The sequence below is a fragment of the Garra rufa genome, chromosome 16 (genome assembly GCF_049309525.1).
Source record: "Garra rufa chromosome 16, GarRuf1.0, whole genome shotgun sequence".
NCBI classification, from domain to species: Eukaryota; Metazoa; Chordata; class Actinopteri; order Cypriniformes; family Cyprinidae; genus Garra; species Garra rufa.
The window spans coordinates 22339004-22411092 of NC_133376.1; positions in this window are offsets into that span (position 1 = coordinate 22339004).

A 72089-nucleotide genomic window follows, 5' to 3' on the forward strand; every position below is an offset into this window, starting at 1 on the left:
TTCCTTCACAGCGGTATAGGTAAAGTATTGAGAAAACAATGTTTTTTTTTTTTTTTATAAAAAAGCGTTTTAGAAATAGTACAAACTGCATTTATCGGGGCTCATTGAAATATGTACATGCAGAAATACATGTGTATGTGTTTCAACTTATTCTCATCATTTTGCGTACGAATAACACGACTTTGCAATAGCGTGTAATGCATAAGCCAAAGTCCAATTTTGCGTGCATATGATACGCCAATCCTTCCAATTAACTTCAATGGAGAGAGGATGCGTATAAATACCACACATCATCTTTTATATAGATGATATAAAAGATGATGCGTGGTATTTGTATGCATCCTCTCTCCATTGAAGTTAATGGGAAGGATTGGCGTATCATATGCACGCAAAATTGGACTTTGGCGTATGCATTACACACTATTACTCTCCGCGCACGGCGCCATCTTTGATTTAAAACAAGTACTCACTGTCTCGCTGCCATAGCTATAAAGTTTGTGTAAACTCATCTTTCTTTATATAGACTCATAGCCTTTTCTGTCAAATGGTTCGCCCGCTGATGTGCCTCGAAATAGTAATTAAAAAAAGCTAACAACCATGGAAACTTTATTAATGAAAACACTTCCATACACTGACCAGAGGAGAACTGGTCCCCCGACTGAGCCTGGTTTCTCTCAAGGTTTTTTCTCCATTTCTGTCACCTGTGGAGTTTTGGTTCCTTGCCGCTGTCGCCTCTGGCTTGCTTAGTTGGGGACACTTTCCAGCGATATCGTATACTATTTGAACTGAACTGGATGATGATATCACTGAATTCATTGATGAACTGCCTTTTACTGAAAATTGATTGTTTACAATAATGCGTTACTTACACACTATTGTTCTGTTTAAATACTGTGCAGTTGCTTTGACACAATCTGTATTGTTAAAAGCGCTATATAAATAAAGGTGACTTGACTTGACACTGGGTGTAGGCTATAACAACTTAAGTATTTTATGTGTAAAATTTTAAAGTAAAAAATGCAATTTTAATACTAAATCAGATTTTATATTAAATGTGCATATAAAATTTTCTATTTGTAATTACACTGCGATGTAAAAAAGCTTTTTGCGTGGTGCCCACTAGCGGTATGAACCGTCAGCAGCGGTAAGGTATAGCTAAGAGAGCTCCAGACCAACCTTACAAACGTATGACTTACAGAAGGTATACTTAACTAAGAAGGTTTCGGAAAACACATATTAACGATAAGGTACTTCTTAAGGTACAACTTAAGAACGACGTAGCGTTAAGGTGGTTTCGGAGAACCCAGCCCTGATTAATATTCTGGGATGCCTGGTGTCTCCAACTGTGGTAGCTTGAAAATGGCCAATGCCATGTCTAATAAACTAACAAGCACCAATGTGACACCATCACAATGAGATGAGACATCCAGTTTTGCATTAACATACTGTCTGGTGACCAGAACAGGTGGTGGTCCACCTGCCTCTGTGATATCTGTGCACAAACGGAGAGATGGAGCATTCTAAGGGTGTTGTACAATTTCTCCACCAGTGACATGGTTTGCATTTCCCTCTACAGCTACAGGATCATTCAGTGAATAACGACTATATCCACAGTATCTTATCCACAGCCTCTTCAAAAACACATTCACATCCACACACTTATATCCTTTCGAGCTGTTCTTTGTTCTGTGCTACAGGTCTCTTTGATGTTTTTTGTTCAACCCCAAAGGACAGTTTTTCCTTGACCAGACCAAGTTGTTCACACAAGTATAGCTTTGTAATGACTATTGCAAATCATGTCACGTTCCCATACAAATGTTTTATCTTTTCTTTTTTTCTTTGTTCATTTTAGAGTGTAGCTTCTTAAGCTACAAGTGACTTATAGCTAAGCTACAGTAATACTACTAACAAAGTAGCTAACTACATTAAAGGGGTCATTGGATGCAAAATTCACCTTTACATGTTGTTTGGACATAAATGTGTTGGCAGTGTGTACACATCCACCCTATAATGATACAAATCCACTCAGTGTTTTTTTTTTGAATCCCTGTAAATAATACCCTCTTTCTCAAATCAAGCCATTCTCAGATTCTTGGCTGAGTGGTCACACAGACTAATAAATCGCGATTTTGTGAATAAATTGCGCTATTCGCGAATAGTTGGACACGTGAACATATTCCCCCGGTTTCACAGACAAGGCTTAAGCCTAGTCCTAGACTAAAATGTAAGTCTGAGCTGTTTGAACTAAAAGAAACTTGCACTGACTGATCTAAAAATATATCGGTGTCTTTGTTTTGTCTCAAGATGCACAACAGTAATGTTTTTTTCTAAGCATGTTTATAAAAATTACTTAAATATCCTAATTGAACTATCTGCTAATCCTGGCTTAGTCTAAACCCTGTCTGTGAAACCGGGCCTTTGTATTTAATCGCTTCATTCACGTGTGAAATTTACTTCACAACAGACGCAAATTTGCGTCATGGGCACTCGCCTGTGGGAAAGTAGTAGTAAAATAAGGCGAATAAGCTCAATTTGCTGGCTTTAACTAGCTTGTAGTCTCCATATGTATATACAGGGGTTGGACAATGAAACTGAAACACTGGCCAATATAATGCTGGAGGTTTCATGGCTATATTTTTGCAGCCTGGTGGCCAATCTTCACTGATTGCACATTCCACCAGTAAGAACAGGTGTGAAGGTTGACTATGTGCACCCAATGGTTCAGACATTATACTCTGAAGGTGGTGCCATGTATCAGGATGATAATGCACCAGTACACACAGCAAGACAGGTGACAGAGTGGTTTGATGAACATGAAAGTGAAGTTGGACATCTCCCATGGCCTGCATAGTCACCAGATTTGAATATTATTGTGTCACTTTGGGGTGTTTTGGAGGAGCGAGTCAGATAACATTTTCCTACACCAGTATTATGTAGTGACCTGACCCATGATCTGCAAGAGGAGAATGGCTCAAAATGCCATTGGCTACTGTGCAGGACTTGTATTAGTCATTGAAAAAGACGAAATGCTCTATTGGCCACAAAAGGACGCCCAACACCATACTAACTGTGGTCTAAAACCAGGTGTTTCAGTTTCATTGTCCAACCCCTGTACATAGCTTAAATTGAGTAAAGAGCATTTTTTACAACTTACCAGATCATCCGACCTGCTCACTCACTTTCTTCCAAGCAAGATCCTTTTTATTCCTGTTTCTATAAAAGTATTAAGATGTATCGTACAGCTCCGAGTATCCCCATACAGCGACAATGATTTTGTCCTCCTTTGTTGTTTCGGATTTCTGCCTCCGTCATTACTAGAGCAAGCTCCTGATTGGTTAACGCGGTGCAAATTTTCGCCAAATCACATGTTACACGTGTCAAACGCCCAAAATGCTCAATTCGTGCCGCAGGGAGGTCTATCGCGTCTTTGCATTGACATGCCATTCACGTCTGGTGTAAACGCACCATAAGGCCACTTCCACGATTGTAAACTGTCTTCCATTGTTTTGACGCAGAAGCAGGACTAAACAAAAAATGTCTCCTAATGTTTTGCTGTTGGAGGTAATAATGAACATAGCAGTTGCTGTTTACCCCTGACATCTGAGCCGCTGAAGACGCAGTGGATTACTCTTGTTTTTGAAGGGAATGTGTCCCCTGATCTGCCTAAATGTATCTATGTTCTCGCAAATCATTTGTGATCTAGCTTCACCTACAGAAGTGAGTATAAGTTTTATTTTAATGAATCTCTGCAAATCGCCTTTTCATAATAATGTGCAAGTTCCACTGCTAATTGCAGCTAAAGTTTAAAGTCTCAGAGAGAACTGCTCATCACCCCATGGAAGAGAGGGGCAGGGTGAGCAGAGCTCATTAGCATTTAAAGAGCCATGCACGAAACAGGTCGTTTTGAACAGAGCTGTTTTTGACCAGATATAAAGGGTGTTGTTTTACACTACCATTGAGAAAGTGTAACCAAAGTATGGTATAGGCTTTTCATTAAGCCCCTAAAGAATCATGGGCAAATTGGGAAAAGGGGCATTCGATTACCCCTTTAAAGTATCTTTTAAAATATATAACAAAACATTAGATTGAATGCATTGAATTTAACATATAAATTCCATGTATCAGTACATTGCATGGGTCTTATGGTGTTTTTTTCTTCTTCTTAATTTGCTTAAATAAAATAACAATCTGTTTACACTAACTGCAAATAGCCTGCCTTGTTGGCAGAGGCTATTTACACTAACTCTGCCAACCAACGTGTGGTTGGGATTGACAACATTACAAAAGACGCCTATTAAAAAATAGTTCCAGTGGTGTAGGTGGTAAAGCACATAACAGTGACTTTTGTCACGATCGACTCGAGTTCGGCTTTTTGCCGAACCTGTTCTTCTCTCTTTGTTTTCAATAAAATGAAGGAAATAATCCAAAAGTGAAATAAATAAATAAAGTGCCTCATGGGTGTTTATTGGTTAGGGTTAGTGGTAGGTGTAGAGAGGGTTGTATTGTCCCAACAAGGCGGCATCCATTTAATAATTTTAATAAACATAATTTACACTAAATATGTTACTGTTTTATAATGTACTACAATACTGAGGTGCAAATATCTGCCAGTTGCATTAAGTAGTATAAATAGCATCTAGCTAATATTATTGCAAAGAAAATACTGCAATTTTTTAATAGTGTAAATAGAGTCTATCTCTATTTGCACTTAGTGTAAAGTAGTATAATACAGATAAATAGTAAAACATCAATACAATCTAAAATAACTATTTCCTGGTGTAAAAAACAATTTGTTCCTGCAATGGCAAAGCTGAATTTTCAGCATCATTACTCCATCCTTCAGTGTCTCATGAGCCTTCAGAAATCATTCCAATCTTTTGATTTGCTGATCTAATGTCACACTACCAAACGTCTAGTTAAGTTATAGTGTCATTACTTTTAGTCAGCTGGACCCCAAGAGTGTTCATTTTTCTACTGTTTTCTTCCACTGCAGGCCTAAAATGAACTCTTTATCATTCTGCCAGTGATGTTTCAACAGACACGATGGCCAGCTGAGTCCAGAGTAGAGATGACATTATGTCACAAGTGCATTCAGATGAGGTCGCTGTTATCTACAGAGGCGTGATAGGGCTAAAAGTGATAGGAGTGCGGAAGAGAACATAGAGAAGTATGAACAGCCCTCTGAGCTTTCAGTCCCGCTGTGAGTAAGAAGCTGTTTCAGGAATTGAAGTCCAGATTTTGTTTTTTAGAGACTTTCTTCACCTGGATGACTGCAGTGATACGCTGCGGCACTCACAGAGACCTTAGATGGTTACGCCTGAAAACACTTCATTCTGATCTTGCCTGTAAATAGAGTAACCTGCTGAGAGCTTTAAACCTGATATCAACCTATCAGGAAGCGGTTTGGTTGTTTGTTGATGCACAGTGAGTAAATGAACCTATACCTTACTGTGCAGTTTATTCCCACAAGCATATAATGTATTCGGAATTAATCGATGAGAGCCATAAAAGCCTGTGTTTCTACAAGACTAAGTGCCAAATCCATCTGAGCTCAAACTTCACCCCAATAGGCAATTTCACTCCATAAAGATCAATAGCACTAAATTATGAATGATCTGTTTAAAAAAAACAAACAAAAAAACTGTACTCTAGGTCAGGACAACAAATCTTTACTGTACCAAACAGTGTGACTCCATTGATTCCATTTCTCTGTTTGCTGATAGAAAAGGCACATCCATTCATCTCCTGGTTGTTTTGCCAGTAGGCTGTTTGTACCTGCTGGGACATTCTTTATTAAGCTTTAGAGGCCTGCCTTGTGAAGGGACAGTTGTTTTATGAGCTGGATTCGGATGTTTTAGGGCCAGGCTGTGATTACAACCAAAGTCCATTCTCGTTGGGCTCAGTGGGCTAACCATCACTGTCCACTATTTCAGCCAGACACTCACAAAGAATGGAAGAAAGAGAAAGAGCAAGAATTTATTGCCACTGTCCCGCTGTTCAGACATAATCATGGCCACCTGTTATGTAATTTGCCAAGCCATTAAAATGACATGTTTTGGATGAGGACTCTCACTGACATGAGTCATTAAGTTTTAATGAATCAGGACAGTACACGCACCTGATATCTCAAAGTCTCAAAAGAAGTCTCATATGCTCACCAAAGCTGTGTTTTAGTTGGTCAAAATTATGAAATATTAAACACTAAAAATGGTTTTCTAATAGAATATCATAAAAAGTCATTAATTTCTGTGATGGCAAAGCTGTTATGGTCCTTCAGAAATGATTCTATATGCTCATTTGAAAGAAAGAGAAAGAAAGTACACATTAAAGTGATCAAACAGTAAAGACATTTATATGTTACTAAAGGTTTCCATTTAAAAAAAAATTGTATTCTACTTTTTATTCATCGAAAAATCCTGGAGGGAAAGCACTATATCAGTTTTTGCAGAACAATTAAGCAGCCAAAACTGTTTTCAACACTGATGATAATGAGAACCATTATAAATAATTGATCACCAATAATAATTAAGCATCAGATCAGCATATTAGAATGATTTCTGATGGATCATGTGACGCTAAAGACTGGAGTAATAATGCTGAAAATTCAGCTTTGCCATTACAGGAATAAATTGCATTTTAAAACATATTAACATAGGAAACATATTTTAAACTATATTTCACAATATAATTACTTAAAATATAACTATTTAGTATATCATGAAGCAGATACTTAGCCTTGAAATATTGTTTTTCTTCTTTTTCATGGCAAATTTGACCTTATTTTACACAATTACCTCCACATTTGGTATTAGCTATAGGTTTTCTCAAAGGTAGGGTGTGGAAAAGAGGTAATGGCATCAAACATGACAATAGTCTGAAGGAAATACAACTTCCCTTTTCCTCTCATTCTTTTTCTGAGGTGGCACATTCAATTCGAGGGGAGAATTAGTTTGTCGATAAGAAGCCATTACAGCTAATAATGTGGGAATGCACCTTGCATTCAAATGTCTTGTTGGCCATTTATTTTAAGCCACATCCATCCTATGGCATCCTCTCTAAATTCAGCTGCAATCCCATCGGGAGAGCAATAAACACCATAAACTTCATGCAGAGAGAGAGACTATGGTAATCCAAAAGGAAGCCTATTTCATTAGCAGTATCCCATGGTTAACTGCTTGTGACGGCCGTTAAATAAGCTCTCTGCGATAAACAATCATGCAAAAGTTTGCTTTATTGTCTGTATATGATTGTTTACCTCACAACATAATATTTGGTATCAGTAAAATATTACGCTAGTCTCTCATTATACATTTACAGCATTCTGCAGCCAGATACCTCTTGAATCCAGAGTGATACCTCCATGGAGACCCGTCATGCTTTTCACCAGAAAATTAGGTAATTATTTGACAAAGGCCAAACAATTAGACACATGCAGCAGCTCTCCAAACACTGGCAGCCGTAGTCATTCATCTCTTCAATATCTGCTGGTCAGAACAAGGTCAGGGAAGCTTCATTACCTAGAGAGCACAGCAACCCTTCACCATTCTCTGATAGGAAAGGACCTAAATTGGCCATTCTAAGCAACTCTGACTGATGAACAGTGATTTGTTATTTTGACAAAAATATTCATTATCCCACCCACCTTTCCACAGTTTTGACAGCACCATTTTTCATTGACAACGTTGCTAGCCAAGAAAAATAGACAATAGACGCAGGACAATTGTAAATTTTGCCTTAGTAGCATGGAATAGGTAACTTTACCCATGAAATGAAATTTTTGCTATAAATCACTAAACTAATCACATGCATGCTAATTAAACTTCATAAATAATAAAGCTTATCAAAAACTTTCTTAGCTGTGTTGATTTACTTGTAGCAACAAAACCAATGCTTAAGAAACACAACAAAAAGACAAAAAAAAAATCACATTCAAGTCATCGACTCAACTGAAATTAAAAAATTTGCTTCCTTTGGGAGTTAAACAAGTGACTGTATTTATTAGTGAGTCATTGAATCATTAATTTAACTGATTTGTTCAAAGATGTTGATTCATTTTGTAATGCAAACAAGTGAAACAAGAATATTCATGTCATTGATAGTCAAATTATTGTATTTGAGTAAGTTATTGGATTATACATTAAAATATTTAGTTCAAAATGCTGATTAATTTAGGAATAAATTAAGTGACTGTTTATGAGTGAGTGATTGGATCATTCAAACATTTAGTTCAAAATGCAACTTAATTTAGGAATGAAACAGCAGCATTGTTGCTCATAAACATGCGAGAATGAGTACTGTGACCTTGACTGCAGCTATTTCCATTGGAATAAATAGAGAAGTAATTGGCAATATTTTGTATAAAATGTAAGTTCAACAATATAACATTTTTTGCTTGTTAAACTGTTCTGTGCTTTTTTCCCCGAATATGACCATGATATTTGAAAAAAAAAAAAAAAAAAAAAAAATACAAAATGTGTTTTGAAAGCTGTTGACTATATTGACATTTTAATGAAGTTTTAGTGAGTAGTTTCTTTGCCCTTAGCTTCAAATTGTACACAAACAAAAAGCAAACAATCACACACCACAATCCCAGCCGCAGGTGTTCTCTCCCCTCTATGTCTTATTAATGGCAACACTTTGAAATCAAGTCCTTGATCATGGCGCAGATGCAGCATGAAGCCGTCCATCAAGAAACTGAGCTTATGAACTTGAGGTTAGATGGCCATAAGCCCCATGAAAATGTCTCACACAGATTACATAATGACTCATATCTGAACTTGTAAAAACTACTAGGAAATCACCAGAGGATCTGGATGATCAGAATGTAAGATGGCAAGGTGGAGATAAAAATGCTCATGAAATATTAAAGGGTTCAAAGGCTGGTTCAAAGGCAGGTGAACAGTTTAACTTTGCTCAAGGGCTGATTTTTTTTTTTTTTTTTTTTAGAAAATATGATCTAAATTAAATATGTGGTTCGTCATATCCATGTTGCAGTTTTTTAAACCTTTAGTTGTTGTTTTTTTTTTAACTTGAATCTTGTGCTGCAAAGGCATTATTCAATGTACATTGTTATTTCATGATTCCTAAGAATTAAATGTTAACAAGCAGGTACACGACGTCAATATAAAGTCAGGTTGACATTGGACATGACAGATAGATGTTGCATTTTGGTTGAGAATGAAAATAGGGTTGATGTCAGAATTTGACGCCAATTTGACGCTGACTTAACGTTGGATTTTGGTTACACAACCTAAAAACAACAAATATCAACGTCAGCTGACGTCGCTATTGGACATCTAATTAACATTAGACATTGAATTGACATTGAATTTTGGTCAACTGACGTCACAACGTTGATATTTAACCAAATATCAATGTCTTATGACGTTGTGTGCCTGCTGGATACTGTAAAGTCTGGTGCCATATTCCAAAATGTAAGGGTAAAATGAACATTGTCATCCTTGTACTGTTATAAACCTGTACAAAAAAAGGATTTTATTGGTTGATTGATTGATTGATTGATTGATGATTGATTGGTTGATTACACAATGTGCTGTTCTTTGTAGAAAAGCACAAAAGCACCAACACAGCACAATAAAAGCTTTCGAAATCATACAATAGCACAATGTGGGAAATTTAAATAATTCCCTGAACATCCTTGGAAACCTTACCTTCCACCCTATAACTTAAATCTCTTTCTGGGCTTAATGTAACATGCCATTGGCTTTCAGGTGTTTTGTTACTGATAGCAAATTACCATGTTTGGATTAATCTTTTTATGTGAGATTTCATAGCCTTGAAGCTGGGGAAGATAGTTAGCAAAAACATATATGACTCATATATGGCATGAAATTTCTATTGACATTGCTAAGGATTTTACACCAAATAATATTTTTATTTTCTTTCTTTCTTTTTTTCCTTTCTTTTTTTGCTGCAACAAATATGATTTAAAAGGATTACCTTGTAAAGGATTTCAATTCTTTAAGATGTTTCTAATGATACAAGCGTATGGGCTATGTAGCTCTGTCAATGTGTGTTTGTCATGCTCTGATTAGTATTCAGCTTTTGCTTGATCTATTAAGACTGACCAAATACATGGATCAATTCTGTTCCCTTTAAATGGCACAATTAGTTCCAGTCTTGGATATGCACAGATGACCACATATTGGACAACGCCAACCTTTCATGTCCAAGGATACTTCTTGAGACCGACTGATGTTACCAACTAAATTGTTATATTCTGAATGGTTTCATTAACTGTGACGCACTGAATAGCTGAACCAATTGAGCAGGTTCATTTACATGCTCTAGCAGCATATCTATCTTACATCCACTTATCGGAACAACCTTTTGGACAATAGAATGACAAAAAAGACAGATTTATTCTAATAGCTTCACAAATATTTGGCACCTGTCAAGGAGTGGGATATATGTGACCCTGGACCACAAAAACAGTTGTAAGTAGCACAGGTATATTTGAGTCAAAATTTTCTTTCATGCCAAAAATCATTATAAATAAAGATCTTGTTCAACGAAGTTATTTTATAAATATGCTCTCGTAAATATATCAAAATTAAATTTTTTATTATTAACTTTTTATCAGATTCCAGATTTTCAAATAGTTGTATCTCTGCCAAATACTGTCCTATCCTAACAATCCATACATCAATGGAATGCTTATTTAATCTCAATTTAAAAAAAGATTATGACTGTTTTTGTGGTCCATGGTCACATATTGGGTCAGTTCTTAAATTTCATGTGTTGGACAAGCAAAAACTCTTGTCTTCCAAGTTCCCCAGAGCTCAATCAAACAAATCCAATCCATGGATGCACCACCTCACAACTTGCAGGACTTAGTGTCGTTGTGCCAGATACCACAGGACCCGTTCAGAGGTCTACTAAACCAAAGCTAACAAATGCCAAACATAGACTACCATCCACTTGATTATATTTAAATACATACTAGTATGTGCACAGGCCTTCATTACACTTTCCTTGTCTGTATCCAAAGCACCCATTATTTCTTACACAGTGTGCTTGTATCACCTCCCCTTGGTTGTTTGTTGTTTGATAAAGGTCTGTTGTGGAGGACAAGAAGGACCTATGTATGAGACACGGATACTTTAGAAATGCTCAGTGGATATGCTTTGAAACTGCTCGTATCAAAGGTAAACTGACTGAAATCATTCAAGCTCTTAAATTGCTCTGGCAGCTGCCTGAGTCCCATCAGCTCTCAAATGCTACATCCGAGAGCAACTCTCACTAGGGACTTGAGGAATGACAGAACTGGATGTAAGGAACTTTATTGTGCTTTTTCAGCTACATATCTTTAAACACTGATTTATGGAAATCATACTGTCTAGTGTGTACTAAATGTCATGTTATGAATAAGGATTAAGCTAAAGAATACTAGGTTTCTTTTTATTCTGTTTTAGCAAAATTCCTGTATATTGTATAATATGTATGTAGGATGGCAAAGGATAAAAATGGAAAGAAAGATGTGGTTGAGACAAAGCAACTTTGTACCTATGCCAGATGAAAACATATGTCCAACATTACCTTGTTCCCAGAGTAGGAGGGAGTGAGAGAAAGATAAAGAGAAAACGAACGAACGTCTATCTTGTCAGCAGGAGGCAGGTGGATCTGAGCAGCTGATGATCTGGCGAAATCGTTTTCTTTGTCTCTAGCATGGACTCTCCAAACCCTTCAGGCCTTTAACAGGTAAAGCAGTTTTAGTTCGGCATGACTCACCAACTGCCAGTCTCCATTTAGATCATCCACAGAAAAAAAAGAGAGTGAGAAAGAGAAAAAGAGAGAGCAGGTGTGTGGATTAATGATGTTTTATACAGGCCAGATATGTCTTGAATAATAAATATTTTATAAATATATAAAAAAAAAATTTCTTCCATAAAAGATAAAAATAAGTAAATAAATACAAAAATAAAATTGATCATTCATTTATTTATTTACATTTGTACTTTACTGTCTAATTGAATTGAATGATTTGGTGATTGTCTATTGTGTCTGTTACTGATAACCAAATGTTGCCAATAGCAATAACCCATATATTTAGCCTAATTTTTCAGATGAAATCACTAATTACAATGAGCTAATCTATATATATATATATATATATATATATATATATATATATATATATATATATATATATTAGTTTTGAGCATAGATAATTTTTTTAATATAGATTAATCTCACTGTAATCTTGGAATTAATCTAGATTAAAATGGCTAATTTGAATTCTGCCGAAGGCATTCAGAATATGTGTGCTACCCAAATAATGACTAAAAGTAAGTCTTTGAGAACGGATTTCTCAAGCCAGGTGGCGCATTAGACCAGGGCTCATCTCCTGTTTCCAAAATGCATCACAAACTGCTTGACAATTGCATTTACAACACAATTAACTATACAAACTTGTGTAACCAACTATTCCTACACTGCATGTACTTCTGCGTAATAGGCTGCACGATGTGCGCGTTGCAGGTAAATACACATGGATATCTGCGTGCACAGTCTTCGGTTAAACTGTGTTGCTTTTAGAAGTGTCAATTCAGTTGTTGCATATAGTTTAATGTCTTTATTTCGGCTTATCAAAGTAAATTATAATTCACGCACGTGCCCCAGTAAAAAGGGTCTAGCAACACCCCTGCCCTGAAGCAAACCCGGCGGCTTCATAGCTGCATCCATGTTAGGACGTCTCGTTTGATTTGGTATACATCCGCGCTAAAATATCAAGGTGAAAGTCATCATAGCTTGCGTAGTATAGACCCAGCTCCCAACCCAACTTTGAGAATAGATTAACGGCGATATTTTTTTTATCGCCCAATAAGAGTCTTGCGTTAACGCGATAACGGCCCACCACTAATATATATATATATATATATATATATACACACACTTTTTTTGACCAACTTGTAGCAACAAAATCAATACTTGAGTAACACTTTAGAAACACAAAAACAAAACAAAAAACAACAACAACAAAAAAACATTCAAGTCCTTGAATCATTCAACCGAAACATTTAAAAACATTGATTCATTTCGGAATTAAACAAGTGTCTGTATTTATGAGTGAGTCATTGAATTTTTAATTTAACCGATTTCTTAAAAGATGCTGATTCATTCAGGAACAAGTGACTGTCAGTGACTCAATTCAACCAACTTTCTCAAAAATGCTGATTCATTCTCAAATGAAACAAGTGACTATTTATAAGTGAGTCATTGGATTATACAGCTGAATAATTTAGAAATGAATCAAGAGACTATATTTATGAGTGAGTAATTGAATCATATATTTAAATGATTAGTTCAAAACGATTCATTCAGGTATCATTCAAATACTGTATTTATGAGTGAATCATTGGATTATACATTCAAACATCTAGTTCAAAATGCTGAGTTATTTAGGAATGAATCAAGATACTCTTTATGAGTGAGCCATTGGATCATACAATCAAATGAATAGTTCAAAATAATGATTAATTCAGGAATGAATCAAATTACTGTATTTATGAGGGAGTCATTGGACAATACATTCAAACAACTAGTTCAGAACGCTGAATCATTTAGAAATGAATCAAGAGACTATTTATGAGTGAGCAATTGGATCATACATTCAAATGATTAGTTCAAAACAATAATTAATTTGGGAATTATTCAAACAACTAGTTTAAAATGCTGAGTCATTCAAGAATAAATCAAGTGACTGCATTCATGAGTAAGTCGTTTGATCATACATTCAAACATTTAGTTAAAAAAGCACACAAAAAACTCAAATTATTTCAAAAATAATCCTAGAATTGGATTCTAAGACTAGATAGGCCTCACATGTACTTTACAAAGCAAGTAAATATATCAGTAGTAATTCCAATAATGGTATCAATAAAAGGGTCCAGTTGTTCCCACTTATCTGTGGTCGTCATTCTTCATATTCTCTTCTACACCTTCACCGGCTGCTGTGAGATCCCTGTTGCTCTCTGACGTTTACTCTGCAATCTTTTATTTTGTTAGAAATCTAAAAAAAAAAAAAAAAAAAAAAAAAAAAAAAGCACTGGAAAGAAGTGACATGGCTTTCTCTAAACCAGTGCAAACAACGTCTGCCATCTGTGCTGGATTCCTCAACAAAAGGAGTGATTTGCCACACAAACAAGGCTGCAAAATACCAGCAAAGCAGCATATTAGCAGCACAAAGAGCATTTCGAGGTAGGTGGGAAAACAGGAAGTGTGTTCGAATCCTGACAGAAAATTTCTGGCTGTCATCTGCCCACACAGACTGACAATTATGAGGATGGCACCTGCATGGGGACACAGGAAGGACCTCAGGAGGTATTGGCTCTGGGCACTGGGCTCCTGTCTGGCTGCCTCAACCCCTTAAAATCTCCTACTGACCCTTCCAAACACGGAGCAAGTCATGCAATTGAAAATATGCTGGAATGCCCAGAACTGGAGAAATATAGCAGCACCTGACTTATCTTGGACCACTCTTTCCCACTTTTCGATGTGCAGTTTGGTCCAATAAAATTACCTATGACATGATCAGATGGTTCCTATTGAAATAAGCCACATCGTGTCTTTAGAACTGTCCATCAAGAGAGGAAAAATCTCTGGATGAAACCTCTAGTCTTGCATAGCCAAAATGTAGACTATTAAGTCTGGCCAAGAATTGCTCACTCATAAGAACAAGATCTGACTAACAAACCAACCAAGTGAGCACAGGTCATTTATGTGCTAATTAGAAGCGTGTTTATCTGAAATTGTTGTTATTACTTTATAAAATAAATAGAAATAGACATGGCTGTTAAAAAAAGCTGCAAAGAAATCAGTGAAATTCCTGTCCATCCACAGACAACACATATTACAATTATTTCAGACATACATTGATATATAAAATTTGAGAGCAAGGGTATTTTAAGACTTTAACATTGTTACAAAAGAGTTCTGCTCAAATAAACGCTGTTCTTTTAACTTTCTATTCATCAAAAAATAAAAAAAAGTTTTAGAAGCAAAATGGCTTTTAACATTGAGAATAATAAGAAATATCAGCATATCAGAATGATTTCTGAGGGATCATGTGATCCTGAAGACTGGGGAAATGATGCAGAAAATTCAGCTTTGCTATCACAGGAATAAACTACATTTTAAAAACAAAAATCTGTTATTTTACACTGCATTATACTTTTTAAAAAACATATGTTTTAATACAAACATGTTAAAGTTCCACTCTCACTGCTAGGAAAATAATAAACTTACTTTTTCCCACTTGCATACAAAAGGTGAGTCTGATAATGTGTTAAGTTACTTTAATATTGTTGCATGCTGCATGTATAATTGATGAAAGTAAAAAACGAACAATTGGAAGATATTAATTACTGACTGTGAGTGTTGAAAATGAAGTTATTCATGATAAATGTCAATATGCTAAGCACTCAATTTCCACTCTGAAATGAGCCTCATTGTACTTTGATCTCTCAATAATTCATTGTCTCATTTACGGAGCACAAACAATTGGCCTCTGTTAAATAAAGAACAGAAGAGATTACAGCAGTATTCACAAGGATAAACCCAACCCGAGCAAGAAAGTCAAAACGTTTCTCTTTGATGATGATACATGTTTCTCAAAAGGATAGCGATTACAAATCGAGTGTGTGTGTGTGTGTGTAGAAAAGAGAGATCAGAATGTTACGGCAACTGTTTAATTTGAAGGTCACAGAACACAGAGGACTCTCTCTGAAGGGGGCAGTCAAAGCTCTCTGTGGGACTAAAGGCCTCAGATATACAAAGCGGATGCTGCTGTCAACAGTGGGGCTCAAGATACATTCACAGTCGAAATACAGATGAGATATTTTCCCCAAAGTCACAATTTCACAGACTCGTCATTGAAGCTTTGCAAAGCTGATGTTTATCATGATATTAGTTTTTGAATTCAGCTGCTCAAACAACAATTTAACATTGGCTGATAAGTGTTTTCAAAGGAACAACCAGCCTTATTGTCACCTCTACCTAGCATTTTCTGATTTCAGCAAGAATACAACACAGCATAAGCTGATGAGCTACTGATAAGCTTATTATTTTAAGACCAAGATTTTTAGCTTTAAAGGGATAGTTCACACAAAAATGAAAATGTAATGTTTATTTGCTTACCCCCAGGGCATCCAAGATGTAGGTGACTTTGTTTCTTCAGTAAAGCACAATCAAAGATTTTTAACTCAAACTGTTGCAGTCTGTATGTATCGTCACAATCTGCAGGGTTTAATTTGGTTTTGTCTGTGTATGTTTTTTGACTCTCAAAGCCGTGGGTCCCATTGACTGCTAATATATGACTGACACTGTTCTACTGAATAAACAAAGTCACCTACATCTTGGATGCCCTGGGGGTAAGCAAATAAACATAAAATCTTCATGTTTGGGTGAACTATCCCTTTAACTTTTTTATAAGGGATCCACTATCCTGTCGATGATGATCAAACAACCCATTTCAATTCTCTATACATTATTAAATTATATAATATTTATAAATATTTATAAATATAAATTATATGAGCAATATGACATGAGTAGCAATGCGTCTATACAACAGTTCGATGGCACAAGTGTGTAAATAGATAAGAAACAACCACGGAGTGTATTTAAAAACCCTGTTTTGTGCAAACTACTTCCTTCCTCCATCGATTTAAATCTTAAGTTGACAGTTTAACAGTTGAGCCCAAGCCTCCGTTACTAATTCAAAAATGTCACTTTAGAACTAGTAACAAAGGAACGTTGACTTTCTTCATTTAAAACTCTTTACATTAGTGTATAGAGTATTTTGAGAGCTTACTATATAGAGTATTATGAGAGAGATATGGACTGAGAGAGTGTGATTACCTGTGTCTCATATTCACTATAAAACATTAGTTTGAATGTCCACTGAGGAAAGCGATATCTTTGATGTACTATCCTTTCATCTGTTAAGAGTGATTTCCGATGATAGCGCTACTTGGTGCATTTTTGGCTGAGTCTTACAAGCAGTAGTTGAAAGTAAAAATAACTTCCTTGCTCACAACCCTGTTCAATCTCTTTTAATATAAATACTATTAATTACTATTATTCATATATTATTTAACAAACAAACTCTAGGCAATTCAGTCAAAAGTACAAAGGCAGCGCTCTGATATACAGCATTAAATTTACATAAAATATAACGTTAAGAGATTCTGCCCTTAGCAAAAACTATTTGCTCTGAAACAAATAACAGATTAATGAGACCAAAGACTGCCTGTTATATTTCGTCACCTTAGAATTATAAGGTTCTATCTGACATTTTTGTCAAAAATGAGTTATTCACATATTTTTATTCTGTGACAATTTATTTACATTATTTGATGTTTCTTTTGTAAGCTATGTACATTTGGGGCCTTTTTTTTAGAAAACAAAAATGGTTTTATCTACAGAAGTTTATGGAACACAAAAACTTTGAAGCTCAATATCTCGAAAGTGCTCAGAATGCAGATAGAACCATATAATTCTAAGGTGACGTTTTACCAAAAACAAATTATATCTCATGTTTAACCACTATAGAGACATCAGAGTCAGTGGCAAATTCCAGAAGATCTGGCTGAGGTAAGGCTGTTCTTGGCGGGTTTGTGAGTGCTGAATGGCTGCTGATGCCCTGGAGCTCACACCTCCTTAGTTTTCAAGAAAACTAAGTCTTAATAATAAAATTAGAGTGGATTTGGGTGTCCGCCATGACACTTGCTGTGAGAAATACTGCAAGCAGAGTGATACAAACGGTGAAATGTTTGGAGCTCTGGTATCACGAATATTGTATTCTTCTCAGCCAATCAGATTCGAAGACCAGAAAGAACTGTTGTATAAATGTATTTATTAAGCAACTGTAGCCAATAATGTTTTGCAGTAAAATTCAATGTTCTGTTTTTAAAATAAATGTTTTACCATATATGACAATGTAATTTATTATAGCATTTATGATATTTTCTGAAGATTTTATTTTTTAGATTTTCTGAATTCTAGTCTAAAGAGAAATCCCACATTAACACATTTGACCCTGGTTGTGGAGCATGTCTGACTGTAGCCAGAGTCTCTGTTATTGGGCAGAAATAGAGATTCCCTCAGTTCAGAGCATCAGAATTAATTTCCTGATTCACCAGTGCATTTGAGCAGCTGCCTAAAACCGTTAAAAACATTTTATCTTTGGGCTTCGTCCAGACAGATTCTGCACACGAGCCAGAATCTTGCCACCAAAACCTTCCTTTTTGTCTTATGTTTACTGTTTACGTTTTGACACCTGCATGCTCTTTTATTTTGTGATCATTTCAGCTCTAATAATGCTATACTCCTGCTTCTGGCACCAGCAACAAACAAACAAATGCTTAATATTTCACAGTCAAAGTCCCATTACCATTGTATTCATCATACTTATTTCCAGATCTCTTGTGTTAGTTCAGACAAACGCTGGTGCAAATGTTAAATGAATGTTATTTCTCCAGTGCAACTGTGGTCTCATATGTAGGAATGATCCGAAATGACAGAGGCAGAGAAAGAGAGAGATTTTAATTTGGCATCAGTGGTCCCCTACCACACATCTGGCTTGGTCTAACAAGCATACAAGGGAAAGAAGCTTCTCGTGTTTGCAACCCCTCGAGTCACAGGATTAGCAATATTTCCCTAATGATAAATCTCTGGCATGGGCCCAAGTCTTGTAATGAATGCAGTGTCTTTCTTCTCTCTTATAAACACACGCTGACTCATTCAGCAGCATGGTTCAGTAAAATGCACAATTTAAGTACCTGTTCCCTTTCATTTCATGAGCTGAATTTCAAGTCAATATTCAGTAATTAATGTTTCAGAGCAAATCTGGCCAGTTGTATATAGTATATTTTTACTCTGCCAAATTGCAGCTGCCAGCTCCACTTCGTTTTTTTTTTAGATATTCCACTCCTCACTCACTGGACCCGATCATGACAAAAACAGATCAAAATTTACTACTGGCTCTAAGCAAAATCTGATCATACTGAACAAATAAATTTAATTCTGTCAATAATAATACTAACTAGATAAAAAAAAGTTTGTCAAAAATAACTTAAGTTTAAAGCAGCTTAAGTTTGAAAATAGATAGCATTTTCTAGCATGATAACCATGTTTGCTAGCATGTTTTAGCATGATTAACATGCTACTAGTATGTTGTTAGCATGTTCATATCATGTTTCTAGCATTATTAGCATGCTGGTAACATCATTAGCATGTAGTTAGGATGTTGTTAATAATGGTTTTAGCATTTTAGCACGTTTCTAACATGATATTGTTATCATGATAACATTTAGTTAACATGTTGTTAATGATGTTTCTAACATGATTATCATGTTGCTAACATGTTTCTAACATTATTAGCAATTACCATGTTGTAAATCGTGTTTCTAAAATGTAGTTAACATGTTTCTAGCATGTTTCTAGCATGATTATTATTTTGTTATGATGATTTACATGTTGTTAGCATGACTGTCGTGTTGCTAGCATGTTTCTAACATGGTCAACATATTGTTATTATGATTAACATGGTGTTAGCATTTTTCTAGCATGATTATCATGTTGCTAGCATGTTTCTAGCAGTATTAACATGTAGTTAGCATGTTTGTTACTAGCATAATAAGCATGTTGTTGGCCTGTTTCTAACATGTAGTAATGTTGCCAACATGTTGTTAGCATGTTGTTAGCAGGATTAAGCATTCTGTTAGCACATTGTGCTAACATGTTCCTAGTATGATTAGCATGCTGCTAACATAATTAGCATTTAGTTAGGTTTTGATAATCATGATTCTAGCATGATTAGGTTGTTGCTAGCATGTTTCTAGCACGTAGTTGACATGTTATTATCATTTTGTTAACATGTTGTGCTAGTATGTTCCTAGTATGATTAGCATGCTGCTAGCAGCATTAGCCCTTATTAAGACGGTGATAATCATGTTTCTAACAAGATTAGCTTGTTGATAGCATGTTTCTAACATGTACTTGACTTGTTATTATAAGTAGCATATGGTTATCAAGATTATTATGATTAGCATGTAGTTAGCATGTTATTATTATGTTTCTATCATGATTATCATGTTGCTAGAATGTTTCTAGCATAATTAGCATGTTGCTAGCCTGTTTCTAACATGTAGTTAATATGTTGCCAGCATGTTGTTAACATGCTGATAGCATGTTTCTATCACAATTAGCATGTTGTTGGCATGTTTTAAGCAGGGTTAGCATGTCGCAAGCATGTTTCTAACATGATTAGCATATGTTATCATGATTAGCATATTATTGACCTGCTGTTGACCTGCACGTCCCTGGCATGATTAGTATGTTGCTAGCATGTTTCTAGCAAGTAGTTATCACGTTATTGACATGTTGTTGGCATGATATATGGCTATATGGCTATAATTTTTCTATCATGATTATGTTGCTAGCATGTTTCTATCATTATTAGTCTGTAGTTATGGTGTTAATCATGTTTTTATAATAGCATAATTAGCATGTTGCTAGTCTGTTTCTAGCATGTAGTTAGCATAATTAGCATTTTGCATGATTAGCATGCTGATAGCATGTTTTTTTTTATCATGATTATCATACTGATATCATGATTATGTTGTTGACTTGCATGGTCTTGGTATGATTAGCTAGCATGATAGCATGAATTTGCTAGCATGATGAACATGTTTCTAATCATGTTTCTAACATGATTAGCATTTTGTTGACCTGTTGTTGACCTGCATGTTACTGGCATGATTAGCAAGTTGCCAGCATGTTGCTAGCATGATTAGCATGAAGTTACCATGTTGCTAATCATATTTCTACCATGATTAGCACATTACTGGCATGTTGTTAGCATGATAGACTGTTTTTATTAAATACATGGGACCCAATGTGTATTTTTCTGCCTGTGACTAATATTTTTTTAATTAATTAAACTTTTAACTTTTGTAACTTTTCATTTGAGTATGAAACACTATAAGGTTTTTAATATAGTGAGTGTATTAGAGCATTTTGGCAATTAGAGCAATTAAACCTATATGTTGAGTATATTACGGGTAACTGAACATCAACAACGTTTCATTGAATTTCATTGCATTTCGGTTCTACTTTCTGGAATTGAAATTCCAATTCTGGATCTAGTTTGCTACCTCAGTTAACGGTGCACCATGGTGATCTGTAGAGACATCACTGCAGCCTGTCTCTATTCATACCAACATGCAGGCATAAGTGATAGTGGTATATGACACAGAGGCCCCCATCTATCCCATCAGCATCTGACAAATAGGGGTGGTTAATAATTCGTAACTGTGAGAGAACCCATGAAATGAAATGGGAATAGGAACAGGCCAACAGAGGCGAGATGTTGTCATAGAAACTGACTAACGTTAACACAAGTCTCCAAGTCACTGTAGTGAAGAGCTGAACTTAGACCTAAAGGCATTCCTTTTAACCTATAATATGTTACTATGCACTTGAAATCAGTAGGTTATTATATAGAGTACATTTTGATTTCCATTATAATTAAAATGCTTTTAAGCTCATGTCCACTACATTTTAAGTCGTATACTTAAGTGCTGTCTAATTCCTTATACATCATTTCCAGTTTTGGAAACCAGAAAGTGAGGTTGCTTAGAATTTGAACAAGAAGTTGAGAGGAAGTTTGCTATACTCTAACAAAGGATATTTCGCAGGAAGCTCTTTGTTATGTTACATGACACCCAGAGACTGTTGACACATTTACATTCTTTTTGACTGGGGTTTGACAGTCAGCTTCTAACATGAGCTCTGCGGCTCTTCTAAACCAAGCAGGTTAGCAGCTGTATGTGTGTGTGTGTTTGTGTGTAGTATTGTGCACATTGTGTTTTTTAGTCCACATTGTCTGCCATTTTGGCTGTTCAAGTGTAAGACAGTCAGGCTACAGCTACACTGGTGACGGATTCATATCGGCTGTGCAATATTCAAGTGTGCATAGGGCTCTTTGTGTTTATCACAAACACATATTAACCTAAAACCTAAATTGCAGAAACAAAGATGTTAGATTGGGTGTAAATTAATGTCATGACCTTTTGTACAATACTCTAAAATACAAATGCATACTGCGTTAAACTAGATTAGAAATGCAAAATACACAAACATACTGTTTAACAATCTATTAACTATATACAATGATTTCTAAAAAGAAAGAATTCTAAAGCTCGCTATTTTGTAACTATTTTTTGTTGTTGTTGTTGATTATAAATAGATTTTTTATATATAAATACATTGCAATATTCAATAAATTATGTTTAAATAATTTATTTTGCCCAATATTTGAGTGTGCTACACATTTTTATGCTTATTCGAAGCAAAAAAACAATTTTTACATTTTTTTAAATTACCAACAAAATCTAACAATGGCATTGTTATTTTTGCTTTATTAGTTCCTGCTAAAATGTATTTTCTGTTAACTTTTTGCACGCTATTCCAAAATATAAAATGTAATCGATTATTTATTTTACCCCAAATTTGAGTGTTTTTTTCATTAGTTCCTGCTAAAATGTATTTCAGATGAAAATATGGGCACTAGTCTAAAATAGAAAATGCAATTTGTTTTAAATTAGACTACAATGCAAAATACATATTCATGCTGTTTAACTGTCTAAATACAGGCAAGTAATAATAACAATAAAAAAAAGAATTCTAAAGATTTTCTAAAGATTACATTTTTTGTAATATTTAATGGTTTACTTTTCTGCTGCAATAATGTGATTCCTTAAATCATTTGTAATCATCTTTGGGAGCTTTTCTCACCAAATATTGATTTACATGATTAGCTGAGGTTAATTTGATTAATTAATCAGCATATCATGCGATTAATTCAATTAAAAATTCTTCAAACAAGCATTACACTGTAGGAGCAATGAAGAGAGGAAGAATAATAAAGTGGAGCGGAACAAAGAGAGTAAACACACCTGACATGAAGGTTGAGACCATATGCTTTAGGTTCTCCACTATCATTCAGCAACATGCATGAAACCATTAGCTAACACATTATAGAACAAAAAGGAGAGAATGATACAAGGATAGAGAGTGGTGAGTGAGAATGCAGAAAAAGAGCGAGGGACATGCAATGTGTACTCACAATAGGGACAGTCTGTTTTTTTCTTTTGTGTACAGCACAACTTCTCAAGCATTTTAATGTGCAGGACTGAATAAATGAGGATAAAAAAAATGTGCGTGCAAGAAGAAAAACAGTTAGGTCTGGGTAATGAGGGCTACAACTTTAGTCCAAAATTAACAAACCCATAATGCACTCTAAAGATTATAAATATAATTCATTAAAAATGCATTGTGTGTAATGTAAATGTGCTTATTAAAATCTTAAAAAACAATAACTTTAAGGAATAGTTCACAGTCAAAATGTAGATGAGTTTGTTTCTTCACCAGAACAAATTTAGAGAAATTTAGCATTACATAAAATAAAGAAATAATTAATTAATTTAAAAACAATAGTTGAATACATTTTGCTTCATTAGTTTTTGCTGTGAGGAGTGCAATTTGTATGTTGCTGTTTATGTAGAGCCAGGTGTTTCATTTATTTATTTTAAATAAAGCTGCTTCCATTTATCCAGGTTCCATTTAAAAAAGTATAGCCTAGCAAGGCAGATCCCTAGGTTCTGGAAACGAGCCTAGATGTCTGGTTAAAAAGAATTGTCAAAAGGCAAACATTATGGGACTGAGCCATACTTTAGCTAAAAGCAATTGTGACTCCTTAACACATTGAGATTAATATATTCTTTCTTTCAATAAGTAGCAATGAATAACAGTCATGCTCTTGTTACTGTCACATCTGTGGGAAAGCAATAAAATCATTTGCATGGAAAGGTCATGTAAGTGGCTAAATTTAGATGTGTTAGACTCCTCAACTTAGCTGCATGGTTTGATGCTAATTTGGCCTCAGCATATTGACAGTGGACTAATTCACCCTCATGCAAACTTTTAACTCTGCCATTTTGCAAGTGTTGCAGTTCTTGTTACATTCCGGCTGTAAAATAAAGGTCACAAATGTCCAGAAGTCACAAAAGTTAGCATGAAATTCATCTTGCTGGTTTTTTTTTTGTAAAGCTTGTCTTTTATAATTAGGTGGTGCCATTTTTTGCTGCGTTTTTCTGAAGTTATTTATAATTGTAATTTATTGTAAAGTTAAAATGCCAAAATTGTTTACTTGAGCTCTAGATGATTAATTATAAAAATAAAAGACATGACAGATTAACAAATATAGTTGTCACGCACACCACCTTAAACAAAATCTAATTTATCTCATTACAACATATCATGACAATCTGACTTTCTCCATGTTTAAGTACTATAATTGGATCCCCGATGCATCTACCAACCCAGAAAACTTGCAAAAAGAACAACCCAGTAATTAGGGGCCAAGCCCGAAGGGCTGTCGCCCCTATTGTATCTGTGTTTTCTTTTTATTTTCGTCCAATGGAAGTCTATGGCAGCCCTATGAACGGAACATAGGAAAATGATGAAATTTGGCACACTTGTAGTGATGGCCATGAATAGTGACCTGACCAAATGTGGGGCCTCTAGGAGGCTCTAGGACCAACTCTATAGCGCCACCACTAGTTCAAAAATGCAACATTTAAATGGTAATAACCCTTGAACACCTAATTTTAGAAAAATGAAATGTAGTACACCTGATTCCTCTCTTCATGCTGATCACATCCAATAGCTTACATTAAGACTCCACCCATTACAATAGTGACCACTTTGAAAAGTACAGTATTCTGTTTTTTTGCTACTCCTACTTGAAAATTGATCAAATTCTTCACAAAATTGGCTCAGATGATCTTTGAACTGAGCTGCACAGAAATGACTGGACATTTTTGTTTTCATCTTTGTTCAGAAGTTATGATGAGTTATTGAGGTTGACCCAAAATTGGCCAAACTCTGATCAATTGAAATAAAACTTGCTTCATCAACACTATGCTCTGAGGGTCCATGCCAAATTTGGGAACAGCTCTACCTATGAGTCATGAGTGCACATTTTTGCTTATAACTTTTGAACAGTTAGTCAGAAAATCATTCAATTTTGTCAAAAATCTGATCAAAATCTTTGGACCGACCCACACTGAAATGACTGAACAGATTTTTGATATTCACTACTGTTCCAGAGAAATACCTCTCCAAAGTTTACTGTGCCTCTGCTTGTTGATTGTGCTAGTTGGCTTAGCATGCAAATTGGTTAGTATGCTAATTACTTCTTATTTGTTCTAATGTGGCTCTTTAGCTATCAGGTCCCTGCTGAAAAAACAGCTAAAACCAGCCTAGGCTGGTTGGCTGGTATTAGCTAGTTTAAGCTGGAAGTAGCTGGTGGTTTCCCAGCCTGGCCGTGCTGGAAAAGTGACCAAAACCACTCTAAAACCAGCCTGCTGACCAGCTATGACCAGCTAAAACCAGGCTGCAGCTAAAACCAGCTAACCAGCCTAGGCTAGTTTTAGCTGTTTTTTTTTTTCACCAGGGGTTAACCATAAACCCTAACCCTAACCCTAACCTTATTATTAAGTTAGCTTAGCATGCTAATCTGTCTACAATGCTAAGTTGTGCTTTTGTGAGCTCATTCTCTTCTGGAGCCTGTTAAATGTGTGTCAACTAAATGACACATTCTGCTAAACCACTGGCTCTAAAACCTGAAGCCTGTTGTGTTGTGGGTTTGAGTCTTGCGTGATGCAGTTTTATAAAATTGTGTGTCATGTTGTGCTGTTTTGATTCATTTATTATCCAGAGCAACATTGTACAAATCTGTATTGCTCCTGGATTAGAAATAAATGTTTTTCTCTGTACCGCGTTAATTTTAATTTCTACTTCTGCTCGTTCTAAATTCATTCTCAGATTAAATTCTTATTCTAAGATAATTCTGACCCGGCTGTTTTTTTATGTTCATTCAATTTCTGCTGTTTTTGCTCTTCCTGCTCTGTGCTGCGCTACAGCCCCTTTGGCAGCTTGGCCCTGTAATTGCTGCTTGCCGATATATTTATCATCATTATTATTTATTTATTTATTTATTTTTTTGGTTTGGCTTTTTCTGCTCAGATTTTGCTCCCTCCATGACGTAGAAAATGGGATCTTATTATAATATTACCATGCCTTAATCTGCAAGTTCCCACCCAGGGGGCTGCCATTTTGTTTTTGCTAGCGACAACGGTGTACCAGGTGTAACGCCATGGCGAACGTCAAGCAAAGCATGCTAACTGTTCTGTCGTTGACTGCACAGACAAGCACTGACCACTATTTAGAGTCTCAGCCTCAGAGGAGACAAGAGGGAAGTTGATTTATTGATTTATTTACTGTATATTATGCTGCTGCAACACAGATCTAATATAAACATGCAATTTCTTTCCTAGCTGTTTACCTTCACAGACTTAAGTGACAATTTTTGTAACTTGTGCATTTTTAACATAAACTTGTGTGTACTTGTCATGTGAGTATAAAACTAAGTTCTTAAACTGTCATGTGACAGCCACTGTTTATTAGTAGTTTAAAGTGACATGGCTTTAAAATGCATGATTTCAATGCGATAGACATGACAATCAAAACCAAACAGATGTTTTTTGGTAGAATATCTGAGGCACGAGCTGTAAAGGCATGGGCACAGCATGCACGAAAACAGCGTGTTTTTGCTTCCACTCAAAATAGGCATTTTCAAAATGATATAATAAATGATATGTGGGGTACTTTGAGCTGAAACTTCACAGGCACATTCTGGGGACATCTGAGATTTAGCAAGAACATATTAAAAGTCTATATAGTTGTTAAAACAACGGGCAGAATTTTCAATTAGTGTTCCCTCAGAGAGGAATTCTCAAACAAGGTTGACCATAATCATATAAATCAGAAAGAAAATTGAAAAGGTACAGTACGGTTAAACATGAATTTATATTCCGCTTGTATTCAAATCATCTTGTCAAGAATCGTACATCATTTAAACTGTTTCAGAAATTAAGATTCCACAGCTTGTTAATATATAAAGATACATGTTTTCAACCTGAATATCCATCTAAGCATTGAATATAAAATCAGTCAGGTATGAAACTCTTAGTTTCCACATCTAAAACACCTCGGTGAGCCATTTCCTTGGTGTACCATGTCATTCTTTTCATCCTTGCCTTTATTAACATGCTGCAGAATGCATTTTATCTTAGAAAAAAGTCACTCTTTTGATTATAGTTTACCTGAGGTTTGAGACTAGCTTGAACACATCAAAAGATAACCACAATGCACAGTCAAAATGAGTCACACCACTTCACATTACACAGAAAAGTGAAGTGCATAATGTGGGTGTACTTAAAGCGTTTCTATTACCCAGAAATGTCAGGTAACTATTTTCTTTTGTCACAACATTTCTGTGATGAAAAATATACTGAAAATGTGAACATATAGTTGCCTTTAATACAGCTTCTAAACTTCCTAGCATAGATTCATACTGTTTGTCAGAACATCTGCCAGTTGCTTCAAAGATGTTGGAGGTGGGAATCAGCTCCTCACCGTTCTCTCCAAAACTGCCCAAAACACAGTGGTTTGATCATATTCGGGTATGGAGATTTGCCTGCTCAGGGTAGATGAAGTTCATCTTCATGCACCAACTGTCCAGGTTTATTTATTATACAGGTATGTGCCAAAAAATGTGAATATCGAGGGAAATTCCATTTATTTCAATAATTTGTTTCAAAAAGTGAAACTTGTATGTTATATTAGTTCACTACACACAAAGTGAAAAAATTAAAATATCATGCAAAAGTTCAACATTGTATGCTCCCCTGTGTCCCAATCTAGGGACTTAGTAGGCTTCAGAATCATGGGGAAGACTGCTGACTTGACTGTTGTGCAGAAGACCATCATTGCAACAAAAGTCAAGCTCCTTAAAGTCCAGTGTGAAGTTTCCACAGTCAGTGATGGTTTGGGGAGCCATGTCATCTGCTGGTGTGGGTCCATTGTCTTTTATCAAGTCCACAGTCAACGCAGCTGTCTATCAGGAGATTTTAGAGCACTTCATGCTTCCTGCTGCCGACAAGCTTTTTGGAGATGATGATTTTATTTTCCAGCAAGATTTGGCACTTGCCCACAAAGCCAAAACTACCAGTACCTGGCTTAATAGCCATGGAATAATTGTACTTAATTGGCCGGCAAACTCTCCTGACCCCATTGAAAATCTATGGGTATTGTCAAAAGGAAGATGAGGGAACAGAGACCCCAAAATACAGACGAGCTGAAGGCAAATATCAAAGCAACTTGGGCTACTATAACACCTCAACTGTGTCAAAGGCTGATCACCTCCATGCCACACTGCCTTGATGCTGTAATTAGTGCAACAGGAGGCCCAACAAAGTACTGAGGACATAATACAGTACATTAACACACTTTTCAGAAGGCCAACATGTGTTTAAGATCCTTTTTTTATTGGTCACATGAAATATTCTAATTTTGTGAAATACTGGATTTTTTTTGTCTTTAATCCATAATCATCAAAATTAAAACAAATAAAGGCTTAAAATATTTCACTTTGGGTGTAGTGAACTAATATTACATACAAGTTTCACTATTTGAAACAAATATTGAAATAAATGGACTTTCCCTCGATATTCTAATTTTTTTTGGCACATACCTGTATATGATTTACATGAACATGCTCACATAATGAGATTTGCCACTGGTAAACAGTAACAGTATCATCTGTACATTACACTCCTGTCAGGTATGTTTGTAGCCTATGATTCATGACTTCATAATAAGTCTTTCTTTTCTCATTTGAAATGCTTCAGATGCTTTGACCTAACCTTTAGCAGTGAACCGATGAGAAACAAATCATTTGTGGGCAAGACTGCAAGACTGCATGCTGCAGTTTCTGTCAGGTTGCTAAATTACTTCAGCATTTTTACTACTTAACAGTAACAGCCTTTAATATGGCCATTAATTGATTTTTTTTTTATTCTCTATATTTGTGTATATGGCAAATCGACTAAAATCCTTGTTTTTTTTTATCCCCTCTGGCCTTTTTCAAACTAATTGGTGGACTGATTAGCATCCAATTAGAACAAAAATATATAATAAATATTTTAAATAATGATTCCTTCTCAATTAACTTCAAATTATGCAGTCACAAAAACAACACCACCATCAGGTTTTGGGGTTATTTGTTAATTATTTACACTTAAATGATATCTGTTTCGATTTACATGGAAATCACAAGTTCAAAATGAAAGTTTAAAATTCTCTGACACTTCCAGTTTGCCTATGATTTGCAGACTCTGTCTTGAGCAAAAATGATCCATTAGCTCACAGGCTCTGGCTCATTACGAAACATATCCATACTGCTGGAAGAGCACGACCTTAAGTTAATAGACAGATAGCATCAGCCAATCAATATAGCTCATCATGGGGCTTATAATCCGTTCCACTGGTCTGAGGCAGACGTGCACTGTCAACTAAACAGACAGGAATCTGAAGTGAATAAAAGAAGATGTATGTCATTGAGTTTAAGGCATGTGTCAGAAAATATCAGATCCAATCGATCCTTGTTGGATACTTGTTTCAATACTTGTGTTCTATTAGTATTCTCCCTGAAAATATGCTTTAGGTGTAAAACGTATACCTTTTTTGTCATTAGAGTTTCATAAGTATATAACTGGATTATTTTGAAGAAAAATACAGGTAGGCTTTTGGGATTAAGCACTTGGAAGAGGATGTTTTTGTACTTTCAGTTTTCTGAAATACAGAAGGCATACTGTGATCTTATTCCCTTAAGGTTTAAAAGTCCCACATTAGTTGAGGCCGCATTCTAAATCAAGTGCTTTCTTAATCTTCTTCTCTTTTGGTTTAAGGAGGCTATTCCAGATATGTCTGGGTGACAAATGACAGTGAAGAAAGGCATATTTTCAATTCAAGCCATTAATCCGCAACCGTAAATAAAAGCACTTCCTATTAACAACAATAAATTATCTTCCTCCTCCTCATTTTCTACTTATCCACACTTCTGCTCTAGGTGTTTTACTGCTCTGATTCATGCTTGAAATTCAGTATAGCTCTGCTGCTAATATTGTTAGCTTCTTTATAATATAATAATATGAGCTATTTCTGATTTGTGACCCTGGACCACAAAACCAGTCATAAGGGTCAATTTTTTAAATTGAGATTTATACATCATCTAAAATTTTGATAAATAGGCTTTTCATTATGAGTGGTTTGTTATGATAGGACAATATTTGGTTGAGAGACAACTGTTCTCAACCAAACCTCAAAAAATCTGGAACCTGAGGGTGCCAAAAAATGAAAATACTGAGAAAATTTAAAGTTGTCCAAATTAAGTTCTTAGCAATGCATATTACTAATCAAAAATTAAGTTTTGATATTTACGGTAGTAAATTTACAAAATGTCTTCATGGAACATGATCTTTACTTAATATCCTAATGATTTTTGGCATAAAAGAAAAATCGATAATTTTGACTCCAAATCAATCCATGCTACTTAAGACTTTCTTTGTCACTTTGTATATACACTCTTAGAAATAAAAGTCCTTTATGCTTCCATGAAGAACCTTTTACATTCTTATAACCTTTCCATTGCACTAAAAGTTTGATAGTGAAAGGTTCTTTAGATCATTAAAATAATCTAAGAAAAAATGTCTGTTTAAAGGGAACCCCAGGTATTGTCAGGATTCAGGCAGGAACAGACGAACAACGACGGAGTAAAACGAAAGGTATTTAATAAATCCAACGGGAACTCAGGAAACACAGGAACACAGGGTAGTAACATCAAAGACCGACAAGCAACAAAGCAAGGACACAAACTTATAAAGACACAATGATTAGGAGACACAGGTGTGGGAAATTAGGGAGGAACCAAAACACACAGAGCAGCGGGGGAGATGATGGGAGAAACCAAACTAAATAGTCCAGGGGTGTGGCATTACATCCCCCTCCCAGAAGGCGCGTCCTCGCGCCGACAAACAGAAAAAACTGTCCAAAGTCCTAGGAGGGGGTTTTGGTGGAGGACGGACTCCCGGGAGGAGGGCAAAATACAGAGTCCAGGAAGGTGACAGAACAGTCCAGGACAGTGATGACGGAGGGAGGAGACAAAGAGGTGACAGGAGGGGGCTGGAGCAGGAGGAGCCAGGTGAGACCCAGACCACAGCCATGATGGAACCCCACGGTGGAGCCGATGGAGGGAGGAGCCATGGTGGAGGAAAGGCTGACGACTCGCCGGGGCCGACCAACGGAGGCGGAGCAGGTGGTGGTAGAGCCCGAGGCGGAGACGAAGAGCCGATGATCCTGGTTGACACTGAGGATCTGGAGGGCCCAGGCAGAGCCCAAGGCTGTGGCGACCAAGGCGGAGGCGGAGATCCGGAGGTCCGCAGCGGAGCCGGAGTGACAGAGGACCGAGGCTGTGCCCGTGGGAGGGAGGAGGTCCACAGAGCCGGAGGGACGGAGCGACGAGGCGCAGCTGGAGGAGTAGAGTCCAGAGGCGACGGTGGGGTGACGACTGACCAGGGCGGAGCCGGAGGGACGATGGAGCCCAGTGGAGCTGGTGGACCGACGGGCGACGGTGGAGACGAGGGAGCTGAGAGGAAACGAGACGGAGTCCAGGACTCAGAGGCTGAAGGCGGAGATGAGGGATCCTCCAGCCATGGCGCCGATGATGACTGGCAGACCTGCGACGAACCCACTGCACAGATGATGGGCTGAGGGTGAGCAGAGGGACTGACATGCAGCAGTGGCGGCATGGTTGAAATGTTATGGTCATTAAACGGGTAACTGAGGGAGGGTGGGTGGGAAATCCATGTATGTTGACATTTCAGAGTTTATGTCCATTATAATTATTCCCAGTTCCAGCTTTTGCTCACCCTCAGCGGCTGTGCAGTGGGTGATGCTGTTCTCAGCACTCTCACGCTCCGCTGACACTACCACCGTCGCGGGAATTGTGGCCGGCTCTCGCACCTGGTCAGACGTAGATTCCTCCAGCTCCGTGGCGATCTCTCGCTCTGATGGGCTATGGCTCCTCGGTCGCGTTAGTAGCTTCGGGTTTGTCTGCTGTGGGCTCGGGCTCGTAATCCTTGAGTCGGGGTGGCTGGCTGGGCTCTGGGTCTGGAGTGGCATTGGCGAGATTATCCACGGAACAGGTGGGGAACGAGGGTCTGTTTCTCGCCAGTGTCCACTCCACAAACGCGGCGAAATCTGCTCGAGGGCCGTCCTCGGACGACGGCGCTCTGCATGACACGTTAAGGCTGGCTTCATAAAACGCACAGAGCACGTCGTCCGGGTAACTGGTGGTGTGAGTAGGATGGAGTAGGGGATTCATATTGATGACACGATGGTAACAAAAGACTGAGACAAAAGAACGAAAAACAAAACGAGGGCAAAACGCGGAGAGAAAAAAACTGTATTCGGTCGGTCTTTCTGTCAGGATTTAGGCAGGAACAGACAAACAACGGAGTAAAACGAAAGGTATTTAATAAATCCAACGGGAACTCAGGAAACACAGGAACACAGGGTAGCAACAAATCAAGGACACAAACTTATAAAGACACAATGATTAGGATACACAGGTGTGGGAAATTAGGGAGGAACCAAAACACACAGAGCAGCGGGGGAGATGATGGGAGAAACCAAACTAAATAGTCCAGGGGTGTGACAGGTATTAAGACTTGTAGGGCTTAATATAACGTAAATTATGTCTCTTACAGAAATATGTAGTAGAAAACCCATTAAAGATTTACATTATTTTATAAAATCTACATTGTTTATCCATATTTTGGACTATGGGGGGCACCATTATTTGGATGACGTGAAATGGTTGCATTTGGTGAGCTGTTTTACAGCATCTTTTGCTATTTTTACCACAACACAACTCAGAATACACAACTCGAAAAATAAAATACTGATACAATGTGCAGCTTTTGGTTGTAATTTTCAGTCGAAGGGCAACATAAGAAGCGATGTAAGTCTTCACTGCTTTTCCCAGCAATAAGAAGAGGAGAAAAAATGGAAAGATGTCTGTGGACGAATAAAACTTCCTAAAGACCCGCATCTTTGTTCTCTCGACTTTAGCCTTGATGCTTTTGAGGCAACAAACGACAGAGACAAGAAACTCTAGATGCCATCCTGGAAGGATGCCAACGCTTGTCTTGACAGCTTGCCGCAGATGCGGATTTCACTCAATATCCGGGGGAATCTTTGTGGGGAAAATCGATGGTACATTTGATTTAAGCCTACACTTATATCTATCACCACCTGTAAGCTCTATTAGTAGCTGTGGTCATCTTATCAGTATTTGATTTACCGAGTTGTATTGCGGTAAAAATAGCAACAGGTAGCTGTCACAGTCTGGCTGGGTTGAGGAGTGGAGATGGAGGAGGAGAACGGGAGTAAATGAAATTATATAAGTTTATTTAAACGAAACACTGACTATAATAACAAACAAAAACCAGGAGCATAAAACGAGCACATGTAACATCATCGACGGACACTGGGGAGTGAGCAGACACAGACTTTATACACAGAAACATGGGCGTGGTCACAAACAAGATAACGAGGGGGAAATACAAATATGGGCAAGACTAAACCAAAAGGACTAAACCAAAAGGGGGAGAACAAGGACTAAACCAAATGAACTAGAAACATAGGGGAAAAAACACTTGGGAAACAGAACAGGACAAAACACAGACATAATCCTGACATTACCCCCCCCCCCTCCCCCAAAGGTGCGTCTCGCGCCTAATAACATCCATAGGGGAGGGAGGGTGGGCGCCCTGGAGACCGCTAGGTAGGGACACAGGATACAGGGGTGGTCTCCAGGGCGGATCAGGGAGCTCAGGAGGCCATGGCCGAGTATACAGTCCAGGTGGCCATGGCGGATCTGGGGGTTCAGGGGGCCATGGCCGGGTAAACAGTCCAGGTGGCCATGGCGGATCTGGGGGCTCAGGAGACCATGGCCGGGTAAACTGTCCGGGAGGCCATGGTGGATCTGGGGGCTCAGGAAGCCATGGCTGGGTAAACAGTCCAGGAGGCCATGGCGGATCTGGGGGCTCAGGAAGCCATGGCCGGGTCAATAGTTCAGGAGGCCATGGCCGGGTAAACAGTCCAGGTGGCCATGGCCGGGTAAACAGTCCAGGTGGCCATGGCCGGGTAAACAGTCCAGGTGGCCATGGCCGGGTAAACAGTCCATCTTGCATGCAGACTCCTGCATGGCAGCCATCTTGCGTGCAGACTCCGGCGTGGCGGCCATCTTGTGAACTGGCATGGTGGCCATCTTGCTTGCAGAATCTGGCGTGACGGCCATCTTGCTTGCAGACTCTGGCGTGGCGGCCATCTTGCTTGCAGACTCTGGCGTGGCGGCCATCTTGCTTGCAGACTCTGGCGTGGCGGCCATCTTGCTTGCAGACTCTGGCGTGGCAGCCATTTTGTGAGCTGACGTTGACGTGGCGGCCATTTTGTGAGCTGACGCAGCTGCCTGAGGTACTGGGCTGAGGACCAACGTGGGGCTTAGGAGGACTTGGGGACACGTGGGAGGCAAGGAGGGGGTGAGGTCGCTGGAGTGATATGCGGAGGGTTCTGGCTTTTGGTGAGATGGGGTGATTGCAGGCTTCCAGATGGGAGGAGGATTACTATCCTCCACCATGACTTGGAACGAGGAACCACACAAATCGAGAACGAAATTTACAAAATCTGCTACGGGACGGTAGCAATCATTTGGAGTAATCAACAGGAACAAAAAAAATCATCTTTGAGTCCCATCTGGAAGCATGCGTTGATCATTTTATCACTCCATCTCACCAGATGGTAAATACTCAGAAACTCCTCCACATATTCTTCCAGCGAACGCTCACCTTGCTGGAGGTTCCATAGTTTGTCCTCAGCCCAGGTCATATTTCTTTGTCTTGGTCCGTCGTTCTGTCACAGTCTGGCTGGGTTGAGGAGTGGAGATGGAGGAGGAGAACCGGAGTAAATGAAATTATATAAGTTTATTTAAACAAAACACTGACTATAATAACAAACAAACAAAAACCAGGAGCATAAAACGAGCACATGTAACATCATCGACGGACACTGGGGAGTGAGCAGACACAGACTTTATACACAGAAACATGGGCGTGGTCACAAACAAGATAACGAGATGACGAGGGGGAAATACAAATATGGGCAAGACTAAACCAAAAGGACTAAACCAAAAGGGGGAGAACAAGGACTAAACCAAATGAACTAGAACCATAGGGGAAAAAACACTTGGGAAACAGAACAGAACAAAACACAGACATAATCCTGACAGTAGCACTAGTAGCTCATGGAGTTCAACCATTTAATAGTCCCCCATAGTCTACAATATGTATAAAATGTTGTTTTTTTAAAATAACAAAAAGTCTTTCATGGGTTGCCTACTACATATTTCAATAAGAGACATCATTTGTGTGATATTAAGATATGCAAGTTTAATTAACTGGGGTTCTTTTTATGTAACTTTTCACTGAAAGGTTCTTTGGAGAACCAAAATGGCTCTTTTATGGCATCAATGTGAAAAAAAAAAAAACGTTTAGAGTCTTTATTTTTTAGAGTGTAAGCGTCTGCTAAATGATTAAATGCAGGTGTCAGTTCTGATTCATGCAAGAGATTTTCAGATTTGCTCTTCCAACTCACAAAGCATCCCACATCTAGTGGAAAACTGCAATACGATCCTAAATCCTTCAGCCAACAAACATGTTCTGCTTGGTTTATTTTATTAGATGTAATGGTTGTATGACTTTTTACAGCACCATATTCATTCTCCCACTCAGTTGTAAAGGAATGAGGAAAACAGCACAGAAGCTATTAGACCTTTTTTTGTCAGCGATATTATTCTCTTGATGCTGTGTTAAGAAGACAGAACTGTATTCCAAATCTTTGGTTTACACTTTCCTTTTTGCCCAGTCAGACACAAAATTAGCCCTTCTTCTAAAAATAATGAATCCCTCCTCCAACAAAACACTAAATATTTACTTTGGAATTTTTTTGTTGTCAACACATACTAAATGATCATATTATGACCACAATAATATATTATTAACACCAGCAACCTCAATTCCACAGTTTTAGCCCTTGTGATGAAACCAGATCGAAAGTGATATATCTGGACCAGTTTATGATTTACCGCCTATTTTTCCTGAGCTGTGAAGCACACTGAAGACTCTAAAGAATAAACTACCAGTGTGCAAATCAAAACCAATAACCCAGTGTTTCACTCTGACAATGGCAAAAAAAAAAAAAAAAACCTTGATCAAACATCTTTCTTGCTTCTTATGGTTAAACGCACACCTTATTTCTGTGGCAGTGTGAAAAGTGTGTGAAATCTCTGTGCGCACACTTTCCTTTGTACGTGAACCTGCTGTACGCACAAAGAACATTGTGTCCTGGGCTCTCAGAGAAGAGGACAATTGAATATTTTCACTTGTTATTCACCAGGCTTCAAATCTTGAACATCCACTATCTACCAGAAGACAGTAAAAGGGTCAGAGGAATATGCATTGTAATCTTCAACTACTTCTATAGTGCTGTTTATTCATGGATTCAATTCACTGCTAAATTTCCTGCTAAATCTACCTTGCAAAAAAGACATTAAATTGGACTGTTTTCAATTGTAAAATACACACCAAAGTGGGTTTTAGCTTTAGATGACTGCTTGCAACAGAGAGCTTGAAAACTAAAAAAAATAAAAAAATAAAAAAATAAGGTCTGTCAATCGATTTAAAAATTGGGAGCAGTGGAGGTCTTTCTCTCTCATACCTGATGTGATTGATAGTAAGGCTTATGAGAGGAATGAAGTAATCCTCCACCCTGTGGTGGGATGTGTTCCCACCGGCCTGGCTGATCACCTGATACATGGAAGAGTCACACCATCAACAGAACCATGAAAGATGCAGCTGGTGTTTTCTTCATTGGAGCTATCGCTCTTTTATTCTCTCACAGTTATGCTTGATAGATTTAATTACATACTTAATATACTTAATAGTAAATTATACCCATCCTAGAGAGCAACAGTGTATTTTTTCATCCGAATCTGTCAAACTTGGTGTATTAAAGGGTACAGGTGTTTCTCTGCTGTATTTAGGCCAGTCATTTGATATGTGTTCCCATAGAGACTGCCTGCTACTGCTTGCATTACTTGGGCATACTCTAAAAAAATATTGACAGAAAAACCCATGCTGAGCTGGATCTGCGTTTTATGAAAAAGTACACTGGGAGCAGTAGTTAGGTGGATGTTTTTCCCCTCTTCTGTTTGAAGGCTGTTTTTCACAGGGTTTGATTAAAGCTCAAAAGCAGCCCATCTGCCCGCATGGAGTCCTGGAGTGACTTGGCTAAAATTACCTGGGATGTTTTTTTTGAGATTTCTTGAAACCTCACACCTGCTTATAAAAACCTTTCACGTTGCTGTTGCACAGAAAACCAAAAAAATGGATGGTCATGTTGCTAGTTCTTTCAAGGTGATGTGTATTTATTTATTTCAGTTAAAATACTTAAAATAGCTTTATATACAAAAGAGTTTATTTTATATATTATATATAAAAATTGTTAAAAAATATTATTGAAGTATGTTTTACAAGAAAATATTATTTTAGATTTTCTATTTTAAATGTGAAAATTGTTTTTTTACAAGATTTTTCAGTGTACTATATAAATAATATTAAATAATAATACATCATAGCAGAAATTTTTATTCACACTATTATTTATTCGAAATTATTAATCACTGCTATTACAAATGTAAAAAAAAAATATTTACTGCTTAAAAATTAAATACTTCTAAATAACAGATTTTATGTGTTAAACATTATTTATTTGAAATTATTAACTGATAATATGAAATGATAATTTATTTTGCTAAATATATTTTTTTTGCAATGAGAGAAGAAATAAAATCCTGATCTAAAGCTCACTGTAAAAGGCCTTCACATAAAGAAAGCACTTTGTTTCAGTAAAGAAGGTCTGAATTATAAAGGAACCATGGATAGCATCTCCGGTTCAGCAAATCTTGAAATAACAGCTTTTCATCCATATTTCAATATTTTTAGACAGTGAGAGATGAGTCTATTTCTAATTGTTGCATTGAACATTATAAAATAAAAAATCTCTGGTCTCCCACACATGTTCCTCTCTTCCTCAATCTTCTTAAAGAACATCTTGTTGAATTTAAGAATTTCTGTTTTTTATTTATTTAACTAAGCAGTTGTAGGTAGAAGAATAGCAAATTCTGCTGTTCATGTTTTCCGTCAAACGAGGAGTTTGTTGGCGCCGACTCAAATCTTCATTCGTGAAGTAATCTGGGGGAACAGATGTGCAATACTGACGTTCTATCCGACTTTCTACCACCCCTCCTTCAGAGGATTAAGATAAGTGACTTGAGGAGGCTCTTCTCTATAAATACATATTCAAGGTGGACCAGAAACGATGCTTCAGCAAGTTATTTAGTACACTTATACAGAGTCCAAACATTAGAGAGCACATTGAAAATCAAGGGATTCAAAATCAAATTTAGACCTGGAAATATCTGGAAAAAGCTATTGATTTTAAACATAGAAAATTTCTATATTCTGTAACCGAATTGCGACTTTGTATGAAATGAGCAAGTACACAGAAACAAGCAATAGCTTTGTCTCAGCCAAGTAAACCATCAAAAACCAGCAAAGCAAACCAGACCAGGCTGGGACACTAAATTGAACAAGTTCTGCAAACAAATTAGCTTTATTTAAAAAAAAAAAAAAAAAAAGATGACTAGGTCATTGTTTTAAGATTATGTCTGCATGGCAATGTCTTCACTTCCAGTATAAGAATTGTTTGCTCAATGGAAAGGTTATTTGAATGTTAAAGGTTCTACATGGAACCATCAATGCCAATAAAGAACCTTTATTTCTAAGAGTGATTGGGGCTGCAGTGGCTCCTGAGAGACGCTATTTGTCTCCGTGAGCTGTGTGAAATGTCTGAGATGAAAGTAGTATCATGAGCTGGTATCTCTTTGTCACAGCTGGATCAGGTGGCTAATTAGCACTTGCTAATTTGAGGTAATGAAACCAAACCTCTAGCTGACCAAATAACGAATGTGAGATGCACGCCAGAGCAACATTAGGCATCCCAGGATGCCCAGGTGAGGACTGGCAGCAAGAGTGGCACCAGCTGGCACTCAAAAGGGTGTTCGCTGTGGGAAACAAATGAAAATCTCAACCGAGCACATCAGCCAGGCCATTCAATGCTCTTGAACTTGGAACGCACAAACAGACAGGCCATGACAGAGCAAAGCTATCGCGAGCACAGAAAAGCATGACTGCAGAGGAATTCAATTCTTTGAATGTTTGGAACAGAGTCACAGTTGAATCAAGCTCATTAGGATGTCATAATATTTGAGTCACTCGAATTAATGTATGGCAACTTGTGTACACAGTGTTTCCCCACACATAATGTGGTTTGATTAATTATCCATGGAGAATGTGCTTCTGATGTCTATGAATCACTTGTTTTACTGCTTCAGCCAATTTTTAAACTGTTCCAGAGGCATAGTAAACCAAGTATTTGAGGAGAACAGCTTTGAGGAGAATCATTACAGTTTATTGGCTAACCTGAATGTCCATCTGGGATCAGATGTCTGCAGTTATCACCCTTGTTTAGTGATGACAGAGTAGCATAGTTAAATAGGTTCACTTCTTTTTTGGGAAAAGTGTCAAAAAGAGAATTGTTTCAGGTCTAATAGACTTCTGTCCACAAAATCAAGTGAATTATTCCAGACTTTTGTCTGTTAGTGTTTTTTTTAAAGCACCATAAAAGTAATCTGTGCTACCCGTGTTCTGTATTCTAGCCAGAGCCATATGAAATCTGCGTGTAAGTGTCAGAAAATTAAGCAAATCTTTCTCAACTCAAGAACTGCTGAGACTGGATTATTGAGATAGGCCTAGTGTACATGTATATGGGTATTTTTATAATAAAAAAACAACACGTTCTCACTCTCAAATATCAAATATTGACGCTTGGTCAGGACCCCTTACTGTCATTTTTTTGGCGCTCAGGATACTCTTTTAGCGTCATTTTTGGACATGCAAGGTCCTCCATTGCTTTTAGTTGTTTGCATTATGCGTTGCATGCATTTGCAAAATTAGAAATCATTTTATATAAATTTATACTTTCATAGATATTTTGGAGCACCTAACCTCACCACTACCCTAAACCTACCCACTTCTGAACAATATAAAACACGCAACAGGCAAATAAAAGTACAGTGTCTGATGGTATTTATTGCAAAAACAAGTCACATTGCATTCCAAGTCCTCCGATATCTTTATGCAAAGAATAGAGTAAATCAGGGGTGTCAAACTCAATTTAGGGTGAGGGCCGGATGAGAAGAAATGTGACCATGTACGGGCCGACTCTCCTTTTTTCATAGAATCTGCTTTCAAATCATAGTGCACCAAATTACAAATGAATTTGCAAATAATAATAATAATAATAATAATAATAAACTAGAAAGACACAATATTCTGTAAAACTGCATTTAATAAGTCCTCAGAAACTGTTCATTAACACTCGTATTCCTTTTCAGGAAAACAAAGTTGTCTAAGTAATGGCAAACAAAACCCTTTCCTTTGAACATTAATATTATTTGTCAGATACTTTTTAGTAATGAGAAAATAAGAAATAACAAATGCTAAAGATTACGTGTACAGACAGTTACATTAAATATGAAGCTATATGCTACAATATAATTTACAAACTAGAAAAACACTTCACAATTAAAAAAAAAACCTTTAACATATTTAAGAACTCCAAAGCTTATATGTAAAAAAAATAATGGTTAATTCTAACGAAAAAAAAAAATACTTTGGATAGGAACTATAAGCAGGCACTAGAAATGAGAACTTTAACAAATAAACATCTAGAATGCATTTGTAATGCATTAGGTTTGACATAGACACGTATACATACGTAATGAGACGCGCAGATGAGCTCAAACGTCACTCGAATCCGCAGCTTCAAATAAATTATCCTCCCGCCACCCACCCGCCCCTGTATATTTCTCTGATTTAGCTAACTGCACCCGATCTTCCCATTGCAGTTATTCTAATCTAATTCTTAGTTTTGCATGATGATATGATGAATGGATGGTTCATTTTAACAGCTGATCTGATCACACACTTATATACGCTTAATAACTCGTGCTTTTAAAACAAATCCACGCTGAAAAGAATAATGTTAACTGACATCTGGACGTGACTCTCTGCAATCTCTGATGAAATCGGTCAGGTTTTCTCTATATTAGAGCCGTTCTGAACTTACTACAGTATATGAACGCATACTGGATCCTTGGACTAAAAGGGGTTCACCAGTATAAGAGATTTCAGATCGTAAAATTCTGTCTCTTTTCATTTTTAAGGTATTATTTTAGTTGTAATATACTGAATAAAATTAGAAATTAATAATAATTATTATTTTACCACTCGCCTCCCAGACGGAGTGGGAGGGGTAAACAGTGCATCAACATCAGCAACCAGCTACGTCGTTAACGTCAGTCCTCTCATCGAGTGCTACAGAGAAAGCAATGAATATCTTAACTTTGTCTTTCAGCTGACGGTTCAAGTCTCTTGCAAGGTCCCCAATTCTTTCAGCCACTGTATTTCTTGACAAGCTAATACTGGCTTTTTTCCCCCCCAGGACACACAAGCTCCGCTGCCTTTACCATACACGCGAGTGCTTGCCACACATCTCTTCAGTTAGCCGACGTGTTCGAAATTTGATTTAGGCGCCGCTTTAGAATGCACATGCGTGTTAGCAGTTCCTGCTTTTTCACACTTCCGTGTTTCTGGCTTCCGGATTGGCGCTCGCAGGGTAAAAGTTTTTCCGGTGACAGCAGTGGCCGTACTTAACACGCGTAAATTCGGGAATTTAATTTTACAAAATAGATACTATGATATATACCGGGGTTTTACTCTAAAAATAGCAAACATTTTTTCTAAAATTTTGTGTCAGCTTCTGGTCATCACATAGACTATGTTTATTTAATTATGAATGTTAGCACTTATAATACAGTACAGTTTTGAGTTTTGCCGTTCTGTCTATTTGATTGCATTATTTTATGTATAATCACTTCTGTATTAATTAATTTGAAATCATTTTCTTTTTTAAATCATCTTAAATGTTCTTAATTTTGTTTTTATTGTTGTGATTATTTTAAATTTTTATGATTTTTATGCTATTGTGATTTTAATTCCTTTTTATGTACAGCACTTTGAATTACCATTGTGTATGAAATGTGCTATATAAATAAACTTGCCTTGCCTTGCCTATTTGGTGCTGGCTGTGCATTATGAGTCTTCACGTCATTTTTTTCGCGATTATTAATGTTGTTATTATTATTATTAAAGTAATATTGTATTTTCTACTTGCTCTCCTTTGCATTATTCATTTTACGGTGTAAATGTACGTTGCATAATGTGCCCAGGGATATACATAATAAAATAATATAATACTAAACAAGACAAGACTCCGATTAATGGCTTTATTCCATTTGGATCTGGATTACGTTGCTGTATTGAGTTTATGCATCATCCGGACTCAGAATTGTTTAATTTAATCTTGGGAAAATGTGCATTTGGATATAAATGCTGTCAAATGCTGTCATAATTTATCATGATGTAGTGATTCGAGGGAAATGACTGAGTAAATTGAGAAAATACGCTTAAATATACCGGAGATTGGGAACAGAAACTATAGCTGGGGCTATGTTGCGCATATTATATTTATGAGTCAGCGGTCCGAGTGGCCAAATAAATCACAAACAAGTAAAAATGTTGATTATATAATAACAACTTGGAAAACAGACAAAACAGAAAATGTAAAAAGGCATTATTTGAGACAAGAGCATATTAATATAATAGGCGCAGACCTGTAGCGGAACTGACTTTACCCTGCGCTGACGTAATTTCCGATTTTTGTGAAAAAGGCTTATTGAAGCAAAATGAAATTATTAATAATAAAATAAAAATTAATAAACCGATATTGCCGCGAATACTCGTACATAGACTTTATTTAATACTACTACTACTAATAATAATGATAATAAAAAAAAAAGATTTAATATTAAATATTATTGTTCAAAGCATTCCGCGGGCCGTATTGGACGACTTAGTGGGCCGTACTCGGCCCGCGGGCCGCATGTTTGACACCCCTGGAGTAAATCATAAGGTTTTAATTGCTGAAAATGACATCACGTTCAAAAAGATACTTCCGAACATGTTTAGCATGATGCAATCGGTCACGAGATGCACAAGATCCGATGGCATTTCACAACCAAAGCTAATGTAAGGTTTCTTCTGGCGGCAATTTTTCAATTTGTGCACAGACTGCACACAGGATGAGCTTTACGGGCGGATAGAGGTGGGGATCGCATCTATTCCTTTTTAGGAATCAATCATTTTGCCTTGGAAGACTTGGGATATTAATTACAGTTGTTCCAATTCCAATACTTGTATCGGAAATGCCACCAATACCACAAAAAATTCTAGCATTGGTATCGGTGAGTACTTAAACCCATGTTCCAATCCAATACCATTTTCTTAAAGGGGTCATCGAATGCCCATTTTCCACAAGTTCATATGATTCTTTAGGGTCTTAATGAAAAGTCTATAATATACTTTGGTTAAAAATTCTCAATAGTAGCGTAAAAAACACCATTTTACCTTGTCAAAATCGGCTCTGCAAAAATTCAACAAATTTTATTGCATGGGCCCTTTAAATGCAGATGTGCTCTGCTCGCCCCACCCCTCTCTGCTGTGGGATTATTAGATGTAATGTTTACTTTAGCCGCATTTAGCAGGGTTTAGCCGCATTTAGCAGCGTTTAGCCGCATTTAGCAGCGAAACTTGCCAACAAGCACATTATTAAGAAAGGCCGTTCGCAACGATGCATAAAAAAACCTTTATACTCACTTCTGCTGTGGGTGAAGCTGTATCAGGAACGATTCGCACGAACATAGAGGCATATGTAGATCTGGATTGGCGCTTTCCTTTCAAAACGAAAACGTTTTCCTCTGCGTCTTCAGTGGCTCAGATGTCGGGAGTAAATGGCAACTGCTGTGTTCATTATTACATCCAACAACAGAACACCTCAATCGCTTAATTAGAGACATTCTTGTCTGCACCCGAGTCGACACAATGGCGATGGGAGTCGGACTGTTTCAGCTCGGTGAGGGCGGGTCTAAGGTAAGGCGCTCATGTCAATCTACTATCGTGGGAGCGGGGAGATTTTAAAAAGGGGATATTACTTTTAAAGTAAAAAAAACCACTGGATGGATTTTTATTATTGTAGGGTGGTTGTGTACACAAACTGCCAACACACAATAATGTTCAAACAACATGTAAAGGTTAGTTTTGCATCCGATGACCCCTTTAAACAAGATTAGTTATGCCCGCTAGCATTGCTTAACGCTGCAAATCGGAAGTCAATTCTTCTTCGCAAACACAGGAAGTTGTGCTGTAAGGAGTTGTTTGAAGAGGTTTGGTTTCAATGACCTGATACTGTGTTTGCGTGTGGACAAATGGACAAACAGCATAGAAAAACTGAGGGTTTGAAAATACCCATGTCTGTGTGGACAGGGCCTGAGGCTGCATTCCACTCGCAAACTTCCCTACACACTTCCCCTTGGGGGAATCCCTGCTGCCATTTTGAAGTACATTCCACTTTGTGAAGTGGATGAGAGAAGTTTATATGGACAGACCCTCAACCCTTTGATTTTGACAGAGGGAGTGAGTTTACTTCACATGCACACTTCAGGCCGTTCCATAGATCACAATACGATTATGACGTCATCTCACATCACGTTTAATTTATCCCCACCCCAAGCAACTCTATAATATGCAGTATAAATGTTTTTTTCTAAAAAATTTTAATAGCCCAAGCATACCTATATACATATAGAATGTTGCATCAAACAAATAAAATTAAGGCAATATATGTAAATAATAAACTCCATAGCAAATTCTAAGTGATCAAGGGCTTAGGACATTCTTTTACATCATTCTAGATTAGCACCCATGAGAGTCACTTCAAAGATCATACCCAAAGTTATCAAGACAGTTGTGAAAGGTAGTCAGTCGAAGTACAGTGATGAGTCAGAACTAATAAGTATTACAATGACAACTCTTTATACAAGCAAAACATGATGGCTCGTATCATTAAGGTTCAAAACTCTGTTTTCTTTTGTCTTCATGTTTACTTACATGACAACCTGCTGCAAAGTGTTACCAAGTCCACAGTTTTCCCTCAGAATTTAGCTACTTTCTCTACTGTTGCTGCGGGTTGTTTTTCAACTTCGTGGGTTGAAGTGACCCCACTAACGAGATATTTACCACCCGGAAGATGATTGGGTTAGTTTTGAGAAGTAATTGGGCGTAACCGTATTTGTTCGTATCGTTCTTTTGCACATCAACGGGTCAGTTCAGAACCACAATTTGTTCACCCTGGAAATCTGATATGGGCCTAATTTAAAATAACAATGTGAACAATTATACAAAAAAATAAAAATAAAAATAGGATCAGAACAAAAATTTTGAAGAATTAAAACTAAATGAGTATAAATGCTTCTTTTCAGTCAGTTCTTTGCAACAAACTGATTTGGTTCACAAATAGGATCAATTACTTCCTTCATGAATCAGATGGATTTATTTGATCAGTTTTTAACAATCCAGTCACAGCTGTTCTCCAGTCAACATCTCACTGGAAGGGAAGATGAAGCATCCAAATTACAGCCCACAATCAATGATTTATCAAAACTTATTAAAGAAGTCAAAATATAAAAGAGGGACAATCCTTTCCCTCAGGGTAACTTTCTGCTCATATTCTTACTGGCTGAAGAACATTTTCAGGTCTTTTCTTGAGCCGTGGGGCAGCTGGAGGGGTTCTTTCTTAAACCTGAAAATATTGCCATTCCACAAATGTTTACTCACTTCCCCACATCACTTAAATTATGGATAACTTAAGAGAAAATGGCAGGCATATTTAAGAAGCTAGACCTGTAGATGCCCGAACAGATTTATATTTTACTGAAAGTACAAAAATAACTTTTACATGCAGTACAGACAAAATAACTAGCACAAACAGCAGTCAAATGTGAGCGAAAGAAGGCCAACCAAATGTAAACCTGATGCCATGATAACCATTAAAAGGAAACTGAGAGCATATTTTAAGCAATGCTCTGACTGGCCAGTAATGATGTACTGTATGACTGGGTGAAATTCAGCCAGTTGACTCTCTACTTCTTTATTCTATCATTGTACTGGCATTAACTGTACCCATAATGAACTGTCTCATCATCACAATAATCTATCAATCCATACCCATCTGAATTTAAATTAGACAGAGGCAAACGTGAAAGTCATATCCCATGAGCAGAACATTGAAAAACCGTTGCAGCAGTGTTTTTTCTACATTCTTCCCCAGACAGCATTTGGTCCGGTGCTTGCCGTTACAGCCTGGCATTTGATTGATGTCCTAATAGAGGCCTGCTGCCTCTCTGGAGGCCGAGAGCTCACACTCTGCATTCACGGCACCGGAGATACGCACAAACACTGGCGCCTCATCAATGCGCATGGCTCTGATGAAACAGCAGGAAAGAGGGAAGCGCCCATTAAAATACATGTGTAAATCTAACATCAGTTTATCAGAAGATCTCACAAATGATATGTTGCTTCAAGAGGGATGAAAGCGATGTCAAAAGTTGTCAGGAGAAGGAGTCCAAGCAATGACAAGTGCTGAAGATCAAACTCCAGACTGCAGCCGCATGGGACTCGCTGTGATCACTGTAAACAGTCGTGTCAACACTAATTAAATGGAGTTGAAATATTGGTCATGTCATGGGAAGAGATGTTTATATTTTTATGTATACTTGCAGAGATAGACTGGAGCTCTGCAGTAATGATACATTTTAAGGGTATTCACATATACTTTCAGCAACAAAGCATCCTGAAGACATTCATTTTCAGTGAGAGTTGGCAATTAATGAACAATAATTATTTTACCAAATTAAGAAGGATCATACAAAATGCTTTTTTTTATTTAGCACTGTTCTGCCCTTGATATGCATATGTAATAGACAGATAAAACTGGAAAAAGATATTTTACATTAAAGATGTTTACATATAGTCCACGTTACCTAGATGACAACTGTTGACTTTTTTGGTTTTATTTTGTGATGGTGTTCATGAGATTTGTCCTGAACAATTAAACTGATGACTGTTTTTCCCACAAATTCTTTGGTTTTCCAACATTTTATGCATATCATAACCCATTCTAGCAGTGACAGTATGATTTTGAAATCCATCATTTTACACACTGACGACTGAGGGACTCCTACACAACTATCACAAAATGTTCAAACATTCACTGATGTTCCAGAAGAAACGTGATTCATTTTATATATATATATATATAGGCCTCCAAAGGCAAAGTGCAGTAACTACGCCAACAATGAAACTGAGAAAAATGCCTTTAAAGTTTTTACACCAGCTAGTCAGACATGCTGAAGCTCTCATCTCTGAAACGGGACACAATTTAACCAGGAGACTTTGCCACAAGTCACAAAGTCCATTTTAAGCCTTAACTCAATTTTGACCAAATGTGTAGTTACTGCGTTTTGCCTTTGGAGAGCAGATATATAGAACTGAATTGATTTTGTAGCTTTTGTAGCTTCTGTAAGGCAGTACTAATTGGAAGAGTGGAAAAGAGATTTAAACAAAATGTTCACAACTGAAAAATAAAATAGTCTGTTCAAAAGTTTTCACTCCCAGCATTAAAAAAATAAAAAAATAAAAATAATAATAATAATAATATATATATATATATATATATATATATATATATATATATATATATATATATACTTAAGTGACATCCCATTCCTAATCCATAAGGGTTCAATATGACGTCGGTCCACCCTTTTCAGCTATCAACAAGCTTCAACTCTTCTGGGAAGGCTGTCCACAAGGTTTAGGAGTGTGTTTATGGGAATTTTTGACCATTTTTCCTGAAGTGCATTTGTGAGGTCACACACTGATGTTGGACGAGAAGGCCTGGCTCTCAGTCTCCGCTCTAATTCATCCCAAAGGTGTTCTATCGGGTTGAGGTCAGGACTCTGTTCAGGCCAGTCAAGTTCATCCATTGGTGCACAGTCATGTTGGAAGAGGAAGGGGCCAGCTCCAAACTGTTCCCACAAAGTTGGGAGCATGGAATTGTCCAAAATGTCTTGGTATGCCGAAGCATTCTGAGTTCCTTTCACTGGAACTAAGGGGCCAAGCCCAGCTCCTGAAAAACAACCCCACACCATAATCCCCCCTCCACCAAACTTTACACTTGGCACAATGCAGTCAGACAAGTACCGTTCTCCTGGCAACCACCAAACCCAGACTCGTCCATCAGATTGCAAGATGGAGAAGCGAGATTCGTCACTCTAGAGTCCAGTGGTGGCGTGCTTTACACCACTGCATCCAACGCTTTGCATTGCACTTGGTGATGTATGGCTTGGATCAGGCCCGGTTCTACGGGGGTGCTTGAGGGTGCTAAGCACCCTCAAACGAAATCAATAGCACCCTCAGTTAAAGCTGTAATAATGTCATTTTATTGCAGATTTAGATAACAATCCAGTGAGTAATCATTAAAAAAAAAACATTTATTTTTCTGCTGTAAGCATTAAAACAATGCCCTACCATATTGTAACGCATCAAAGCAGTCAATTAGAGCGTTGCATTTCAGCCTCGGCCGACTAGCCCGACTTTTTTACACCTCTAGTTGCTGGGCTTCAGGCCAATTTTCACGTCAAAGTTCAGAGGCGGACGGGCACCGGTTTTATCTGTTTTAGGTTTCTCCTTATTTTAATATTTTAGACATCCATAAATTATGGTGAAGAAAAAAATGCCGCGCTGGTGGAAACAACAGGAGACTTCACTTTCGGTTTCACTTTCGAGACCGGGCACGGACTGCAGCGCAGCTGGAACAGATCCGCGCTCAAGCACACAATATGCTGAAAATTGCCACAAAGGTAAATAAATAACACTGAATGTGCCGGGCCGGAAAGAGTAAAGCTTATTTAAATTATATATTAATAAACTAGTGTATTCTGAGTCAGTGTAACAAAAATCCTTTTTGGACGCGCCTTTAAAGAGAAATTTATCTTTTCGGATTACATAATGAGAGAGTTTTTGTTTTCTATTTGTTTTATTTCGTTAAGTAATAATTTAAAACTATTTTATACGTTTTTTTTTAAGTGCACACAAATAAAAGTACACCCTTTACAGTACCGAATGATGTATTAACCTACTCTTACCTTTGTGAGCAAAAATGACAGATCATTTTAAATTGCTTCCACTGAAAAAAATGCACTGGCGCCCATGTCCTGCGTCTTCAGCTTCCACTCTCTGCACAAACTATTGGATATGCGCCTAATACCGCACATTTATTTCTAGGTTTAACGTTTAAACTAACATTGTTTTATACTTGAACTATTTCATATCTATAGATTTTATGCAAATCGTGATGATTTGAGTAGGCAAACTGATCAAATTAACAGACTGATCAGTCTACCGCTGGGCGCTGTTCCTTAAAAATAATAATAATAAAATGAAATAAAAACTTATATTTTACGAACACAAATGCTCCAAACGTTTTTTTTCTAAATTAAGTTAATAAAAAAACGAAAGTATAATCAATTTGCCATTACATACAAAAATGAAGTATTTTGATTTTAAAATAGCAACGCGCGCCATCAGTGTCGCGCCCTAATGTCGACTATGATGGTATAATGTTAGAGCACCCTCATTAATTTAGGAAGCACCCTCAGTGATTTAGTTCTGGAACCGGGCCTGGCTTGGATGCAGCTGCTCGGCCATGGAAACCCATTCCATGAAGCTCTCTGCGCACTGTTCTTGAGCTAATCTGAAGGCCACATAAAGTTTGGAGGTCTGTAGCGATTGACCCTGCAGAAAGTTGGCGACCTCTTCGCACTATGCGCCTCCGCATCCGCTGACCCCGCTTCGTCAGTTTATGTGGCCTACCACTTCGTGGCCGAGTTGCTGTCGTTCCCAAACCCTTCCACGTTCTTATAATACATCTGACAGTTGACTGTGGAATATTTAGGAGCGAGGAAATTTCACGACTGGGCTCCTAAGAGCGACCCATTCTTTCACAAATGTTTGTAAAAACAGTCTGCATGCCTAGGTGCTTGATTTTATACACCTGTGGCCATGGAAGTGATTCCGATTATTTGAACAAGCGAATACTGAGCAAATACTTTTGGCAATATAGTGTACGTGTGTATGTGTGTGCGTGTGTGTGTGTGTGTGTGTGTGTGTGTGTATTACATATCATGTGAATCACAAATATATAGGCCTACATATTATGCATATGCACCTAATATGCATATGTGATAAATAAAACTGGAAATCATGTATGTATCTAGTACAACACCCAAAAATAAAAAAAGTCATCATATTTTCCCAGGCCTTCTGACAGAGCTTAGTCAACAAAACTAAACACTGTCAAATAAACAGATCCTATGGAATTTAGTAATTTGTTATAAGGTGAGGCCAATCGAGGAGGAAACCGGTTTTATTTTGTAGACCGAAGATTTAACAGCTCTTTCTCTCTTTTACGAGACAGCTCCCATGCGAGCTCAGCGACCTCCTGCTGAATTGGATGTGTGTATGGATGGTGCAGGTTACTAACTGGATGACTTTGGTTGTGTTCTTATACAAGCCTGTAAAATATATGTCTAGTCCCCAGACAGGAAGCAGTATAGTGGAAGAACCATTAAATGAGACTTGAAAGCTGGGGACAAAAGGTGACATAAGGATAGACAATGTTATTGAGGTATAATTAGCCTGTCGCATAAAATAATCTCTAAAAACAACCAGTGTTCATTTACATAAATTATGTAAAATCGCCTATTAAAAAGAAAAATACTGACTCGCTTATTATAAAAAATATGCATTAAAATCTATCCCATATCATGAGAAAATGTATTACAGACATACACACTTACTGTATGTCAGTGCACACTTCTGACTTTATGAAGATCTCTTTCAGAGTACTTGCAGAGTGTTTCCAATGCCTGTTTATTATTTTTGTGGTTTGCAATGAAAAATTGTGCTTCATTTGGCCAAAGTAATTATGCTTTGCAACCTGAGGAACTTATTGATTTGACTTACTCACATATAATCAATACAAACAGTGTGTAGCTATTTTTTAGCCCACTGAGACACCCACACATACGGTTTAAATTGACATTAACATGCCATTATCAAGCTACCTTTATTATTTGTGAGAAAAATAAAGCACCACAGAATTTAACCCTTTAGTTCACCCTTTTTCCTGGTGCTTATTTTAGAATATTTTTTTCTGGCATGGTGCACCATGGGAAACATAGAGAATGGCCCATATTAAAAAAAACTATTATTATTTAAAGGGATAGTTCACCAAAAAATGATAATTTGATGTGTATTTGCTTACCCCCAGGGCATCCAAGGTGTAGGTGACTTTGTTTCCTCAGCAGAACACAAACGAAGATTTTTAACAAAAACCGGTGCAGTCTGTCAGTCAAATAATGGCAGTCAATGGTTACCAAATCTTTAGAGGAAAGAAAAACATACACAGACAAATCCAAATTACACCCTGCGGCTCGTGACGATACACTGATGTCCTAAGACATGAAACGATCGTTTTTTGTGAGAAACTGAACAGTATTTATACAATTTTTTTACCTTTGATACACAGCCACATCCATCTCTCCTGAGCACGAGTTTATCTTTCGGCTCGTTACATGTTTACACGCTCTGCCGTAGTATACGCAAACACCGGAAGCGATCTGTTGCATGTATACGACACTCATTGTTTACACAGTGCACACAGACTGTGGGTATAGCGGCTATTCAAAATGGAAATTACTTGTGCTTATCCTGATTGTTCAAACCGATTTAAAGCTAAAAGATTACATTTGCTTGCGCAAACTCATCCGGGACTTTTAACCGATTTCCCCTTACGGCGTTTGCGTATACTACGCCAGAGCGCGTGCACATGTAACAAGCTGGATGAAAAGCTCGTACTCAGGACAGATGGACGTGGCTGTGTATCAAAGGTAAAAAAAATGATATAAATACTGTTCAGTTTCTCACAAAAAAAACCCAAAACGATCGTTTCATGTCTTAGGACTAGGGCTGTCGAAAATAACGCGTTAACGGCGTTAATTATTTTGTTGTTGTTAATTACGTCAAATTTTTTAACGCATTTCACGCATGCGCAGTGTGACGAATCATTTGTCAGGATTGGGGAGCTAGAGGCAAGATGGAGCAAGGTGAGCCTATGGACGGATTCAAATATAAAAAGAATGATGATGGTACAGTTAACAAGTACAAGCCTTTGCGACAGCCCCTCTGCAACTGGAGTGGTTAGCCAAGCTTAGGCCCGGTTCTACTGGGGTAGACGGTGCTATATAGCCTACCCTCAAACGAAAGCAAAGCAATTGAAGATCTGACAAACAATCCAGCGTTGTTCATCTCCTGACTAAGTGTAGACGCGATGTAAATAAAATATTCATTGTGTAGTTTAGAAAGCTTTATTGATTATAACGGAACGTTGTGAGATCTCTATGAACTAGATTTGTGACGCTTTTAGTGATAATAAAGGGAGCGCGCTTTGCACTTTCCATGCCATAATCCATTCAGAATTTGTATGAAAATTTCGTTTTTCTTATGTTTTGGGAATTACATCTGTACATCGTACAATTACGTTCATTCTCGAAAGAGCGGTGACTGACACAGTGACAGAGTGGAGAGTGGAAGATACATGAAGCCGCTTTGCTGGTCATCGAGGCACCAGCTCAATCAATTGCATTTTTTCAGTGGAAACAATTTCAAATTATCCGTCATTTTTGCTCACAAAGGAAAAAGTAATACACCAAAAAACGTTGCAGTGTTTTTATAAAATAAAGAAAACAAAAATGATGCGCTTTCTGTCGTCTTGTTCTTGAACAGGAGTGCTTAACAAAAATAAAGCTAAATGCATGCCTCACAGACATGATAAACATATCTATAGAAAGTTTTAAATTATTACTTAACGAAATAAAACAAATCGAAAACAAAAACTTGTTTAATATGTAATCCTTAACGATAAATTTCTCTCTCAAGGCGCGTCCAAAAATGAAATTGCAGGATCTTTGCGACATTGACTCACATTGACTCACAGTGAATACACTTTATTAATAAATAATTCAGATATGTCCTTACTCTTTCCCCGACACATTTATTATTTATTTTTGCCGGTATTTGTTTTAGCCTACTGCGTGCGATTGAACACGGATCTCTTCCAGTTGCGCCATCCCAGCCGTTATCGAAAGTAAAAGCGAAAGTCTCGTGTTGTTTACACCAGCGCGACATTATTGATGGATGTCTAAAATATAAAAAATAAGGAGTAGCCTAAAACAGGCCCGATGCGGGCCCTGGCATAATATGAAAATGTGAAAATTATGTATCCTGTTATTTATATTTTGGTATGCATTTTAGAAAAAAAAAATGGTTAGGATTCAGGTGTTGCAAATAGTGATTAATCATGATTAATCCACTGAAAAGTCTGATTAATCTGATTAAAAATTTTAATCATTTGACAGCCCTACTTAGGACATCAATGTATCGTCACGAGCCGCAGGGTGTAATTTGGATTTGTCTGTGCATGTTTTTGTTTACTTTTAAAGGTTTGGTGCCCATCCACCTCTATTATTTGGCTGGCAGACTGCACTGGTTTTTGTTAAAAATCTTCATTTGTGTTCTGCTGAGGATACAAAGTCACCTACATCTTGGATGCCCTGGGGGTAAGCAGATAAACATCAAATTTTCATTTTTGGGTGAACTATCCCTTTAAATAAATAAAAGCCAGCCTTTGATTAATTTCCTTCCATTGTCACACAGTGTTGCCTCCAGGCAACATACCTGATCAAATAATATTTTCTATATTCTTTATACCATAAAAGTGAAAATAAAATTAACATTGTGCATGCAATAGAAGGTTAATTGACGAATATGTCTCATTAGCAAGAACTGCCTCCGTTTCCATAATTTCTAGATTGTTCAGCATTGGATTTTAAAGTGAAGATATGACCTCTAAGTGTTCTGTACTTATCTGATTCTTTCTAATTCTGTCCGTGTCTCTATCTCACAGCAGTCTGCAAAGCAATCTCCCACAATTCACCTGCGATTCTAATCTCACACATTCAACTTCCTATTCTTTTTTTCTCTCTGTCTCTATCTTTCGCACATTCACTTCCAGTGCCACTAAAGACGGAACAATAAATAACAGCAAAAAGAAAAAAAGTGCGAGTTTGAATTTAATCTTTCGAAAGTGCTTGTTCACCTCCTGCATATGCATTCATTTAGCACTGAAGGAAAATTGAAAACTTTAAGAACATGAACAATGGAAGGCAATCTTGAAACAATATGAGGCACAGAGACTAGTGACAACTTTACATTAGGTGCTGGTGGGACTGGGCCTTACTAAACTACTTCTTTTGCAAAATTCTATATGTTTAAGAATGTCTGTTAAGTAGGGAATAATTGACTTTTTAAGCACTACTTTTTGATTTTCAAGGACTTCAATCAGAGATCTCACTTATCAAACAATAGAATCTTTCAAATTCTAAAAAAAGATAAATAAATACAAATATACTAATAAAATGATGCATGAAGTTCCAATCTAAATCAAAGTACTTGTGAACCCCCTCTGTAAAATCCTGATCTAAATCAAATGATTTGCGATCCTCACTCCGAAGTTCCGATGTGAAGCGAAATATTCACAAACCTGCTCTGAAATCCCAATCTAAATCAAATAATTTGTGATTTATGCTCCAAAGTACCAATGTGAAGCTAAAGATTCACAAACCTGCTTCAAAGTTCAGATCTAAATCAAATGATTCATGCTCCACACTCCAAAGTTCTGATCTAAAGCAAAAGATTCATGAACCCGCTTCAAAATCCCGATCTAAATCAAATGACTTGTGATCCGTACTCCGAAGTTTCGATGTGAAGCGAAATATTCACAAACCTGCTCTGAAATCCCAATCTAAATCAAATAATTTGTTATTTATGCTCCAAAGTACCAATGTGAAGCCAAAGATTCACAAACCTGCTCCAAAGTTCAGATCTAAATCAAATGATTCATGATCTGCACTCCAAAGTTCTGATCTAAAGCAAAAGATTCATGAACCCGCTTCAAAATCCCGATCTAAATCAAATGACTTGTGATCCGTACTCCGAAGTTTCGATGTGAAGCGAAATATTCACAAACCTGCTCTGAAATCCCAATCTAAATCAAATAATTTGTTATTTATGCTCCAAAGTACCAATGTGAAGCCAAAGATTCACAAACCTGCTCCAAAGTTCTGATCCAAATCAAATGATGCATGATCTGCACTCCAAAGTTCTGATCTGAAGCAAAAGATTCACTAACCTGCTCCGAAGTTCTTATCTAAATCAAATGATTCATAATCCGCATTCCAAAGTTCTGATCTGAAGCAAGAAATTAATTAACCTGCTCCAAAATCCTGATCTATCAATCAAATGATTTGTGATCCGCATTTCAAAAGCCGCTTTTCCACTATCGGGCCGAACCGTTCTCAATGCTTAACCATTCTGTTCCGTGCCGATCCGGGCCAGTCAGCACAGATACGGTTTGATTTTCCACTGTGGTGCAGATAACGGAACTCTTTGGAATGTAAATACAAATGCGTCAAATCGTTGCCTTGGTAATGCAAGAGTAGACAGCCCCGTTTCTACTGTTATTGTCCTTTTGGACGCGATATGTACGTTTGAGTTTTTTATTTTTTCCCGGCACTGTTTTGAACTTTTCTTAATGCCCTTCTCTGCAAGACACTGCGCTATAATTAAAAAAAAAATGAGTTTCTCTTTGCACCCTCCAGCTGTTGTTGAATTTTTCTTTCTGTCCAAATATCAATATTAGAGCAAATGTTTCATCCACAGACCAAAGTGTCTCAGCCATTTATATTTATATTTACCGTATCTGCTTACTGCGCATCCGCTTAGCCATAGACAGAGCCATAGAGAAACTGGTAGCCGTTCTAAGAACGGTTCGGCCCGATAGTGCAAAAGCGGCTAAAGTTCCAATTTGAAGCAAAACATTCACAGACCCGATCTGTGCTCCAAAGTTCCAATCTAAATCAAATGATTTGTGATCTGGACTTCGAAGTTCCGATCTGAAACAAGAGATTCATAAACCTGCTCCAAAATCCCGATCTAAATCAAATGATTCACGCTCTGAAGTTCCGATCTAAATCAAATAACTAACAAACCCGCTTCGAAATCTCGTTCGAAATCAAATGATTCACGATCCACACTCCGAAGTTCCGATGTGAAGCAAGAGATTCACTAACCTGCTACAAAATCCCGATCTAAATCGAATGACTTGTGATCCACATTTCAAAGTTCCAATCTGATGCAAAACATTCACAGACCCGATCCGTGCTCCAAAGTTCTGATCTAAATCAAAGGATTTGCGCTCCGAAGTTATGATCTGAAGCAAAAGATTTACAAACCCACTCCGAAGTTCCGATCTAAATCAAATGACTAACAAACCCACTCCGAAACCCCTTTCTAAATCAAATGATTCACGATCCTCGCTCTGAAGTTCCGTTCTGAAGCAAATGATGATTCGCAATTCACACTCCGAAGTTCCGATCTGAAGGAAATGACTTCACTTAATTGATTCAACGGTTCATCTGTTCCTCTTTTTGCATCTTCAGCCACGTTTACACAACACTGTCAGTACTACTACAGGCTCACTAGTTTTATGACATTAACTGAAATAAGCGGAAAAAGTATGTTTTTTTTTTTAATTGCGTGAATTCTTTGTGAAAAGACAAGTGCTTATTGAAAAAAAATTAAACTCTTCAGGAATGTTGCAGTTTTCAAGGATTTTCAGGCTTTACATTTCAAAAATTCTAATTCAAGTACTTCAAGCACCTTGTACGAACCCTGTATTAGAAAATAATGCATACCCGAAATAGTGATGCCATTACACCTCGGGTGTGCATTATTTTCTAATAATTCAATGGACCAGAGTTTATTAGGAGAGAGATTAACTGTGTGAACTGCCTTAATTAATCTGCTTTAAGAACGCCACCTCGCTACTGAGAAATGTCATGTAGCTTTTTAGTTGCTAAACTATCTTACTGATAAAATTGTCAGAGCACCTCTGAGTGTATGTTTCTGTGTCTGAATGTGTGTTTGTACTATGCGTGTATGTTTGTAAGGGATAGAGAGTGGGAGAAAAAGTATTGCTTTGGAGTTTTTATCTTTTTGTTTACTATATTTGTTTGCTTGCTCAGTGTCTTTGTGGGTTTTGATTCTTTTGGTGTAGTAAGCTGTAAGGACCTTTGAAAATAACTGAAATCATTTGGCGAATTGATATGGACGTAATACAGTCAAGACCTGCCTGGAACTACTTCAGCAGTACGTTTCCTTGAAAATAATTGCACACCTCAGAACGTTCATCAACCATTCAGCAGCCCCGTAGTATAAACCGAATTGAAATTCGGAGCACGCATGGACCACAAAACAGACTGGATCTAAAGCCTTCAGATGACGCAACTCATATCTCTGTCTCTAAGAGCTACTATAACTCTGTGTAAAACAACAGCACAAATCTCAGTGATGTAACAGGTAGAGGCCTTTTACTACAGAAATCAGTGCTGACAAGTGCCCATCCTTCTGCAATGCCCTTTTACCTTTCACGAAACCATTCATCAGCCTCTGGATGTAAGACTGGAGACCATTATTGACAGTGTTTAGCATTAGGTTCATAGGATTGACTCCATCCTTCACTTCTAATTACTGAACCTTTCTCACAGTTGCATGTGGATCTCAGTGATAGTGTTTTAAACTTAAAGTAAAGGTCACCTGGAGAAAAATAGGAATGTCACTCAAATGCTATGCAGTGGTTTTTATTTGGTTAGCAATGAAGTCTTGTGTGGGGGTGGTTCTTTGAAGGTTATATCATGAATCCTAGCAAACAAAAGATGAAGAGGAGGATGAATATTAACTTTCATCACCTCAGCAGGGGAGCCGTCCTTGCAGAAGAACTTGAGGGCAGGTCAACGCGGAAATAACAGAGGTGGACAGCGGACTTCTTTGTAGCTCAGTAGGTCAGATTGTCCTCTGTTTTGCTAGTGCTAATGTAGAGCAAAAGATATTAGTGCTGCTGTTGTACCAGCACTAGGTCATGTTATCTTTGTTAAAGCAAAAGATTGGTTGCACCGAGGGGTCCCAGAGGGTCAGAACAACTGCAGCTGATGAGAGGCATTGCAAGTCTATCAAAGCATTTCAAAACCATTAAACTCTTCACTGGATGAACAAACCTACCGAAATCACCTCAATCCGCCGTTATGCAATTTTTCCCAGAGGTGCCGTATAATTAAGAGAGAAGATATGATTTAATTAAGACCACTATAATTACTCGTGCAAGCCATCCCATGTGAGAATATGACCCATTTTTTTACAGGGGATGGGGGAGTCATGTAGAGCAAAGGCTTATTTATGTATAAATTATTTATTTTAGATATAAATATTATATAAACATAATTGATTGACTAATTTGGTGAAGAATTCATCAGAATGGTAACAAATGAGTAACATCACATGAGTAGCCATGGCTGCAGGCCGAGTGCGGTAGGTATTTACAGTTCACATATACGAAAATATCTTTATTAACAAACCGCATATTTAAGTATTAACAAGTACATTCTAGCTCAAAAACTCTTAAAACTACATTCCATAAAAACAGTATTATTTTTAAAAACTATAGTGGATTTGGGTGTCTGCCATGACACTTGCTGTGAGAAAAAATGCAAGTGGAGTGATACAAATGCTGAAATGGTTGGAGTTCCGATATCACTAGAATATCACACTCTTTGTGGCACCTATTGTATCCGTTGGCATTCTTATTATTCATCTTCTTCCGTTTCCGTTACTTCTTCTGCTATTGAGTCAATAGCAGTCCATAGAATTGCTTGTGGGAAAGTTGTAAAATTTGGCACACTGATAGAGTACCGTCTCAACATTAACCACAGCAAGTTTGGAGTCTCTAACTCAAACTCTCTAGCGCCACCACTTGTCCAAACTTTCACTCACACAAAAATGGATGTGAGCCTATATCTCCGCAACATTTTGTCATTTTGAGGCCAAACTCGGTGAGTGTTATAAAGAGCATGTACTCAGGCTACTTGCAGGGTTTTGGCACAGTTCCACCTAGTGGTCAGGAGATGTGAAAAACAGTTATTTTTGCTAATAACTTCTGAATAGCAATTTTCCCATGTCAGGGATTTTGGCAGCGTTTTTGCATTTTGACGTAAAATGCTATATTTTACAAACACATTCCAGTATCATTATGAAACTTGATATGTGTCTTTGGCACCATGCCCTGACAGTACTCAAAAAGTTTGAGGGCAACACCACCTTGTGTTTAGAAGTTATAATGACATTTTAAAAAATGCTAATAACTTTTCTTTAAATTAGCCTATTGTAATGAACCTGGTCTTGATACATTCCTTGGATAATACTGAGAACATTGATACCAATTATGCTGTAATTGGATGAACTTCCTGTCCGCCATTTTTATTAGATGTTGAAAACTTACTTTTTCAAACTCCTCTTAGACTGTTAGTCCGATTTTCACCAAATTTGGTTTTCATTTAACACATCCACAAATTTACTTGGAAAGATGCCAAACTGCATCTGAGGCTGTATCTCTGCAAAGCTTTGACATATTGACACCAAATTTTGTATGTGCCATTTTCACCTCACACTGACCACGCCACATAACATTGGCAGAGAGTGATAAACTATTTATTAACTATCACTGTTAATAACTTTGCGATAGCATTAGCCTATTGTAATGAAACTAATCTCAAAATATTCTTTGGGTCATGCCGACAACACCGATACCAATTATTACACGGTCGGCCGTACTTTCTTTCTGCCATTTTGCTTTATGTGGAAAACTTACTTTTCCGAACTTCTCAACTGTTGGTCCGATTTTCACCAAAATCCAATCAGATTATTTTAAGGCTGTGCTGACAAAATGTTATGGATTTCGTGTCGATAGACAAAACCGCAACAAATTTGTGGCATGATGCCACATTACGTCTGAGGCGGTATCTCTGCAAAGCTTTGACATATTGATACCAAACTTTATTTGTACCATTGTCATCTCACACTGACCAACCACATCAATTTTACCACATCAATTTCACAACAGGAACACCTACTGGTCAACTGTGATAAATATTTCAATCATATTAAGTGTGAATGTATTTGATTTTTCAGCCATTTTTCTTAAAATCATCAATGTCTTTACTTGCTCATTGATGTAGTTGGTATAATGCTGCCAGCCATGCTGGCATGACTTATCTTGCCTACTTTGTGCTTGGCCCCTTAATGGCTACTTGCAGCTATATTTCAAATTATTACTGTGTTATTGTGTCACAGAATGTAGTTTTAAGAGATTTTTAGCGCCTATTGCGCTATATATGCACCTATTTGAGCAGCTGTTTAGTGCTTGTGTACCTGCCAATAACAGCTTTATTTCAGCCGGTCCTTTGGGAATTTGGCAGACTGTAAATCAGGGGAAATCAAGGCAAAGGTTGTGTAGTGTCTTTCCAGCCTCAAGAGCAACACTGATAGAAAGCGATGGAGGAAACATGTACTATGTTCCTTCATTAACAGGTTTGTAATACAATTATAGTAGGCCTACGTATAAAGGATAGGAGCATTATTTGTTTGGAAGTGTTCTTTCATTCTAATGATTAAAGCAGACTTGAACAGTATTGGATCCTGGCTTAATACCCTTGGGCATGGAACAACACTTCAGAAAGTGACGGTTGCTGAAATAGGCTACTTCAGAAGATGTCCATTCCTATTGTAGGCTGAAAGTTGGAAAACTTTTCTGAAAACCAAGCTGACTTTAGGCTTAGATTGGAGTTGAAAAATCCTTGAGCTTTTCAAAAGTGCCAGTAATTGCTGCCTCAGAGCTGCAATATCCCGCAAAGAGCCGGAATCCCGCTGGAGGACTTGCCCACAAAGAGCTCTCTGTCAGATACAGTGTGATTAAGGATAAACTGCAGTTTTCTGGGCTTACCACATAACGTAACCTATAAAAAGCTACATAAACAGAAGATACAGCAATGCTTCTTAGCTATTTTCAGTGATTGCTAGTTGAACTATGGATTAGGGCTGTCTAAAAGGTATTTCTGCTACCTTTCTTCCCACCCACTCAGTCTGAAATGGCTACAAAACTGTTTTTACAGTTTCAAGTAGACTGGAGACAGACATGTTAATGACTAAGACAACATTTTCATTGGCATGTAACCTAATTTGTTAACTATAAGGATAATGAGAGTGATATTTCTGTTGAGAAGACTGTCTTAGAACATCAAACCAGTTTGATGCAGGTTTAGGTGGAGGCATATCCAAGTTGTTCTCTAAAAAGATAGACAACAAAGGCTTACTGATTATAATAGCTAGCTGGATCTAAAATCTTCAGATGACAATTCATATCTTAACAACAACCCAAAACTCAGCTGTGAGGCTGTAAACAGGTAGAGAATTCTAACTAGACAAAATTGTGAAGCTTTCTTGCTGTATAACAGCCTAGAATCAGGCTTCATTTATTATAAAGCACAGTTTAATGATAGTTAGAGAGAAAATATTTAAAATTTAATGGAACACATGGGGCTGCTGCAGACGGCTGTGATTAAGAGGGCAATATGGGAAAATGCATTGCTGTGCCAAGATTCACAAGAATACTCTGCATGTGATGCTATGCATCTCATAGTAATTAGTCCGGTTCATAATGTACTTTTTACACTTACCAAAATTGAGCAAAACATCAAGAGCACAGCAGAGTGACATGATTTTAGTCATTCAGAGCAGTTGCTTATCTGACCTCTTTAAATACTTTTGGCGGTTTTTATTCCCAAGACATGACAGCTACAAGCTGTCTCTCCCATCTTGAATAGATCAACATGATTACGCTTGAGTGCTTCACATTATCCTAGACTTTCAGCATACCATATAGCCAAAGTATCTTTGAGGACCAAATGGACTTTAATAATTAATTAGAGGCACAAATGACTTTGAAGACTAATTTATTTCTGCTCTTGTATTACATTAAGCACTCTCCAAACGATTTCCCAGGTGTTTATAAGATGTCAAGTGCTACTTAAAACTTTAAAGAACTTGCTGTGATGGAGGGGGAAAAACTGATATACAACTAAGCATCCCCATGCCCTGCTTTATTTTATCTACAGATGTCCACTCCTGTGAGATCCAGAACACAGCCCATGGGATAAAGTCTGACCTTTAAAACTTGAGGAGGAGAGACGGGAGACCAAGATCATTATCGCCCCTCAAAGAGTCATCTTTCTGTCTTTGTTACCTGCAGTGTAGCACTGACCACAATTGCCGACCGGTCGACCATCAGCTTCACCCGGTTTTGTCTCGGAGATGTGTGATTGCTATTATCTCTTCCTCTATGACCTTACAAAAGCTGTAATCTTCAACAAACACTCGCTCAACTACTTCCATCATTCCCACATGTCATATTCCAACTGCAGTTTCCAATTCTAACAGATATACGGCCTAATATATGTGGACACGCTTTTCTAATGATCAAATTTGGCTATTCAAGTCATTTCAGTGACAATAACACAGCACACTATACTATTATGTACATTGCTAACAGTTTGTAAAGCACTTTTTCAATTAATTATCATAATTTGGTCTTGAAATTAAATACTCAGTGTTGAAGATCTCACATACTGTGCTGTATGACCGTACAATGTCGGTATCACTTGGATTTCTGTCTTCTACATAAAGTACAGTATGTTTTAGAGGTATTCACAAAGCCGGAAAATGTTCAAAGATGACAGAAAGCCATCTCCCAAAGTTGAAGCAGCATCGTTCACACTCATAGACCTTCATCACTGTGAATTTTAAACCACTCTGCCAGCTTGAATGTAAAAAAGATCATATGGTGTGACAAAAATGTCTCTGATGGCTTCAGGTAGTGAGCGGAGATGTTCTGACTGAGTCCATATTATCCCAGGCTTATGCATTTAGATCTGTTATTAAAGGACTAAAATGTAAAGAAATCCCTGTCGACAGCATTCCTCACATCCAATTTGACAATAATCCAGTTGATATCCCAATCCGACACTGGTAGTTCATTTGCTTGGAAGCTTTTAGGCTTTAAAATTACAAAAATGCATAACTTAAGATTTTGAGAAATATCACAAGGGAAACATATACCCAAATGAAAGAATGTACTTTGATTTAATAATAATAACAATAAAATAATAATACAATTGTTTATTATTATTGTATAATAATATTATATCACCTCCCCTGAGCCCATTGAGTTTTAACCAAGCGGCAACCTCCCGCTCTCTCTATTGAAACCAACACGGAAGTGACTTAAACTGCAATTCATCGACTGGCCGCTAGAGACTGGCTGCAGAAGAGAGTCAATCCCATTGACTCCCTATGTTACAGTTTTTCCAATCGTTTTTGCACTAATAACAGAACTGTAATGTCATTTTTCAAAACTCTAGACACATAATTCACAACCAATGATCAAAATGCACATTTTTCAAACCACTTAACACATTTTTCAAATGCTTGGATACAATACATATAAGCCAAAGATCATTTGTTCATTGAACTTAAATCACCTGTTCAAAATGACACAACTTAACATCAAAGTATTACTATTTCAAAATGCAACTCACACATTACATCTGAGATGAGTGTGCATTCATTTTGTTACAAAGATTGAACTATCAGTTGATACATCTGCTTAAAATGATAAGTAACTGTTGCATTACCCTTGAAGCATAGCTTTTATGGAAAATAGTGCATGTTTCAGGATAGATCATTTGACACCAGTTACCACAGAATATGACCCAGATGGACCACACTACACTCTCAGAAAAAACGGTACAAAACTATACCTTTTAGGGTACACGTAGCTGTCACTGGGGTGTTACCAAGGGTACAATTTTTTGGGTATATAATTGTACAATAAGGACCCATTGTGTACCTTTAAAGATACCTTTATATGTTTTGTTGCCCAGGAACAAAATTGTACCTCCGCAGTACTTTTTTTTTTTCTTTTTTTTTTACCGTGTATCTATGGATGTCATATTTCATTCTTTATCAGATATGGTTTCTATGGCCCCATGTATCTCTTTTACAGAACACATTTTCATATTCAACATTACTGAATGCAAGATGTCATTTTTATATTATTGCTTTTGTGGTTTTAATGAAATGGCTACCCTGGTAAAAAAAAAAAAAAAAAAAAAAAAAAGAATGTATAAAGACCGTTGGTACACAAATTAGCCCTGCTGAGAAAAAAAAAACAAAAAAACATCCAAAACCAGCCGAGGCTGTTTGGCTGTTTTTAGCTGGTCAGAAGGCTGGTTTTAGAGGGGTATTGGCCACTTTTCTGTCTGATCAGGCTGGGAAACCACCAGCTAAGACCAGCCAACCAGCCTAGGCTGGTTTTAGCAGTTTTTTTTTTTTTTTCAGCAGGGTACAGTATACTGTAAACTGTATTCTGTACCCTGCTGGAAAAAAAAAAACAGCTAAAACTTTGAATCTAAATTTTTCCTTTTGAAAACCTATGCTGAGATTTATTTTATCAGTAAATTCAACATTACAGTATTTCAATGATACCACTGTGTCTGTACTGTTCTCAGTCTAAAGTAACAAAAAATTAAACCTGAATCACATATTTTGTGCAACTATATTTAATGATTGTACTAGCAAAAACACATTGAAACTATGGGTAACTTGTGTATGGGTGATCTAAAGTAATGTTCCTATAATATTTCATAATAAATTCGTTTTTTGAAACAATGCTTCTGCTAATGCAAGGCTTCTGTAAAGATATGAACGCAATATGCAAAGTTTTGAACACTGGACAGCCTGTGTTACAAATAATGACTGTTTTGAGTTTTGTATCTAGAGTTTTGAAAAATGACATTAAGGTTCAGTTATTAGTGCAAAAACGATTCTAAAAAAATGTAAAATGCCCAACTTTATAGCAGAAAAAAGTATGTTTACAGCCTGGTACAAAAAGTGGTTTTGGTCTATATAGCTAGTTTTGCCCTTCATGTCAACTGTGAGGGGGGTGAATTTTTTTTATAACTCATCCGTTTAAGTTATATTAAGCCTTAAATTTCTGCATAATTAAGGGCGTCGCCACTTGAGTGACGGGGGATTGCCGCTGTTGTTACCACTGTCACGCTAGGTGGGCGTGGTTTCAGCAACCAGCTCCACCCACGTCCCGCCTTTTTGGCCATTTTCGATTATCCGGAGTGGCACACGATGACGCGATTCCAAGATGGTGATGGCCGACTCCCGCCCACTATGAGCTTCAAAATCGCTCTTCAGAATCCTACGGGTGACGTCACGGACACTACGTCCATATTTTTTTACAGTCTATGGTTTTAACAGACTGTTCAGGCGCGTTCTGCATTCACGAATCAGTCTGAATGAACAATATAATGGTGTTAATGGGAAGACTATTGAATAAGATATTTCACATAAAAGATGTTTACATACAGTTACATTGTTCAATTTATAAAAATGACCCCATTCAAAAGTTTACATCCCCTTGATTCTTAATATTGTTCTCTTATCAGAATGATCCACAGCTGTGGTTTTTTTTTTTTGTTTTTTTTTTGGGGGGGGGGTTGGGTCATTATAGTTGTTCATGAGTCCCTTGTTTGTCCTGAACAGTTAAACTGTCTGCTATTGTTTAAAAAAATCTTTCAGGTCCCACAAATTCTTTGGTTTTTCAGCTTTGTGTGAGTGTGTATTTGAACCCTTTCCAACAATGATTGTATGATTTTGAAATCTTTTCACACTGACGACAACTGAGGGACTCGTATGCAACTATTACAGAAGGTTTAAATGCTCATTGATGCTCCAAAAGGAAAAACCATGTATTAAGAGCCGGTGGGTGAAATCTTTTTGAATTTGAAGATCAGGGTAAATTTAACTTATTTTGTCTTCTGTAACTTAAGTTACTTTCTGTAGCCTCTGAATGGCAGTATTAAATAAGAAAAAATGGACACATGAAGTATAATTGTGCTTTAACAGCAGTGGCGGCTCCTGACAAATATCTCTGGGGGGGGCAACTGTTCCGATTTTGGCAAAGATGGGTAAAATTATGATAATATTCAGATAGCCAACTTTACAGCATTACATTGCATTGTTTGATTTGGTTTCCCTGTTCCTAGATGGCAACATCAGGCATGAATTGTACAAACTGTACAGTATTTTGAATAGCTATATTAAATTTATCGCAATGGTCTCAAATACACTGAAACACTTCCACCATGGCCATCAAGAGACACATTGTCATCAACTAGTTTGCCCTCTAATAGTAAAAAAAAAAAAAAAAAGCCATTCTGCTTTACAATTAAAGACTTTTTATTTCTCATATTAAAACTGTAATTAATCAGATCTTTCCAGAACATATTCAGTATAAATTTGGCTGCCAATATGCAATCAATACAACTAAAATTCAACATTTGGAGAATACAACATATAACATACAAGGCCGTAACCAGGGTTTGAAAATTAGTGAGGTGTTAAGAATTGTGCTATAATAACACCCACAAATGCACTACATATAGCCTAAACTTCAAAATAGACAGACATGTAGATGATTGTGAAAGATTTTTTATTCAGTATAATGTTTTACATGGAAAGTTCTTTTTTTTTAGCTGAGGGAATTTTTATTTTATAACAAGTTATAAAAATAACGTTAGAATAATGACACTGACATAAAACTAACGTTCAACTTTCCACTTTATAAACGTCCCAAAGTGTCACACTAAATTGGACAAACGAGTCAAAAAACACGTATAATAGGTGGATCTGGCAACAAACGGAGGCTGCACCCGCGCTCTCACTCAACGCGTTCTCAAGCCCCTTTCACTGCGCTAGCTTCTCGCAGCAACATGAATTGCAAACACTCATGTGATATGAGGTGGTTTAAACGGCTAAATAATCATTCAAAGAGCTTGACATTTTATTTTTGAATATAAAAAATGACCGAGGTCCGGACCGAGGTGACCTCATAGCTGGCTACGGCCGTGATAACATAAACAATTCACCATTTAATAACACACATCACTTGTATTGAAATTTTGCTCGCCTCTCTTTTAAGCAGGCAAAGTGATCAATTACCCTCTCATTAAAATCAGGTATGTTCCTGACAAGTTCCCTCTCCATTGAAAGCATGGCCAATGCATTCAGACGTCTCGCTACACGCGTGCGTGCTGTACATCTTCGAGCACGCATCAGTGCGTATTACGAAATCACGTTGGGGCGAGCCCTCCCGGTGCCCATTGAAATGCATTGTAGGGTTCAAAATTTGCAAAAAAAAAATCTCACAATATAACTCTATGAGACCGGCTGGGGCGATTTTCAATCTGACTGAGATCGCCCCAAGGGGGCGGGGTTTTAGGTTGGAAAGTGACATTCAGTGCTGTTGATTGTACAGTAATATGCAGACTAGGACTAGCAAAATAAGAGTCTTTTTCTCCTCTCTTTTTTCGTGTGGCTCAAGGAGGGCGATGCACTATCGCCCACCATGGGCCAGCCGCCCCTGTTTAACAGCCTAGCAGAACCAACAAGATTGGGAATTGCACCTTGCAGACAGCATGTGCAAATAAAAGGCAAGTGCAATTAGTTCTTTGTGAATTCTCCCAAGGGTACTTCAGGTATCTCTATATATAGAGAGGTCATTTCAATCTGCTTGAGGAGCTGAACAAACTGTGCATGAGACTACAGCGAGTGTTGATCCAGACAGCTGGAGGAGTTCATCTGTCAGAGCAGAGATCAAAGGGTCTGGATGAACTTACTCCAGATCAGTGGGTAGAGCGGTAGTGGAATCTGAGAAAATACTGTCCCTTTATGCATGCAGGGAGGACACAGGCTGGACTCGCTTAAATTAGATGATCCGTGAAGAAACCCTGGTCCTCTGTCGGGGCCAAGACTCCTAATGTAACCAGATAAAGCAATAAAGCTAGCATTCACACTCATCTCAAAACATCAGAACACAGATCTTTTTTAAATGCCAGCCAATGGAGAAAGAGGCATTCCTTTCATCCAGATGGTGTAGTAAAAAATTTAGCTGTTAACTGGCTCATGTTAACTATCAAAAACCTTTGTCATCTACTTAATTACAGTAATCATATTTTTCATCTGTGGACTACATTTCCCAACACCCTGACAAATATAACCATTAACATGTCATGTGATTGTAGGTTAGCCTGAACCTGTATGTCACTTTCCATCAGATCACAAGGACTCCACTCAGAATCACAGTTAATCACTACATTTTGGAGCGTCTGACACTAGGACTGTTGTATATGAAAATGTAAGCTATAATTTTACACATAAATGCTTTGGAAACAACAGATCATATCGCTTATGAACCTAAGAAGCTGGTTTGATGCGAGTGTGTGGGGGTGGCAACAAAAGAACTTTCAAAATGGGGGAAAGAAACATGATCTAAATCTATGCTAATGCCATGTTTCATTTTGTTTTGAATGTAGAATATAAATGCTCCAGATTTGGCTTCTTGCCATCCGTGGCCCTTTGGAGCTTATTGTTTCAAAGGCTGAGTAGTGTGAAATTATTTGCTTGTTATACTGCACATGAATAATTCATACAGTGGTTATACTGTATGTTTTAAAGGCTTGGTTAACACTGACCTTGTTATGGTCATAATAACCTTCGGATTCAATGTTCCTCGTTAACTGCAATATTTTAAACAATATTTGCAGAGTCATTATTTGTGAGGTCTCGGAGTTGAAATGAAAGCAGTTTTAGCCATTTATGCTTGGAGATGTCGCCAATAAATGATGGACGAGATTCACAAACAAACCTTGGAAGATCCTAAATGCGTTTAAATTTACAACAATGATTGAATCTAGTTTAAGAACAATCCCCTTTCAACAAGTGAGAACTGTATTTGCAATTGGATAATAGATTTATGGCTAATTTATTTATAAAACTGCTCTTCCGTTTTGCTCTAATGGTTATTTGAGATGGAAGAAAACTACATAGATCTTATAATATTCAACTTTTAAATGTCTTTGGACTAAATGGAATCAGTATATTTCAGCCTTTTGACAGGAACTAATGGGCTCATATCCTCCAAACTGCTGTACTCATCTTTGGGATGTCAGCTGTATACCAATGAGCTGCAAATCTAATGCAAATTCATAGCGACGTCTGCTCATTAGGTGGCCATGAGAGAAGCTTCTACAGGGTAACTGCCACTGGACCTTTAAGTGTTTAATACTTTAAAGAGTAAAAGTGTTTCTATACCACAGAGACCACATAAAAAAAAAATCCAATTACTCCAAGACTTTGTTCCCCTGAATTCTTAATTTACTTCTCACACTTTTTCTCCACCACAAAAATAAAAAAGGTAATTATGATTTTTTTTTTTCTCAGAACTGTGAGATAAAAATTCACAATTGCCCTATTATTTTTTAACCTGTGGCAGAAACAAGCTGCCATAATTCCATTGATTTTTAAACCAGTAAATATTTTGAAATGGTCTTTAGTTGGCGGTTTATCTGAGACTTGAGCTTGCTCTCCATATTTGAACTTTTGATATTTACTGAGCCTCACCAAGCTGCTGTCAGTGATTACCACCTGCTCAGCTCTGCTTCAGGCCACATAAAAGAGAATATGAGATCACTGAGACTTTTCTTCCATTATTTGAACCCTGCTCATTCTATTATTACATCTGAAGTTTATAAACTATTAACGTTCAGCTTAATGAATAATGTACTGAAACAGGAAGAGAAGCTCCATCGTAAGAATCGATGGGCTGCATATCATGACTTATACATATGTGTTTCCTGAGCAGAGTCCTGCACAAACAGTAAGGATGATGTCATCTCCAGCACTGTTACAGGAGAGGCAGGTGCCTCAGTATCTTTAATGTAAATGCTTTTGTCTTATCTCCTACTAGCTGAATTTGTGAAAAGAAAAAAATACTGTAAAGTGAATGTGTTGATCTTTTCAAACAGGTCATGAAGTTGTATTTTCATTAATGTGAGCATTCATTTTTTTTTAATGCAAACTAGATTGAGTTTGAATAAGTAGCTTTGTAATGTAACTGTTGATTAAGAATTAAAGGAGACATATCATGAATATGTCTTCCGCCATTTAGTTTTTGCAAGTGACAATGGTATACCCATTCTAACGCCATAGCAAATGTTCAACCAGAGCATGCTAACTCTTCTGTCATTGTCTGCACAGATGAGCACAAAACACTGTTTAGAGTCTTTTTCTTTTTTTTTAAGATGAAACCACATTTTCACTTTATTCATAACCTGTTTTTTTATTTATTTTTGTTAAAATTTTTTTTTTTTTTTATTTGCCAACAAATATACTATTTACAGGTGATACATCAAAGGTCAACAAAATATACATGACAGTAAACATGATTTGTGTGTGCGTGTGAGTGTGTGTGTAAGTGGTAACTGTAACTGTGTGTCGAGGTTGGAAGTATATAAACAAGGGAACATGTAGAAAAGTACAACAGACATAATAATAATAAACAATAATAAAAATGATGATAACAATAGTATTACTCACAGAAATTGAGAGTGGAGGGTGTGGATGGTACGCAGAGGTCAGGATGAGGAAGATGATAAATGGCAGAAATAATAATAGTAATAATAATAATAATTAAAGCTGCAAGCAGCGATGGTAGGGCCCTCGCACTCGGGCTCACCGCCGATCAGTGGCGAATGGTGGGCACTATGCTATTAACACAGAAAATGTAGGAGGAATATGTCAAAGTCATTGATATGTGCCAATCTTCCTTCTGCCAGCTGGTGGCGCTATGCCTATAACTGAATATTGGCATGCAGATGTGTTCAGGCCGGCGCTTTTATCAAACATATGAAGTTTGGTGAAGATTGAACATGGCATGCTTGAGTGTAAGTCATGACATATCCTGCTACCAACAGGTGGCGCTATTACGAAATATTGGCTTTTAGATGTCTTCAGGCCAGGACTGTTGGCAATCATGTCAAGTTTGGTGCAAATTGTACATTGCATTCTTAAGTTAGTGTAAAACAAGTAATTTGCTGTTGCCAGCTGGTGGCGCTATGACTATAACTAAATATTGGCATGTAAATGTATTCAGGCCAGGACTCTTATCAAACATATTAAGTTTGGGGCTGATTGGACATTGCATGCCTGAGTTACAGTAACTTCCTGTTTCATTGCATTAAGAGTATGCTTTAGCACCTAGCTAAATGTTGCTAACATGTTTCTAGCATGTTGCTACCCTATTTAACACTTGTTGATATTTTTAAAATGTTGCTGGGCATCCACATCGGTATTAAACATGTGACTTTCTGTTGCCAGCAGGTGGCACTATGACTATAACTGAATATAGGCATGGGCTTGTGTTCAGACCAGGACTCTTATCAAACATATTAAGCTTGGGTCAGATTGGACATTGTATGCATGAGTTACACTTATTTTTCTTTGTATTAATATCATGCTTTAGCTCTTAGCTAAGTGTTGCTAGCATGTTTTAACATGATTCTAGCATGATGCTAGCCTATTTAAAACTTGCTAACGCTTTTTAATATGTTGCTAGGAGTCCGTAATACCATTAAATGTCACTTCCTGTTGTCAGCAGGTGGCGCTGTGATTATAACTGAATATGGGCATGTATATATCTTCAGGCCAGAAGTCTTATCAAACATGTGAAGTTTGGGGCTGATTGGACATTGCATGCCTGAGTTACAGTAACTTCCTGTTTTATGTCTTTAACAACATGCTTTAGCACTAAGTAAGTGCTGCTAGCATGTTTGGGTACGTTTTAAACTAGTTTAGCACTCAATGGCT